The sequence below is a fragment of the Lissotriton vulgaris genome, chromosome 11, assembly GCF_964263255.1.
Source record: "Lissotriton vulgaris chromosome 11, aLisVul1.2, whole genome shotgun sequence".
In the NCBI taxonomy this organism is placed as follows: Eukaryota; Metazoa; Chordata; class Amphibia; order Caudata; family Salamandridae; genus Lissotriton; species Lissotriton vulgaris.
Genome location: NC_141699.1, coordinates 264,451,912 through 264,524,000, shown reverse-complemented (window position 1 = coordinate 264,524,000; position 72,089 = coordinate 264,451,912).

Sequence of the window (72,089 nt, the reverse complement as noted above, 5' to 3'; positions counted from 1 at the left end):
ATGGAGTTGAAGAGCCTCCAGATCGGCTAGAATACAGCACACCGTAGGGATATTCTGATTCTCGAAATGCAAATTAAGGTCCCCCAAGATAGAAAAATTGGCGCACCCCACCGCCAGCGAACTGACAGCATCAGGGAAAGCAGCCCTAAATGCCACCTCGCTTCCCGGAGGGCGATAAACTACCATCCCTGAAAGGGAAAACTGAGGGTTAACCGAAATTTTAAAGACAGCACTCTCGCAGCCTGCGATGTTAAGGGCAGACCAACAACAAGAGAGAGTAGATCTCACTGCGAGAGCGATGCCCCCTCCCCTAGTCGATCGATTCAGGGTGAAGACCGAGAAATCAGAGGGAAATGCCAGATTAATAATGGCCGTATCATCGTCCTTCAGCCACGTTTCCGTGATAGCCACGATGTCAGGGGCCTCATCTCGCATCAAGTCCCCAACGGCTTGGTGGTGTTGAACTAGGGACCTCGCATTAAAGCTCAGGATACGCAGAACATGAGCCTGACGGTTGCTACGCGAAGCGACCGGTAGAGCCTCCTGGCATATCTTAACCGGAGAGTCCACTGCCCACTGGCCACAGGTGCACTGATAAGGGCCACAGAGCGGGTGTAAAGGTGCATGTATACATCTCGGGACAGAACGTCCTAAGAGCCGCAGTGTGGCGGCAGAATATACAATCATAGCGCAATCCCGTGCAGCTGAACGTGAGAATTAAAATACCAGAAATCCGCCGCGCCCGGCGCGTCCTAGGCGCGGACGGGCGCAGACGGGCAGGACTCAGGCACGACTCCGGCTAAGCGACGGCGTCCCGCTGCGCGGGAGAGGACGACTTTAAGTAGGCGAGGCGATCAGCACACCGAGCGTAAAGACGCTCCAAGATGGCGCTCGTGAAAGATCTAAATAGCCCAAGGCAAGATGGCGCCCACCGAAACAACCCCGGGACCCGGACTCGCCAAACGGCGGTGCGTTAACTCATTTAAATGCAGGTAAGAGGGCAGGAAGATGTTCCCAGGCAAAGCGCCTAAAAACAGGGGAAAAACGAAATTAAAATTACACAAATACAAAACGGGCAGTTTTAAAATAAGCAGCGCAGCAGCAGCGCGTTCTGCAGCAAAGCCAGTACCTTGACAACAACACCCAAAACAGCAAGGAACTCTACAACATTGTAAAAGAGCTCTCCAACCCCTGTGCCAGCAACAACGACATCGCCCCGTCGCAAGACCTCTGCAACTCCCTCGCCACGTTCTTCTACCGCAAGATCGCAGACATACACAACAGCTTCAGCACCCAGACCCCACCTCCAGCCACCAGAAAGACGGTCACCCAAGCCCTCGTCACCAGCCGACTGGACTACGGAAATGCCCTATACACAGTAACCACAGCCAAACTTCAGAAAGGACTTCAGCGCATACAGAACGCCTCCGCACGACTCATCCTCGTCATCCCTCGCCACAGCCACATAACTCCCCACCTGAGAAACCTGCACTGGCTCCCCATCAGCAAGAGGATCACGTTCAGGCTCCTCACCCACGCACACAAAGCGCTCCACGACATGGGTCCCGAATACCTCAACAACGGCCTGTCGTTCTACACTCCCACCCGCCAGCTCCGCTCCGCCAAACTTTGCCCTTGCCATCGTCCCACGGATTCGCAGAACCACAACCGGAGGAAGATCGTTCTCCTACCTGGCCGCAAAGACATAGAACTCCCTCCCCACACATCTACGACTGACCCATGACCATCTCACCTTCAGGAAGCACCTCAAGACCTGGCTTTTCGCGCAGTAACAGCAACCCCCCTCCCTCCAGCGCCTTGAGACCCTCACGGGTGAGTAGCGCGCTCTACAAATGGATTGATTGATTGATTGATTGATTGATTCCAAGATGGCCAATATGTTTACTACGCTTCAATATGTGATGTGTAGTCCTTCCTTAATGTTCGAACTCTGTACTTAATGCACTTTGGATGTTTGGCTTTCTACGTGTGAACAAGGCTGCTAGACAGCCAAAACGCGTTACTGAGAAATTGATTAAAACCTGAACTTTAGCACTCATTTTGCTGAGAGTGTGTGATTCCCCTTTTGGACTTGGTTTGTTGGTGTTGCTTCACCGGCGTTTGTACCACCTTACACATGTTTGTGGTCTGTAGAAGTAGAAACGACAATTTTGGAGGATATTATTTTTTTTTTACCCACAACCAGTCCATCGGAAAGCGCTCTTTGCATAGTGGATGCGGGTGTTGAGGGCGGACTATCCCTGGTTTTTAATGGTATCACCAAGTATCTCCACACTGGAAATCACCGCACTCCAAGAGAATCAGGATTATTAAAGATGTATTCCAAACGTGTAATTATTCACCCTCAAACCACCACCAACGCGTTTCAACCCCCATGGGTCTTGCTCACGGTCAAGTGAGTCTGTTATCTATTTTACTATTTATAGTTTTTACCCACTCTTGGCAATTAGGAGGCATCATGGGACATGTAGTGTTCCATCTGGCAATTACTGATTACTTTATTGCCAATTTCATGTTTTCACTGCGGATTCAACTGCATATTTATGCATGACTATAGCACGAAGCTGTTTGGTCTTGTGTTTCCTGATGTTTATTACAGGATAGTTCCTAGTTGCTCTTCCATATTGGTCTTTACACTTGGTTCGGTGTTCCGCAATCATTCAAATGATGCTTTATTGACAGTCCTCCTTCAGGCTGTTGTTTGCAACGTTTCTTGGGCACCAAATGCTGAAATACACTGCTATGCATAGTGTATCTCAATGGACAATCTTCCCCGTTTATACTTGCTCACTGCTTTCAAGTGCTATTCATTTTGAACTGTATTTGATTATTCCAGTTGCTATTTGTTACATAGTCCATTTCGTTTTTCTTCAATGTGCCCCATTCCAATGATGCTTTATTAACAACTTCAGGCTGTTGTTTGCTATGTTCCTTGGGCACACAGTCCTGGAATACATTGCTATGCATAGTGCATCTCTGTAGAAAATATTCGCAGTTTATTCCTGCTCAGTACTTTCGAGGGCTATTCATTTTGCACATATCTGATTATTCTAGTTACGGATATGTATTGGATAACCCAGTATATTTTCCTCAATGTGCCACATTCAATTTCCCCATTCCTTTACGGGATATGTGACTTCCCTACATAAAAAGCTAAGTGCTTGTTTTTAAATGCTTGTACGCCTGTGAATTTTACACCATTCCAGTAAATCGTACCAGTCCCTGCTTCACTGTGTTATTCATAATTAATTTCTACGTTTCCTAAAATTCATTTCTATCTGTTGATTCAATTTTTCACAAATGAATGTACAGTTTCTCATCTTCAGGCCATGCAGAATCTTGCTTTTGAACCTGATTATCATTCTTGACTCGAGTCTCCTTAAATTCAGAGTCCTATTTCCCCCTCTCTTATTTTTGGGGACATGTATATATATATATATATATATATATATATATATATATATAGCACGTTGTGTTGTGGCTTCATCTTTGGGGGCAACTCTTTGTGTAGATGTAAAGTGGCTGGCTCGGCCGCGATGAGGCCCCACTGTGAACAGCGTGTCCACTCCGAGGAAGATGTTACCAGCGTTTAGCCTCATTCCGCACATACCCACTGGGGTAAGACTGTTCATAATTTTTTGGGGACCCACATCACACACTGGGGTTTGTATTTACAAGCGGACTACAGTAACCATAATTCCCGCAGCACACGCCCACATGGGCGGGACATTTTAATGTGCTCAGGTGGACTGCTTGGATGGGGTCGCCATTGCCAGTGATCAAGGGCGTCGTAACGCCCGAAACGCATTTGACTCATTTGTGTGCTGCTTTCTGGCTAAATAAATCCAAGGAGCAATGGAATAACACTACAAACAATAAACATAAGGGAAGGACTAATATAGGTAGGTGGAAATTTTATTCGCATAAAACCATTGAAATTCCCACTTTATAGTTAGTTGGACTCACTATAACTTGCGCGTGCAATGCACTGCTGATGACGTCACATATTACATCACTCATGACATGGTCAGTGACATCACTCATGACATCACTGATGACATCTAAAATGACATCACTTCCAGATTTGTATATTTTTTCAACTTAAATATCTCTGGAACTACTGAGCAGATTTACATAAAATCACAAAAAGAATGCTTTCTGGCACAACTTTCTGGCATTGCATCTATGCCTTGCACTAGCCTCTTTGGGAGCTGCCACATTACATCTCTTGGAGCCTTGCACGGCCTGCTCTGCCTTAAAACCGTGGGCCATCTCAATCACTGGCAAGCTCCTCTGGCTCCACATCTTCCCCATCGCCCCACAAGCCCAACATGGGGAAAACGGACAAAAGACAACCCAAGATCACTTTCATGGTGCGGGGAGCGGGCAGGGGTAGTGCGATGCCCCCCTGATGCCGGCGAGCGATCCACTCAGACTGACCTCCCCGGTGAACAGCATGACAGCCTTCATACCATTCTCCTAGAGGTGAAATTTAGTCAAAATACAATTGATGCAAAAATAGACCACCCAACATCACGTCTTGACCATGTTAAGCTGAGGGTGGACTCCCACGATTCCCGTATTGTCCAGCTCAAACCAAGGATCTAAGACGCTGAGGACGCCAGAGCTGAGGGTGTGCCGAAGCTCCTCAAAATGGACAAGATCCTCGAAGTTATATGTGCTAAGAACGAGGACTTAGATTCCCAAAGGAATAATATTCGGGTAGTTGGCCTGCCAGAGTCCACCGCTACCGGAAGAATGGAAGATTACCTTGAATTTCTGCTTCACGACCTCTTTGGTCCAGTCTTGTCCAAACATTTTATCATTGAGCGGGTGCACAGGTCTCTTGGTCTACGACCCCCCCTGGGCCCCCTGCAAGGCCTATCATCGCCTGCTTGCTGAACTATCGCGACTCCATTCTTCGCAGGGTCCGGGAGCTGGAGGAGATCAACCATCAGGGAAATGACCTATCCTTCTATCCTGACTTCACCCTGTCCGTCCACACAGCCCACAGAGACTTTCTTCCAGCCAAGCGTATTTTACAGCAGCTCCACATCACTTATGCCATGTTGTACCCTTCAAAACTCTGCATTGATTTTGGGGAGATGCTGAGATTTTTCACTGATCCAAAGGCCGCCCTCACCTTTGCTAGGCAGTTACAAAAGTCCCCCTCCCCACGGAACTGCTGCACTATTTCCGAAGACAGTCGCATAAATAACAATGATTGAACTTTGTACGCCTCACCTCACAGTAATATGTGTCACTTGGCACACAGTCCATTCATCCTGTTGGTTGCAATGATATATGCATATGGTTGTATGTACTTTCCTGCTGTTGCTTTCCTCTGAGGCTTCCAACAATGGTTGAATTTTGTATGCTCAGCTACATTTCATAGGAATATGGGACACTCTACGTATACCCCATTCACCTTGCTTGTTGCAATGATGTATGCACATGTATTGCCTTAAAGTCGCCTCCCTCTGAGACTTACAATGCCCGGCCACCCTGCCTACATGACAAGGGGTAAATGGCTGAGCCCTCACACCTTGAAGGGATAATTACCACACCAATGCTAAGTTCTCCAAGTTTGGGCTTCCTTGGTGGGGGTGGTTCAGGTGCTCAACCTATTTGGAGGGTCGAAGTGGATGGGGAGAAGACTTGGGTTTTTAGATCAGGGTTCCACATCTGGCACCCTATTGCAGGGGGTTTGTTTTGTTGTTACATTTGTATTGTTCTCGGCATGTTAGCGACTGCACACATTCCACAATGCTCTACATCTCAGGACAATGTTTTTTTCTGCTTGACCACCAACCACAGACGCTACATCACTATTTTTGCCTGGCTGCTACATGACTGACACCACTTTCTTGACATGGAACATAAGTAAGCATGGGCGAATTGTGTGAATTCGCAATCCGTGAATTTGCGGATTTGCGAATTTGCAATCCGCAAAATTCGCGAATTCGCGCGAATTTGCGGATTTTTTTATTTTTGCGAGTTCGCGGGCACTTTGCGTGTTCGCGGGTGTTCGTGAGGCGCTTTGCGTTTTCGCAGGGTTTTTTTTTTTGCTGATTAATCACTGCCACCCTTTCGTTTTTTATGCCCATCTGCCCTCTGTACCACTTGTTTCTGTGCCCTTCTGCCCTCTGCCCCACTCATTTTTTGTCCCCTTCTGCCCTCTGTCCCACTTTTTTGCCCTTCTGTCCTCAGCCCCACTTAGAATGGCGCCAGCAAACTGCCAGCGCCATTTTAAAATAGCTGCAAATAACTTCAACAGGAGGCACTAATAGATAAAGTAAAGCAGGTGCTGAAGTTGAAGGTCAAATTAAGTTACACAATCATTAATCATCCCAAGTTTGGGGTGATTAATGATTGTGTAACTGAATTTGAGCAGCACCTGCTTTACTTTATCTATTAGAGCTTCCTTTTGAAGCTGACTATTGTAACTATTTTAGAATGGCTCTGGCAGCTTGCCGGCGCCATTCTAAAAGAGTTACAAAAGTCAGCTTGAACTTTTGACCCAATCCGTTCCGTGCGTGGATTTTGCGGGAAATTCGCGAATCTCGCCGATTGCGAATTTACCGAAAATCCGCAAAATCCGCGAGCGGAACGGATTTTCCACCCATGCTTAAACATAAGGGACCGGTAAGACTATCGAAAGGCACGCCTCAATTACGCATATCTCATCAGACATAATATGGACGTTTGTTTCTTCCAAGAGACGCACCTCCTCCTCGCCACCTCATCCAGGCTGCAGTTCCGTCACTGGGGGGGAATCTTACACTGCATACTACTCCAACTATGCGTGCGTCGTCAACATCCTCTTTAGGAGGGGCCTTCCCTGGCATGGCACCCATTCCTTCCATGATAATAAGGGTAGCTACGTGATCCTTGCAGGCACCCTCTATAACCAGCCATTGATACTTGCTGTGCTCTATGGCCCTAATATTAAGGACCCAAGCTTTTTCACCCAAGTCTGGCAAATCATATCCTCTCTAGGACCTCACTCTTTGATATGGAGCGGTGATTTCAATATTGCGTCCTCGCTGGTACTGGACCGCTCGGGGGATCATATCCAACACCCACAGGCCACAGCCATACTACACTCAATCTTAGAAGATAACTCCCTATTAGATGCCTGGTGCCACGCACACTCAGACGTGCATGAGGGATCTTACATATCCAGCTCGCAAGGATCTTGGTCCCGCATTGATTCATGGCTTATCACCGACAACGTTGCCTCCTGGGCCACCTTTGTCTGTGGACCTCCTGGCCCGTACCCTATTAGATCACGCCCAGTGTGACTGTGTTTGCGATTCCCGCTTACCCTTCACCACATGTTCACATGGCACCTGCCTCACAACTAGCTTTGTGATTCTGCTTTCCACAACGAGTTTCAGGGTGCCATCATAGACTATTTTGAGCGCAACACCGGCTCCGTTGAGTCGCCCTTGACACTCTTGGAGTTCTTCAAGGCCGTGATTCAGGGGGAATGCATTGCTAAACAAGGTGTTAAAGTCCATCAGATGAACCCTTGAGCGCTTGAAGAAAGACATCAAAGCTCTAGATCTCCAACAAACCCAGGACCCCAACCCGGCCACCCTCGCCTCCATCAGAACTAAACTCACAAGTTCCGCGAGGAGGTGGATAGAGAAGTTACATTACTAGGCAGAGAGGCTTGTGCTCGCCGCTATGGAGAGGGCGATTGCCCTGGCAAGACCCTTACTAACCTATTCAGACAGCCACACGCATCCTCTTAGAGACCTTAAGAATATTGAAAGAACTCAGCCAAAAGTCTGAACTGAAACCTGTAACCACACCCGTAGACTGCAACACATTTCAGACCTTTTTTCTCCAAAAGGTCAGGGATATCCTTTATGAGACTGACAACACCCCTATCATTCAGGGCTCCCTGGTCCAATACCAGGTCCCCCCCCTCCCCTGCAAGCAGCTCACTGACTTCCCTAATTTAGACTCAGCCTCCCTGACATCATTGAAGAATCAGACCAAATCTGGCTGTCCTGCAGACCCTTGCCCCAGAGGATTTTTTGAATGGCCCTTCCTGGGATCGAAAGGCAGATCCTCGCACTACTGAACAAATCCCTGGAGACTGGCTACTTACCGTCCAACTTGAAGGAGTCACCCCCCTGTTAAAGAAACCAGGAGCAGACGCTGCTAATCTCAAGTACTATAAGCCCATCTCTCAGCTGCCTTTCTTAGCGAAAGTCGTGAAACAACATGTTCCTAATAAATCAATCAAGAATTTGTAGAGCGCACTACTTAGCCATGAGGGTCTCAAATCGCTGGGGGAAAAAAGGGGGGCGCTACTGGTCGAACAGCCAGGTCTTGAGTAGCCTCCTAAAGATTAGCAGGTCTTGGGTCTGTCGTAGGCTCAGTGGGAGGGTGTTCCAGGTCTTGGTGGCGAGGTGGGAGAAGGATCTGCCACCGGTGATTGTTCTTCGGATGCGAGGGACGGTGGCGAGGGCGAGGTCGGCGGAACGAAGCTTGCGGTTGGTGCATGTAGAAGAAGAGTCGTCTATTGAGGTAGGCTGGGCCGGTCTTGTGGAGTGCCTTGTGTGTGTGGATGAGGAGCTTAAAGGAAATCCTCTTGTTGATGGGGAGCCAGTGCAGGTTTCTCAGGTGGGGGGTGATGTGGCTGTGGCGTGGTTCGTCGAGGATAAGGCGTGCAGAGGCATTTTGAATTTTGAATATGTTGCAGTCATTTTATGAGCTTGGCCGGGGCTCCCACGTAGAGTGCGTTTCCATAGTGGAGTCTGCTACTGACGAGGCCCTGGGTGACTGTTCTTCTTGTATCTGTCGGTATCCACCTATAGATTGGAAGGTGTTGAAGCAGGAGGAGGAGACTTTGTTGATCATGGGGAGTGTTGAGTCGAGGATTACTCCCAGGTTGCGTGTGTGGTCGTTGGGTGTTGGGGCTGTTCCCAGTGCCGTAGGACACCAGGAGTCATCCCAGGCTGAAGGGTTGAAGCCGAGGATGAGGACCTCCATCTTGTCTGTGTTCAGCTTCAGTCAGCTGAACTTCATCCAGTCGGCGACAGCCTTCATTCCTTTGTGGAGGTTGGATTTGGCGGTGAGGGGGTCGTTAGTGAGGGAGTGGATCAGTTGAGTGTTGTCGGTGTAGGAGATTATGTTGAGGTTGTGCTGTCAGGCGACTCTTGCGAGCGGGCCATGTATATGTTGAACAGTGTTGGGCTGAGGGATGATCCCTGGGGTACGCCGCAAATGATCTTGGAGGCTTTGGATCAGAATGGGGGGAGGCCGACACTCTGGGTTCTGCTGAGAGGAAGGAGGTGGTCCATTCCAGGGCCTTGTCTCTGATCCCTGCGTTGTGGAGGCGTGTGCGTAGTGTGCGGTGACAGATGGTGTCGTAGGCGGCGGAGAGGTCCAGGAGGATGAGGGCCGCGGTCTCACCATTGTCCAGCAGGGTCCTGATGTCGTCAGTGGCGGCGATGAGGGCAGTCTCGGTGCTGTGGTTGCTGTGGAAACCTAACTGGGATGGGTCCAGGATGCTGTTTTCTTCGAGGTATGGGGTTAGCTGTCTGTTGACGATCTTCACGATGACCTTGACTGGGAACGGAAGCAGCGAGATGGGCCGGAAGTTCTTGAGGTCTCTCGGGTCCGCCTTGGGTTTTTTGAGTAGGGCGTTGATCTCGGCATGTTTCCAGTTCTCTGGGAAGGTCGCAGTCTCAAAGGAGAGATTGATGACGTTGCGCAGGTGGGGTGCGATGGAGCTGCTGGCTTTGTTGAAGATGTGGTGCGGAAGTGGGTCTGATGGGGAGCCGGAGGGGATTGTGCTCATGGTCTTGATGGTATCATCTATGTTCACGTTGGCCCAAGCTGGCAGGGGGTCTTGGTCGATGGTGTGCGGGGTGTATAGAGTGTCGATGTCTGTTGGGGCTGTCAGGGCGTTGAAGCTGTCATGGATGTCAGCGATCTTGCGGTGGAGGAAGGTGGGAGGGAGTCGCACAGGGCTTGCGATGGCGGGATGTCGTTGGTGTTGGAGCTGGGGTTGGAGCTGGGGTTGGAGAGTTCCTTTACGATGTTAAGACACTTTTGTCCTTCTTGGTGGAACACCAGCTACTCCAAGCTACTCCAAGCTCGACAGGGGGGCTTTAGAGCCCATCACAGCACTGAGCTGGTGATGTTGCCTGTACTTGATGAGCTCAGAATCATGGCTGACAATAAAAAAACGTTTTAACTGACTTTGGTGTGTTATTTTACCCTAGCCTTAATGTAGGATGGTCCTGCATATGCCTGCTTATCTTCTGTCTTATAATCTTGCTGTCTTTAGTGAGAGCTGTAACAGTATTATAAGTGCTTACTACTGGCTTTAACATGGCTTCATATCATTTTTGTTCTTTGACTTTTACTATTTGCTTTGGCATAGTCTCATGCCATTTTGCTTTCTGACTGTGCCTTGCTTCTGCATTGCTTCTGCATGCACAGAATTATGAGTTCTAACTATTGGCTTTAACATGGTCTCATGACATTCTTGTAGTCTGATTTTGTCTTGCTTCTGCCTACACAGCAGTGCTTGTGGTTCATATTCAAGGTCTTCCTGCTCTTCACTTGTTTTTCGTTACTCGCCGACCAGAGAGAACTGGATATTATCTGTGTAATGTGCATACTCTGCCTCTGAGACACAATACAGGGCCTGGCCAGCCACTGTTTTTGGCCTTGACGCAGACTGGTACACGCCAGCTTGTTTTTTTCTATTGAGAAAGGGGGCGAGGTTTGCTAGAAACTTTGCCTCATTTTGAATGATATTTAAGCTGGAGGCTTTCGCGGGCCCAGGCGGAAGTTCACCACAGAGTAGACGTGCTGCTGTGACGGTGTTGGAACTTGGGTCCCAGCTGGTGCTTCTTCCTGAGCTTCCCCAGCTGACGATGGAAAGAATGTAGCATAGCCAGTCGGTGAGGTGTTTCTAACCACTCTCTCTCTCTTGTATATATATATTTTCTACTCTCTGCTACCTGTACATATTGCATTTTATTCCAATGGTTTATTGTAAGTAATTGGCATTTGAGAATCTGCATTGATTGATATATTTGGCCTACCGTTTTGAAGATTTTATTAATCTGTGATAAATGTTACATTAATAAACCTATGCATGTTATATTCCATACATTTGGATTTGTTTTCTTGCCCTGCCATAAGGAAGTGCTGCGTAATTGCCTTGTCTTTTGTGGGTGCTGTGCAAAGTATACTATTTAAAAGGTGCAGTGGTGAAAGGTACCTCACCTTAAGGGAGTGCTGAGTTTTACTCTGTCTTAAGGGAGTGTTGGGGTATTAGGTGTGGCTTGATGGCGAGCAGCCACATTCATTACAGGCTCATGAGAGAGCTGCAGAAACTGGTCTCCCTTCTCTCAACTGCCTCACTACAGATGATTGTATCAGCCACAATTGTCTCCAGACTAGACTACGGGAATGCCTTGTACATCGGCCTCCCCCAGAAACTAATCAATAAGCTGCAGGTGGTACTGAACAATGTAGCAAGGCAGATTTTTAGGCTCCCTAGAAGTACACACACCACCCCTTGGCTGTGCAAGCTGTACTGGCTCCCCATAGAGCAGAGAGCAAAATGTAAGGGTCTCTGCATTGCCCATAAAGCAATTTATGGCCAAGCCCCAGCCTACATTAAAGAGCGCCTCAAGAACTATGTTCCGGGCCGTACGATCTTCCGAGGCCTGCCGCTTGCCCCCCCCCCAGTGCAATACCGTATCTAAAGGGGGCAGAGCGTTATCTGTCCTACTCCCACATCTCTGGAACCAGCTGCCTGATTACCTTCGCAAGGAACCTGCACTCCTCCCCTTCAGGAAACAGCTCAAAACGGTCCTGTTCAGGGAGGTGTTTGACACTACTTAATCCCCCTCCCTGTGAGGCTGCTATGTTGCCACCAATGGCCTTTTGGCCATTCCCTCTAAAGCACTAAGAGACCTGTCGGTGATTATGCCCTATTTAGAAATTAATTAACATAACATAGCAGTATATCACTGCACTTAGCGATGAGGCTGCCGGAAGGACTACCTCCCCTGGCGACATCGCCGCTAGGATTTGCGCTTTTTATGCCCAACTATATACTGCGGTTGAGGCCACGCCTCTGGAGACCATGGATCAATACTTTGATTCGATTGAGCTTTTATGGCATGTCACCAGACACCGTGAATACCTGGATGAGCCATTCACACCCGAAAAAATTACCAAAGTCATTGGAAGACTCCTGGGCTCACTTCCGCATTTTACAAAGAGTATGCGTCTCTTCTCGTTCCACATCTGGCTGAGATGTACAACAACTCTCTTGCCTTGGGCAAATTTCCCCCTTCTCTTCATGAGGCCATGATTACTCTCCACCTTAAGTCTGATAAATCCCCCGAGAGCTGTGATTCTTATCAGCCCTTCAATCAGTAGATTTGTGGATTTGTAGAGCGCGCTACTTACCCGTGAGGGTCTCAAGGCACTGTGGGGGGGGGGGGGGGGGGGGGGGGTGCTGCTACTGCTCAAAAAGCCAGGTCTTGAGGAGCTTCCTGAAGGTGAGCAGGTCCTTGGTCTGCCGCAGATGGGTGGGGAGGGTGTTCCAGGTCTTGGCGGCAAGGAATGAGAACGATCTGCCGCCAGATGTTGTTCGTAGGATGTGCGGGGCGGTAGCCAGGGAGAGGCTGGTGGATCGGAGCTGGGGGCGGGGGTGTAGAAGTTGAGTCTGTTGTTCAGGTAGGCTGGTTTGGAGTTGTGGAGTGCTTTGTGTGTGTGGGTGAGGAGCTTGAAGGTGATCCTCTTGTTGACTTGGAGCCAGTGCAGGTCTCTTAGGTGGGAGGTGATGTGGCTGTGTCGAGGGATATTGAGGATCAGGCGTGTGGAGGCGTTCTGAATGCGTTGCAGCCGTTGTAGGTTTTTGGTCGGGATTCCTGCGTAGAGTGTGTTGCCGTAGTCTAGCCTGCTGCTAACAAGGGCTTGGGTCACCGTTCTTCTGGTTTAGGTCAGGATCCACTTGTAGATCCTGCGGAGCATGCAGAGGGTGTTGTACAAGGAGGAGGAGATGGCGTTGACCTGCTTCAACATGGAAAGGGAGGAGTCGAGGATGAATCCTAGGTTGTGTGCGTGGTTCATGGGTGTCGGTGCTGTTCGCAGTGAGGTTGGCCACCAGGAGTCGTCCCAGGCAGAGGGGGTGGGGCCGAGGATGAGGACTTCCATCTTGTCTGAGTTCCGCTTCAGGTGGCTTCTCCTCATCCACTCAGCGACGGCCTTCATTCCCTCGTGGAGGTTGGTTTTGGCAGTGTGCGGGTCCTTGGTGAGGGAGAGGATGAGTTGTGTGTCGTCGGCGTAGGAGATGATGTTAAGGTCATGCTGGCGAGCCACTTGTGCGAGGGGGGCCATGTAGACATTAAACAGGGTCAGGCTGAGGGATGAGCCCTGGGGTACACCGCAGATGATGTCAGTGGCTTCGGATCGGAAGGGTGGGTGGCAGACTCTCTGGGTTCTGCTGGAGAGGAAGGATGTGGTCCAGTCCAAGGCCTTCTTCTGGATTCTGGCTTTTTGGAGGCGTATTCTTAGTGTGCTGTGGCAGACCGTGTCGAAGGCGGCTGATAGGTCCAGGAGGATGAGGGCTGAAGTTTCGCCATTGTCAAGTTGGCGCCTGATGTCGTCTGTGACGGCTATGAGGGCTGTCTCTGTGCTGTGGTTTCTTCTGAATCCGGACTTGAAAGGGTCTAAGATGTTGTTGTCCTCGAGGTGGCGGGTCAGCTGTGTGTTGGCGATTTTCTCGATGACCTGCGCTGGAAAAGGGAAAAGGGAGATGGGCCGGACGTTCTTGAGGTCCTTGGGGTCCGCCTTGAGTTTCTTGAGGAGGGCGTTGATTTCGGCGTGCTTCCAGCTTTCCGGGAATGTTGCTGCGTCGGAGGAGATGTTGATGACCTTCAGTAGTTGGGGTGCGATGGTTGCGTCTGCTTTGTTGAAAACATGGTGCGGGCAGGGGTCAGATGGAGATCCTGAGTGGATGGAGTTCATGACCTTGCGTGTTTCGTCGTCGTTGACGCCCTTATCACTAATCAATACTGACAAGAAAATTTACGCTACACTGCTAGCCAATTGCCTCCTCCTTCTCATGCCATTAATAGCCTGTCCTGATCAATCTGGTTTTATCCCTGGTCGCGCCACTTTGCTTAATTTGCGCACCATATTCTCTGTTATTCACCAGATTATTCCTGCCTTACTGAAGTGACCACCCTTGTGGACTCCACTAAGGCTTTTGATACACTGGAATGGCCCTTTCTTTTCTATCTTCTTCCCTGACTAGGCTTTAGTCTGGGTTTTGTACAAAAGATTCAACTTCTCTACACATTCCTGACGGCATGCATCAGGATTAACAAGCAGGCTACCGACCCCATAGCTATCACGGGGGCACCAGGCAGGGTAGCCCCCTGTCCTCTTTGTTATTGGCCATCGCTATGGAACCACTGGAGGAGCACCTATGCCAGCATCACACCAAGCGGGGCATCAGCTTCTCGTCCCTCGCCCTGGTGACCTCGTTGTACGCAGACGATGTCACGATGTACATCCGGGTACCACAGGAGAACCTATCTCCCATGACAAGAGAGGAACGCTGACTGAACTCAAAGCTTTCTGCACTCTGCCCGAGGACTCAGCAGGCCACACTATATTTGTCCCAACCTGCATCCTGCTCCTTGCATCCAGTCCACAGAGGACTTCAATGGGCCAGGAATCCAAGCGCAGCGGCAGGAGCCGCATGCATCACGGCAACAACACCAGCACGCCCATAAAGCGGGGTCAGGCCAGCGGATAGCGGGAAACCCTGACCAAACTCAAAGCACTCTGTACTGTGTCTGAGGACTTAGCACGCAGCAATTTATTTTTCCCAACCTGCATCCTGCTCCTTGCATCCAGCCCACAGAGGACTTCAAGGGCCAGGAATCCGAGCACGTCACAGTAACAGCGCCAGCATGCTTATAAAGTGAGCACAGTCCACCACTACGCGGGCACGCTGGGGAAGTCCGGGCCTAGGCGGGCCGCCTGATCCCGTCAGAGACCGAAGGAGACCGGGGTGGGCCACAGCACTGACATTTAAAAAATAGATTATAGATGTTGTAGAGCTGATGTTTATACCTTGAACTGTGGGATTAAGGCATGAGGAGACAAAGCTGTAAAACGGTATATTTACCTCTGGATTTGTTCTGTAAGGGGTTTTCAATATGAGCATACAAAAGTCGTTAACAGGGCAGGGGATATTGGGGATGCTAGACGCCTTTTTATTAACGGCAGAATCTGTCCTCATAAATGAGATCACCCTAACCGAGCGTAGACTGTCGCTCGAGCCCCTACCCGCGTTGACTGAAAACCCTATGTGCCCCCATTACAAATTCGAAGAGCTCAGTTAATTTCCCTCCACCCGAGACAGGCCATTCTTAAACCATGGCCCCAATAGCTCCTAACTTCTCTTTGGAAGTTCGAGAGTCACGTGTGATAGCTAATAAATCAAACGTAACTTCCCGGGGGCAAAAATTGAAGATAGGTCAGGAGAAAGGCTTTGCCCCTCCACCTAAAAAAAGAAAGGGGCAATGCAACAATAAGCAATCACATCCAAGAAATAAAACTCTGGGGTGCGTGACAGAGACTGGGGAGAATGAGTTAATTCAGGAACCCACTCCGGCCGAAGCCGACATTGCAGAAACCAGGGGCCTTACGGGGTTGGATTACGTAGGATTCTGGGATAAAATGCGGGACACTGTTTTAGTCCTTTTAAAGCCCCTAATAACAATGCTATCTACCATAGAGGAGAGGTTAGCAAACTTGGAAAGGATTACTAAAAGCCCCCCAGCGTCTATAAGAATTATCTTAAAATAGAAATAAGGTTGGTCCTTCAAGCAGTAGAGGGGATGGCATCTCAAATATCCCACATAGCAATCTTGCAAATCGAGATGCTCTCCATCTGCAAGTGTCCAATCCGTCAACCTCAGCTAACAACTCGACGTGGACCGGTTTGTCGGGTGAAATCATATCAGTCCTTCCCCAGACTCAATATGAAGCTTCCCAGTGCAGACAGAGTATAGTGCAAGATCATACTGATCGTATCCCAAGGCAGGTATCATCAGGCAGGGAGAGACACATTGCAAACTTGGGGGACTTGATCTCTGACAGTTCAGGTTCTCATAACATGGTCAGGGGTAATGTTTTGGAACCTAGACAGTTGCATCCCCCCCGAAAGCAACACCATATACTATGGTCTTGACCAATGTCCTTTCACTGACACATGGCGAGGATGAGCACTGGTCAACCATGAAAAATAAATCATTGCACTTTTTGACCACGAAGACAGGATTAACTAACATGTTGTTTTCTGAGTTTAAGATGGTGCGCCTTATTCCCTGGGTAGGAAGTTCTAAGAAGTCATTGCCTAGAGACTGTGTAGTGTGATCGTTCAGGTCTCCAGGCTTGGTTAAGACCATATTAGATTGAGTGGGTAACAAGCGATCAGAAGCAGAGGGATAAGTGTAGTCCCACTGGGTTTCCTTTATCAACCCCACAGAATAATCAAGAGGAAGGGATCGCCTTGGGATCAATACAGTACAGATATGACGTCCCAGTACATAAGTTTTTCGGCCCTCTCTACACATTAGAAGCCGTGGACTGACTGGTATTCCCTACCCAGTCTTGCAGTGGGGATGGAGGGATGGGAGAGAGCTATACCTTGAGCCCATTAGATCTGGCTATGGTTGATGAAACATATTCAACCGGCTTGGTTAGGAGGGTCCCATCCCTGTCATGTACAAATGAACCAGCGGTGATGGGATGTTGCATCGAGAGTTCGACTCCCTTGCTGGAACATCTTGAGTGTAATACTAGTCCGTATGTGTCACTTAGTATGGACCATTCCATTACACCAATGCGGGTATCATCTAGCCCTCTATTGAATTCTGCAAGCTCCACATGTTCAGTTATTTACGGGAATATCTCAGGGTTACGTTCTAAGCTACAGAACCCAGTCTGGTGTGAACTCATTTCGAATATTGATATTTTATGTGTGCAGGAAACTTGGGCAATAGACCCACGTCATATTAATGGCTTAAAGACCTTTAATACCCAGGTGATGAAGGGCGCAGGGGGGAGACCAAAGGGTGGCATCTGCACATATATTTCAAATGAGTTGACATTAGATAAAATAGATTTCCACATGTTGGATTGTTATATCATATAATCGACCAAACACTAAATGCAACCAATCGTTTTGTAATGATAAATTTATATAAAAATGCTCCCCTTGATGAACTTGAAACTGTGGTAAATAATCTAAGTGGGGCGTTGAATGTTATTTGCAGTGGGAGTGTAAAGGATACAATAGAATGTGTGGTTTGGCCAACGAAGAAGAGTATAACACCCATTTCTGTCATACAAGGGTGGGAGATCTGTTGAATGAGTTCACATTTGCTAGTGAACTTGGTTTTGTGAACGGTATGTTGGCCACTCCAGTACCTATGGCCCATACTTTCAATGGGAGAGGGTTAGCATCTATTATAGACTTTATTTTAGCTTCATGCATGTATGCACATAGGGTGTGTTCTTTTAGGGTTGGGGATAATAGTCTGAGCGATAATTTGCCAGAATCACTAACAGAATATCGACCTCGAAAATATCGACGGCAATAATATCGGAGGTGGAATATCGACGTCAAAAATATTTAAGTTCTTTCTACATTAGGGTAAGTGCAAAAATATCCCCCAAAAATATATCATTGTAAAAAATATCTTTTTTTATTGTTTAAAAATAATATAAAATTAAATAAATAATACATATAATTAAAATAAACATACTTAAAAATATATTTAAAATTATAAGTAATACATATAATATAAAAAATAAATAAACATATATATACTATAATATATATATATATATATACTTACTTAATAATATTTACAATTAATTGTTCTAATAACTTATCAATTGTTAAAAAACATGTTATAAATTATGAATACATACATACACATACAACAATAATATAAATAAAAATATCAAAACTATATATAACAAAGTTTAAAAAATTATTTTAAATAAATTAGACACTACATTAACACTACATTAACTAAAAAATTATATTGTATAGCGTAGGGGTAGAAATTACTATTCCAATTCCAGAGGGTGCACAGTAGGGAAAGTGAGGGATAGCTTAGGGGTTAAAATTACTATTCTGACTTCAGAGGGTGCAACAGTATGGAAAGTGTTGGATAGCGTAGGGGTTAAAAATACTATTCCAACTCCAGAGGGTGCAACAGTAGAGAAATTGTTGGATAGCATACAGGTTTAAAATTACTATTCCAACTCCAGAGGGTGCAACAGTAGGGAAAGTGTTGGATAGCGTAGGGGTTAAAATTACTATTCCAACTCCAGAGGGTGCAACAGAAGGGAAAGAGTTGGAAAGCGTAGGGGTAAAAATTACTATTCCAACTCCAGAGGGTGCAACAGTAGGGAAAGTGTTTGATAGCATAGGGTTAAAAACAACTTACTAATAATTATATTTTGTTTGAAAAAAAAACAATTTAACTATTCATTTACAACAAATTAATTAACAATACCAAGAAATAATTACCAATTAATAATGAATTAACAATGAAAATAAATATAATTAAATAATAATTATTAAAACTTTCTTAATAAATAATAATAAAATAGAAATTAGAAAAATCCATACAAAAAACAATAATTATTAATAAACATTTAGCATTTAATAATTAATTACCAATAATTTATTGATTAACACAAATACATTTAAAAAAATCAAATGTAATTACCAATTACTAATTAATAAACAATTAATAAAAAATAATTATTAAACATTTATGACCAATTAATAATTGATTAACAATAATTTAATTATTATTACGTAACACAAAAAAATATTTACTTAATTACAGTTAAAATAATTCCCACCCTATTACTCTATAACCTCACAACACACTTCAATAAAAAATATTAGACTTAATATAAATACCAATTAATCAATTAATAAAAATTAATTACCAAGTAATAAAAAATTAATGACCAATTAATAAAAAGTAATTACAAATTTATAATTAATAAACATAATTTTTTTATCAATACCAATAAATAAAAATGACACATTTACTTAATTACTATTAAATTACTTCCCACCCTATTCCCCTATAAACCCACAACCCGCTACAGAACTAAAACGCAAAATGTAAATAAAAATATTTAATAATTCCTAAAAAATATTTATTTAATGTACTATAATTAAATTACTTCCCACCCTATTCCCCTATAAACCCACAACCTGCTACGGTTCTAAAACACATCATTTACTTCAATAAATGATTACTAACTTCTAAAAATGTAATACATATATTTTAAAATTAGTACAATAATTAACAAACATTTTAAAAACAAACATATCAAATAAAATACATAACACTAATATTAATATTGATATTAGTAACATCGATATTTTTGCTATCGATATTACTAACTTCAATATTAACAAAAACGATATTTATTACCTGCAGGTTGATATTCTGGTCGTCGATATTCTTGAAGTCGATATTCTGTCCCTCTGAAAATATTGACTCGATATTATTGCCTGTCGATATACAAAAATCGATATTTAGACTGTTTACCCATTTTCCATTATGTTTATTGATTGATTTGCCTACGCATAGATTCAAAAAGATCAACTCGACTAACCTGGTATTGCGGAACATTACCTTGAATAAAACTAATGGTTACACCTTAAGGTGGGCTAATGTGGACCCCGACGCTTTGACCAATCAGGTGATTAAGAACTGTAAATCTGCTTTTGATATTTGCTTGAGCGATTCTGCTTCTGATGTTGGTATTGTGCACTCCTTCCTCGATATATCAAGGTAGGTCAAGAATCTGCCAACGGTTCAACACCGCAAGAAAATGAAAGATTCGGGGTGGTTTGATAAGAAATGCAAGCCGGCTTACTACAATTGAAAAAAGAATTGCATAAACAGCCCAGATCCCCTAATAAAGTTAGACAGGCCAGATTGACATATAGACGGGCGATTAAAGAGAGGAAGTGCATATTGAGAAACAAAGCATGGGATTCCTTCCACAGTGCAGCCCAGCTGAAAGATAGCTCTGCATTCTGGAAGGCATTGAGGTCCCTTTCTTATCACCTAGTGAGGACCCCTCTATCGAGATAGCTATCTCGGAAGAAACCTGGACCAAACATTTTTCTAAGGTGTACAATGAACAAGGAAACCCCAGGTTGCAATTGGCTGATGTCTCCCTAAATAATAATGATTTGGATGATTTGCAAATCACTTTGGAAGAGGTGATTGGAGCCTTAACACTAATGGGTCGATTCCGATTCGGGAAAGAAATCCGTACGACGATTCGTATTCATAGCCGTTTCCGTACAAATCTGTCCGAATCTCGTAGTACGATCCGTTGCGAGAAAATACGTCTGAATCATTGGAAACCGTACGAAAATTAAGGGTAAATCCGTACGACATCGACCCGCACAGTGAACCGTACGATTCGTAAAATTCCGTACGAAACGCCAAGTACGATCCGGACCGGGCAATGAGTGCACGATTAATACAGTAAACGTCGCGTATGAGCAATTCATACGGAGGGCAACACTATCACATACGCACCGTACCCCTAAAATCAAGGGGTGTATGCACGGGGTGTATGCACCGTACACCTACGAACTTGGGGTATATGAACCATACCCCTATGGTCTGTACACCTACGATCATGGGGTGTACGCACAGGAACATATGCGCCGTACCCCTGAAATTCAGGGGTATACACACTGTACCCCGATGCACCGTACCCCTGCAATCATGGGGTGTGCACACCGTACCGGCGGGATCCGTTTCGTATGCATTTCGACCGGGCGGAAAAGTGGCGGACGGTCTTTCCTTCCACCGTGGTCCACCCTGCCATAGTGATATGGTGGGGGGAAATGAGTGGCGGGCGGCGACGGATCTCGGGCAGATCACCACCGCCATGTGGGCGGTGGCGATCTGCCTGAGATCCTAATGACCCCCTTAGTCTGGATGGCAAGGCTCCTGGGCTCGATAGTGTTCCAGTTGACTTGTACAAATCTAACGTCCTTTTATGGGGGCCCATATTAACCCAAGTCATTAACGCTAGCGTTAAGTCAACATTGCCTAAGACTTGGGTGGAATCAATCATCATTCCTATTTTTAAAAAGGGGGACTGACAGGACCCCGGGTGCTATAGACCAATTTCCCTCCTTGATTCCTTGGTTAAAGTGGTTGGGCGGTTAATCCTGGAACACCTACAAGATTGGTCAGAGGATACTCAGGTATTATCTGACTTACAGTATGGTTTCCGTGCTGGATTAGGCACAATAGAACAAAGCCTAAATTTAGCCATTCTGGTAGACAAATATAAAAGAGTAAAAAAAGGGCAGTTTGTACCTGGCATTTGTGGACCTCACTGCGGCCTTTGTCTCGGTAAGGCACGATAGGCTGTGGGAGGTCCTTGAGACAGTGGGGGTTGATCCCCATATTATTGCCTTTTTATGACGTTTGTATCGTGGTGCTACTGCAAACGTGCGGTATGGCTTGGGGGGAGTGCACTAAGACTTTTCCCATAAGGAGACGGGTCAGGCAAGGCTGCGTGCTGGCCCCCTTTCTTTTTAATCTCTACATTAATGGACTAGGAGAAGCGTTACTTCTGAAGGGTAAAGATTTTCCGCAAGCTGGTGGTCACCCATACCAGCACTTTTATATGGGGACATTACCGTTTTAGTGGCACACACACAAAATAGTCTTCAGAGGGTCATGAAGAGTTTTTGTGGTTTTATGAATGATCTGGGTCTTAACATAAACATCTCCAAGATCTTTGTCATGAGATGTGGCCAAGGGAGAGAGAGTCCACTGCGCTTAGGGAGCCTCTCGCAGCAGAGATGGGGAAATTATACCACTCCTCCTGGGTTCACAGCTTACTGGACTTTGGGCGCAGCTTTGACTCGCCTACCGTTTGTGTCCCTGTCACCCTCCCTCGCCTCTTGCCTTGCCGTGTCTCTAATCCTCCCCTCCTCTTTCCCTCCTCCACTCTCTGTCTACTTCCCCTGCTCCTACCCCCCCATTCCCCGGAATATCTCACCTTGCCTGCTTTCACCACCTAGCCCCCTGTACTTTTGGGCCCTTTGACTAAGCACTCCTTCTCCCCTTTTTGGGGAAAGATCCAAGTTATATACGCTGGAGTCTCAGAATACCCGCTGAGAGAGTCCACAGCACCAAGGGAGCCGCTCCCAATTGAGGTATTGTATGGCACCCCTTGCCAAAGCACTCCCTCTCCCCTTTTTGGGGAAGGATCCAGTAAATAGGCCTTGGAGTCTCAGAGACCCCTCTGAGAGAGTCCACTGCACTTAGGGAGACTATCGCAATAGAGATGGGGAAATCATACCATTCCCCCTGGGATTACAGCTTCTGGACTTAGGGCGCACGACTCGTCTACCGGTTTGTGTTCCCGTCACCCTCCCCCTCCTCTTGCCATGCCGTGTCTCAAACCCTCCCCTCCTCTTTCCCTCCTCCACTCTCTGTCTTCTTCCCCTGCTCTTACCCACCCACTCCCCAGAATATCTCCCCTTGCCAGGTTTTTCCCCTTCCTATATGTTCCTTTTTGTTTGTCTCAACCTTACTTGTAACAAAAATTGCCATGCTCTAATAACTGTGTAACCTTTGTAAAGCTGTAACCTGTAATTTATTGTCTTATATGCATGTAAAGCGCTCTGATACCTCCGGGTCTAGCCAGTGCTATATAAAACCTTTTAAATAAATAAATAAGAAATGTTTGTAGATGAGAAGAAGTTAGCCTCAATTAAAAATAAATCCTACTTGGGCATTTTATTTAATCAGCAAGACTCGTGGGCTCAAACTATTTTCGCCAAGAAATTGGCGTTTACTAGGTCAACCACAGCTCTTGCAACTTTTGCTAAAAAGCTAGGTAGGAAACCAGCCACAGAGCTCTTGCAAATATATAAGGCCAAGTGTAACACCATGGCGATATATGGGGCATGGGTGTAGGGCTTCGTAAATACCCTCCCACTACAAATTGTAGAAAATTTGTTTTTGAGGTTTATTCTATCCTTACCACCCAGCACCTCCTCTTACGTTTGTCATGACGAGCTGGGCCTTCCTTACATTGCTGACCTTATTAAATTAGAGCCAATACTGCTGTGGTATAGGATCTGGTGCAAAGATCAAACCAAGCTAAATAGGGAAATCATGCAAGATAGTTTAAGGCTGGAAGGGGCTTTAAAGTTTCCCTGGATTAAATTTGTATGTGACTTTAGGAACGATCTAGGTCATCCAGAATATTTTCTAGATCCAAGCTCTATGCTTATGATTTCCAGAAAGATCTTAAAGAAAGAAGGCCTCCAACTACTGAGTTATATTCGAATGGCAGGGAAAATTGAAAAAATAAGTGTGAGACAACATCAGCTATTACGTACTACTTCAGGGATGGAGCCTTATTTATCTTTCGTGCCTGGTGGTTTTGATAGGTTGCTCCTAACTGGATTCAGATTGTGCAATGCCCACATATTCGTTTCACTACCAAAATTGAATGACTGTTCCCATGTGTTACCACCTTGTCTGTGTGACAAAAGTTCTGAACAATCTACTATTCATCTAGTCCTGTTTTATGAATGTTATCATGGGTATGCACCTGTTACAACGCAATTTTTACTCCGCACTACCACTACAACGCAGGCATTACAACGCATACCGTTACAACGCATTGCGCTGGGGGGCGCTCTAGGATAAGAGGTAAGTTTAATTTACTATCCAACACCTTCCCTAGGGTCCACGGGGACTGGAGTTAGAATAGTAAATTATACTTACCACTATCCAGCACCCCAAAGCGCTATGCGTTGTAGCGGTATGCGTTGTAAATACCGCGTTGTAATGGTATGCGGAGTAAAAGTATGCGTTGTAACGACATACATCCGTTATCATGAGCTAAGGAAAGTGTGGTGGATTCCATTTTTAAAATGCCTAGGGCTAAGGCAATGTCACCCAGCCTTTATTTTACTTCAGCTATTGGAAAATGAGCATATAGCGTGGAGATTAACAATGTTTTTAAAGAAGGTGCTTCAACACAGGAAATGTATTGTAACTGCTGAGTTATAATTACTAGGCATCTTCCTTCTATGAATATGTGTTTATTTTCTTCATTTTGTAAATTTGAGATGTGTATAATATTTTTAATACTTTGTGAATTTAATATGAAATGTTACAGGTTTTTATGTGCTTTTATGTCTGTTCAAAAAGCAGCGTAATAAAACTTTAATGCCTTGACTCCACACGGGAGGTGATCCGATTCAGCTGCCTTTCCGGGGTACAGGTTAACTGGAGCAAATCCATCCTCTTCTAAGCATGGGCGAATTTTGCAAATTCGCGATCCGCGAATTAGCGGAATTGCGAATTCGCGATCTGCAAAATTCGCGAATTTGTGCGAATTTGCGGATTCTTGTTTTTTTGCCTGTTCGCAGGGTTTTTTGCGTGTTCGCGGGGTTTTTTGCGTGTTTGCGGGGCTTTTTGCGTCTTCGCGAGCCGCTTGCATAGCGAAGTTACCCATGCAGTCGTTTATGGGAGAGAGAGATAGATAGATAGATAGATAGATAGATAGATAGATAGATAGATAGATAGATAGATAGATAGATAGATAGATAGATAGATAGATAGATAGATAGATAGAAGAGAGAGAAAGAGAGGGAAAGAGAGAGGGAGAGAGAGAACAAGAGAAAGAAAGAGAGGCCGGATCTCTGAAGGGCCAGATTCCTGAGTTGCCCCTACAGAACATACAGCTTTTTATTTTTAGCAAAATGCATATGAAAATGGTGCTGTAAAGGTCTCTTTTAGTTTAACCCCTCCTGACAACTCAAAATGGGTTTATTTGCCATCCTCTCCCTTCTTCCTGTTTTTTATATCTGTAAGTGCTTCCTGATGAGGTTTAATTCCTTGGACAGGTGCCTCGTTGCCTACTTGTAACTATTCTCTGACCCTGCTTCAAGGGTCAGAGCAGGGTCAGAGAATAGTTGCAAGTAGGCAACGAGGCGCCAAGAAGCAATTAGCAGCAGGTGTCCAAGTTGAAGTTAATTTGTTTGTAACCCTTATGTAGAAGGTTACAAAGAAATTAGGTTCAACTTTTGCACCTGCTGCTGTAACCCTTGCTTGGCTGAAAATTCGTCCCCGCTTATTTGCGGATTTTACAGCGATTTCACGAGATTCGCGGATCGCGAAATCGCGGAAAATCCGCAAATTCGCCCGCGAAACGGATTTTACGCCCACCCTTATCCTCTTCCCCCTCACACATGCTACCAAGCAGTTTCTATCTGACTATAAGTTCATTTGGGCGACTGGTCCCACCACATACCTGGGCATTTGGCTGAGCAGAGATATGGACGAGTTGTGGAAGTCCAATTTCGGCAAGGCCACTGATCCTTTGGGAAGCATCCAATCTGGTCATACGGGGACAAGCCATATCCCTGATCTGAGGTCATGAACAGGAAGTGCACCACATAGAGACACTTCACGCACAAAACCCATCGGACACCAATACACATTTATTGCGTACAAAACAGCATAAATACAAAGAATATTTATGGGAGGACGCTAGAACCAGCCTTACAGCGGTTAGACACAGGGTCTATGACCGGGGACAAGGCAGGCAAGCTTCTGGCCTGGCTAGACAAGTGTGCACGGGCGGACAGATGGGTGTCAGAGCTCCGATTAGAGGACGGCAGTACAACGTCAAACCCACAAGGGATAGTGGATGCCTTAGCGACTCATTTTGAACACGTCTACACCGCCGCAACAATGACTGACTTCCCGGAGTCAATGGCATTCCTTAGAGATATTCAATTACCAACGCTGACAAAGGAAGAGGCGCACCTCCTAGACGCTGATGAAATAACGCGGGCCATACATACTGAGCACCACACACCCAGGACATCTCACCTTTATGTGCCTTGCCCACATGAAGCCCATCAAGGCCCCATTAGCTACAGTATGCACAGGCTGTCAGGGTCTGATTTGCAAAACCCCTGCGGGTGCCAGACAGTGGGTAGAACTTAGAGAGCCATGCGAAGGACGGATCTCCTGTCTGGAGTCCAGTGCTGGCAGCGAGTGGACCCACTGCACACAGGTTACACAAATCCTACAGGCTTAGGCCCCGGCCAGCAGTGTTAATACTATAAAAGTGCCAAAAATTACCGATCTAATACCAGTACATGCGTTACACCAGGGGTGAGCACCATCATGTCAAGTATTCCAATTACGTGTAAAGAATTGCCAAATTATTTCAGAAAACTCTTATGCAGGTGTGGACAGAGTTGTGCCGATAATACTCAATACATGTCAGGAAATAACACTGTTATGCATGTTCTGATTTGCCCCATCAATCTCTAATCATTAGTTCATTTTCAGATCTTCATATCCCTCTTTAATTATAACTGTATGTTTAGATTTGTCCTATTACACAGTAATCTGCCTCTATCATTCAACTTTGGTGCATGTTCAGATAAGCATCACTTCTTCATGATAATCATAATGGGCTTCGCTTTCTCAGTGCTGGAACAAGAGGACTGTTTTATGCACCTTTAATGCCAAAAGTGAATTAATTTCACTTAACATTTCTCGGAGTTAGAACATTAGTTAGACCGCACAACTCAGAACGAGGTAACCCCTGCTCACTGTTTCCAAGCTGCACTGTCTGAAAATCAAGCCTAACTCGGAATTAATTCATTTTATGTAACACAGGTGCATAAAATCACGCCCTTGGCTCTGTGATGAGACAGAGGAAACCATATTGATTTGGCTCCGTGATACCCTTTTCTGTACTGTGCCAGTGCAGAGTGGGATCTGTGCTATTCTTTAGGGCATCTTATGCACATAAATTAACTCAAAATATCTCCAAGTTACTGAAAGTCTTGCTCAAAACTAAGCTCGAAAACACAGGACAGTCATTGCTTTTTTGTGTTTTTGAGCTCTGCTGTAAGCAAAACTTGCATTAACTGGAAGATTTTTTTAATCAGTGTGTGAGCTGAAGTTGCCAAAAAGAAGCGCCCAGACTCTTTCTGTGTCGGCGCAGTGCAGAAAATAGCATCATGTTACAGGGCCAGATGTGCTGTTACATATGCCTTGTGGTATGGAATTGTTTTATTTTAACTACACATATGGCATTCTCAGACAAAACGCCTATCGCTCGTTAACATAGAGCCCGCAGTACATTTCCAAACTGGCTCAGTTCTGTGCGTGAAATATTTGTTTAAAAATTATGGATTTCAGCCTTTTCGACTCACTCATGTCGCCACAAAGTAGGTGGTGCAGACTATGGTACACTGCTGGTTGGACGGGTGAATTAAAATCACCATCAGACTTGCAGATCTGAGTAATCTTTGTACCCTGGCATGCGTGTGCCTACACACACTTGTTTCATGGCGGAGACATTAGCGCTTTACTGGGGCAGTCACAGTGCCCCTCCCCCATGCACTGAGGATGGCTGGGCCCTCAGGCAGTGCAGCAGTGGGAAGCTGAGATAGTCTGGTGGCCCTGCTAGTGAATTAAAATCATCATCAGACTCCCAAAGCAGCTCTGGGTAATCTTTATACCCCCCTGGCTTGTGTGCACACACACACTCGCGCTTTACTGGGGGCAGTCACAGCGCCCCTCCCCCATGCACTGAGGATGGCTGGGCCCTCAGGCAGTGCACAGTGGAGAGCTGAAAGTCTCGTGGCCCGGCCTAGTTGTTTGCTAATGGTGTAATGTCTTGACACTTACTTTCAGCGAGCGCCGTGGTGAGGTGCGGCTGTGCGTGTAAGCTGGGGCGCAGCAAAAACAGGGAATGAGCACGCATTACATGCAATCTGAAAAAAATCAACGCACGCTGCCTGCTACCGTGCCCCAACCCCCACAGAAGACCAGGCACCCTCCCCAACTCAGTGTCCCGCCCACTGATCCCGGTGCGGCCGCTGGGTTGCCAGTGCCTGATTGAGAAGAAGTAGTTAACTCTTGAAGAACAGTGAATAACTTTAAACTAACTTGTAGAAGTGAAACAATACATTCTTCAATATCACCAGTCTGGCAGTCTCTCATCAACAACAACACAAGCAGTACGTAACGTAACACAGCAGCAGCAGCACTTCTTACGGTTGAGCAGCACAGTATACACTCTGTGCAACTAATTATAAATCAATTGACGTGCATAAATGAGTGTAGCCACAGCCCTGATAATTAAGTGCTGTGCCTAGCACCGGCACAAATTAAGCCCTGCATACCATCCCTAAAATGTTCCCTTCACAGACTTCTTAATATATGAAATGTATACGGGACAGTTTCAGGATATGCAATCAACTGGGGAAAATCAGTACTATATATTCTGCATGGGCCCTCGCCTGCGTTACCAAAGGACTACACAGTTAAAATAGTCACAGACAGCTTCAAATATTTAGGAATTCATGTCACATCGGACCCAGAGGACTTCCTACTGAGAAACCTACAAGAACCCCTGCACAGGTTCTGATGCAACGCCAAGCATTGGAAATTGCTGCCACTCACCCTACTGGGTAGAGCCACACTTTTCAAAATGATGGCGCTCCCCAGGTTTCTCTATGCCCTCATTGTCACTCCATTTTCTGTCCCCAAATTCTATTTTAAAGCAATAGACTCAGAGGTTAACAATGTCCTATGGGATGGAAAACCTGCTAGGATCGCAGTGGCGAAACTAGTCTAGAGCTGGTATGACGGGGATATTGCACTCCTAAATATCCAAGCACACTACTACTGGGCTGACCAAATTGTAGTGTAGTTCCTATATTCCCAATAGGCTCTGCACATTGGAATAATATATCCTATAGATTTGAAGTAGGACTGAGGTCAACTAGGTCTTTATCGAATATACTAAACTTAATTGTATGTGTGCCAGCTAATTCAGAGGTCACTAGAAACTTTTTCGAATACACAAGAAGGGACTAGTTTCTGACAAGCGCTTAAACATGACAACTTTGTTTCCCAAGAATAAGAATATATCTCTCAGAGTCGCAGAAACAATAGATAAGTATTTCACTCAGTCAATCATGCATGCTTAGTTTCAACAGAGTTGCAGAGAAATAGTGAGACGGGCGTTTTCAATAAAAGGCTTATTGAACAGTCTTCTTTCTCATGCAAGAGAGGTGAACTGCTACAATTGTTATGCAGACTGCAAAGTATAATGCGTACAGCGTAAACAGTAATAGGAAATAAAACTGTAAGAGCATTGTATGGTTTCTAAGCCATATAAAAACCCATACATAAATAACATAGACTAAAAAACTCAACTGGTGCTTCTAAAATATGCCTACCCCAATGTACCTAACCTAAGTCTAATACAAGGGAAGAAGTAAGTATTGTGTAGCATAGGTTTTAGTTCTTTTGCCAAGAATCTACCAAAGGTTTCTCTAGGTTCTAATCAGCTCCATACCTTGTTAGAATGAAGGAGGTCTGGTATCTCTTTTCAAAGACTCGATTTCCCAACACCCCACAAGGGGAGCCGAAAACACTGGAGCTGGATTCTCTGCAGGAGAAAGGCAGCTTACTGATCAGTGCGTCAGCTGGAGAGTCAGCTTCCTTTGGCACTTGCTATAGCGAGCTGCGTCGGGCAAGTAGGTCTTCAAACTGCTCCAAACCACCGTAGTTTCCCATAGCAAGTGAAGGTATATTTATACCATGAAGGTGTATAGGAATGCCATAGTTTGACGTAAAGTCGGGCATATGAACATCAGGAAGGAACCCCTTGGGAATAGTTGTTCTTTGTAAAGTAACTGAGTTCTAGGACAAATCAATATTCAAGCAAGGGGAACTCCCTGACTGCTTAAGCTGGTTTTCCAAGAAGTCTTTGTGACGTTTGATACGGGTGGAAGTAGCCATGCCTGTATTTGGGTAGCATGGGCTATGCCTAAAGAAGGGCTTGATTTCTATTCCTATATATAGGGCAATGTGAATTGTACCTATATAAGGGCATCAATCGGGAAAATTCACTCGGAGCTTAAAACGCCACACAACACCCACTCCACTTTCTTATGCACGACATTACTAAGTACTAAACACATAAAAACATATCTAAACATGATGTGTTAAAACTCACCCAAAATACATAAACATGCATTGGTACTGGTTGTACAGGAAAAGCATGTGTGCTGTACGCATTTAAAGCAATGTTTCATTAGAAGCATATAGATGACATTTGAAAATGCTACCCGAATGAGTCACGAAAATACATTTATGAAATGGCTCCTAAATACAGAAGAAAAAAGGTGAGACCATTTCATGGCAGAATATGAAAAACTGTTTGAATGTGGACAAGGTAAAATATTGTTTCTTAGAAGTTTTTTCAAAGAATTCTAGATCTCTATGAACAGTTCTACTTTAAGCAGATTACTTTGTGCCAAAAAAGAAAAAATACAAATTTGGAAAAACAAAAGTATGATCATAGAAAAAATAGAGTTCCGAAGTTCGAAACTTTGTTTTGAAAAATAAAGGTTGAATTCCGAGTCTCTCAGAACACTGTGTGCTAAATCAAAAGTCAGTGTTATTGTTTGGAGAAAACATCAAATTTAAGTCTGTAAAGAATTTGTCTACCATTGTAGGTGAAAGTTGGATTACCTCGTTAAGAAGATTAATCGCACATAGATGTGAAGCATCGCCTTCAGCATTGGTCGCATTATAATAATAATAATAATAATCCACATTTGTAAAGCGCGACAATCACCCGTAAGGGTTTTTAGGCGCTGGGGGCTTTCGGGAAGATTAAGCAAGCTATTGCCCAGAGTCACATGGTGCTGGGCTAACCTGCCGCCAGAGCTGGGGATCGAATCGTGATCCCCAGATTCCAGTGTCAGTCACCCTGGTCGCGGCACCACACCTCTTAGCAATGTTCGAATTGGATGGTACCTGTGTGCCGCTTTCCTCTCGTACCTCACCATCAGCATTTTGCCTCTGTGAGATCTCAATGAATGCCGTCATCAGAATTGGTAGCCGCTGGGGACAACACAGTGCATGAGCCGTCACTGGTCCAAGCAAAGTATCAACATCCATTGGCATGAGTGATGGGAGTGTGAGACAAATGTCTAACACGCATTCTTCTCTGCATAGCAAGCATCATAGGACTGGTAAGATGCAATCTTGCCAGATTGGTCTGAATGACATAAACCATATGGTATTCAATTCTCTTAAACAAGTTAATCCCAAAATGTGGACTATGCGCTCACGACACTTCATAGCCAGTAGAGTATTTTCCACGGTGATCTGGGTGTCTGCTGTGGATTGGCTTGCCATATCGAAGCAGTAGGAGTAAAAATAGTATCCCTGCAGCGAGTCCCAAAATGAGGCAATCCGCCAAACACAGAGTGCACGAAGTTTGGAAATATGCCTAGGACTGCTTCAAAAGGTGCTAACAGTCCTGAAAAAATTGTCTTAAATATATGTACAATACCACTCGTATGCAGACAAGTTTAAGATACGACCTTCTGAGAAATGTACAGGGCAGTTTGTAATTAATAGGGTGTGTATCTCTGCAGATGTCCTTGCAACTTTCAGATCATAGGTCTCTTTGGCTGAGGTCAATGGCACAGTTTTCTGTAAAAGAATGGCTCTGGGATGATACAGGCTCTTAATGTATCAATTCGTATAGAAGAGATGTTCAGTGAATGCCATAACAGTGACTCCCGGTCTGTCTTGGTTTTTGGAAACAATACTTGCATACAGCAAGTGACCCTGGCTGACACAGTTACGAGATAGGCTAAACCTGGCAACATGCCACAGCAGCTGTGATCATTCAACATAATGTAACTCCCATTAGAAAGTTGCCCTAAATTGGATCAATCACTGCAGCTGGTGAACCTTGCAGGTGGCAGGATAAATTGTTAGAGGAACCATTGCAGGCCTCGTGTAAATTAATACCCTGGCAAAGGAGAGAACAGCTTAGTGCGTTTTCACAATTTGTACCACTAAGAAACACTTCTCTTCCTCCACTCCAACAGCTGTGTGTGTATCGTAATTCCCAGGATGTCTTGATGTATTCTTTACCCAACCTTTCATATATGCCTGCTGGTATATGTTTTAAGCAATACTGAAAATGGAAAAATGTAACAGGCAGAGGGATTGTACTGTGTATTATCCATTCTGTTGCTGGCTTTTCAGCGACAGTTAATGGCAATCTTTCCAGTTTTTCAATGCTCAGCACCGTATAGTCTGCTCCTCTCTGTGCCAGTTTGATCTGTTTATCAGTGAGATTGAATTCTGAAAACAGTGACGTGGTGTTGATTAAACGCCAAGGCACATAGCCTGAACAAAGGTTTTGTAACGTCCAGCCTAATAGCATTATAGAAGTAATTGGGTCTGACCATGTTGCAACATGACCAAGTCCTGTTTCATTATGTCTATGGCAGAGGATACTATGCTGTCCAAAAAATATATCCTGGACAAAAGAGTTGTTAACCCATTGTCAACTACAGAGAGGGATTTCTCTAAATTAATACAAACAATTTCTCGTGTTCTTTTTGCAGTCTCTGCTTGCGTAATCTTCCATGCTTCATTATACAGTGCATAGATACCGGCGTATATAAAACGTTTATGACGCGGTTTAGTAGGTCCTTGTAAGAAGTCCCTCAGATCAACGCAATCTTAAAGTAAAGATAAGTATTGTTTAACATCCCTAAGTGTAGATTTCTGTAGCCATTCAAGGCATAGTTTCCCTACACTGTATGTTGTTACTATTCCTGGATGCTATCTCTGAACATATCTTGGATCTGGCCTAGTGAATGTGTACCCCCGTGTTTTATTCAGGAATCTATCTTGACAGTTGTTTGTGTCTGTGGGCCAGATTAACCATTTTTTCCAATCTGGACCTGTTCTGTTGTGAAGCAAAATAGTATGTACGTCGACCTCCCCCTCTGGAGTGTTACTGTTATCAGGTGTAGGTGTAGGTATAGACGGATTGTTTAACTCTTTGATCTTGGCTAACCCAAGACAAGATGTCTGTTGGACAGTGTCATTCAAAAACATTATTTGCTCTGGGATGATACATGCTCTAAATAAAGCTTCTAATCCCTGCACCTGCCATTCTTTTGTGCCCCAGAGAGTTTTTGTCTCATTGTTGTCTTTCCAAAAGTCGAAACCTAGCAAAGACAGCTGAGCATAAAAGGCCACAGAATACATTTGCTTGGTATTTGTCAACATACTTTCCATTCCTGTCTTACTAACATGTTTAAAGTAAAATGATTCTGGATTTAAAACATTGAGGGCACGATGTAGGTAATTCCGATTTACCGACTCTTAAATACCGAATCATACCGATTCAGTATTTAAGAGTCGGTAAATTGGAAGTAGGCAGATGTAGGTAATTCTCATTTACGAATTACCAAATCGGTAGGATTCGGTATTTACTGATTCGGTAAATACCGAATCAGTATTACCCATTGATTCCTATGGGCCTTGAAGCCCAAAGCAATCAATGGGAAATACCGATTCGGTATTTACCGAATCTGTAAATACCGAATTCTGCAAGGGTGCATGGGGTGTTACTTTGACACCCTCTAGCACCCCAAGTACGGGCTTGTGTGCCATGTGGCACACATACATGCCCTAAGGGCATGTCTGTGTGCCACATGGCACAGGTGTACATGCACAGATGTGCATGTACACCTGAATTCGGTATTGTACCACCCAATTGTATTGGGTGGTAAAATACCGAATTCTGAAGGCCTGGAGCACTGTAAACAGTGCTACCTACATCTGGGATTTACCGAATCGGTAAAATTACCGATTCGGTATTTTACAGAATCTGTAAATTTACCTATTCGGTAAATTTACAGATTCTGTAAAATAATGCCCCCTACATCTCAATCAACAAATACCGGTGGGTAACGGCCGAATTCGGCCGTTACCGACCGGTATTTGGTGACCTACATCGGGCCCTAAAACTTGAAAAGTATGGAAATTTGCAATAAAATGTTTTTGAGCTACCCTTTGGTGGTGTATGACAATGTTCCCATTGGTTATAAGTAAATACATTTCTAGGGCTTGCAGATTTATGCAAGAAATGATGACCATAGTGATTATAACACTACATTTGCTCATAATCTGAAGAACTTAGTATTCATGATTTGTAAACTTTGCAGACGATTCTAAGTCTGACATCATATTATTAACAGTCTTGAAGTCCCAATCATCAGAAAAGGTACTAGATGAAACAAAGTATTTCAAGGAAATATTGAGCTGGTGTGGAATCTTCAACAGCTCGGCCTGCGCGAAAATGTCATACTCAGTTCTGTCCCAAGCTATACCACCAGGTACAGGAATGGCTGTAATGTTCACTGATGACAAGTCTCTTTGTCCACGATGAGATGATTTGTGTGGCTTGAGGAGTAAGTTGATGTTCTTATGTGCTGTGTCCTTTTTAACATATCTTCCATTTATCAGCATTCTTAAAGTTATTACAAGAGTCAACCAAAGTAGAAGAAAAAGTACACTCAACACAATCCAAAGTTCAATCCATGGTGAAACCAGATAAGTCTTCTCCAGGTGATGAAAATGTTTTGTTGCTTCTTCTTTAAATTTATTTTTACTGGCGTTGTTTCTGGTTCGCTGGTTCGCTGGGATCCTCGGAAAACGTATCAAAGTTAATGAAATACCCAGAGGCAGTTCTGTCAATTGTAGGGAGTGCATCAGGATCCGTTGAAATCGCTGGAACCACTTGATCACTTGTTACATTTGTATAGTCAGATGTTATTTCATTATAGACAGGCAAAAGCAAGGGGTTTTCAAAGTAGGACGCAATAGGAATATCTTGCCTGGGCCACCTCTGGAAGGAGGAAAGAGTTGCCGCCTTTGCCCACTTACAAGACCAATAAGAAATGGCACCCACTGAGCAATTTAGTTATATACAAATCAAGCATGCACTAGAGGCGGTCATCCTCCAAGACATGACTCTCCCAGAGGCCTCCCCACTGGAGGACAGACTACTGATTGACAACATGTACAAGAGGGCGATCTCCCTTACATATCGTAAGATCATTAATAATCAGATGGACCCTATGCAACGGCTGCATAGAAAATGGCAAACTGAGGTGGGTGAATTGGACAACACCGACTGGCAGGAAGCGCTAGAATCCCTTAGGTTAGTATCGGTTTCCTCTCGGTTAAGACTCATACAGCTCAAGGTGCTTCATAGGACCTACTTCACGAGAGTGAAGTTATATAAGATAGGTACAACTACTGACCAGTACTGCCTGCGCCAATGTGGTGGCATAGGCACTTTCTATCATACCATCTGGGACTGCCCTGTAATCATAAGGCACTGGACGGCAGTAATGAACACCATCACGCAGTACGCGTCTGTCCTGTTCCGCCCGAGCCTAAACAATGTATTTTTAATATCTGGGAATCAACAGACATGAATCACACAGCTCAAGCTTGGGCAACCCTTGGTGTGACAATAGCAAAGCGAAATATAGCTAGATGCTGGGGTGCAACAGATGCTCTACTTCTCACGGACTGGTGTAAAGACATGGATGTAGCCATGGCGGCAGAAAAAGCCACGTATGTCCACAGAGGATTCCCTAAAAAAATGGGAGAGGGTGTGGGGTAAATGGAACAACTATAGAGGGGGTATCTGCGGCCCTCCGGTGATAGGCCCAGTCTCAGAGGAGGAGGATTAACAGGAAAGTGTTAGTATACTATGTTTTTGAAATTGTAACTTAACTGTGCGATGTGTTTCTGTTGTTGATACATGACCGAAACCACTCTCAGATAAATACGCTATGTTGTAACTGTATACACTGCAAGTCTTATCATTATTAAAATGTTGTTTTTAGACAAACATAGCTATACATCTCTAAAGGACAGGTTTAGCATTCCCAGCAAGTCAACTCATCCAAATTACGTAACTAATAAATGACTACCCTGCACCTTATAAGCAGACAACCTATATATATTAGCTAAGGGGCACACAGTGTCACCAGGTATTGAACGTTTCAGATATTGCAAGTGTAGGCTACTGGTGGAAGGGTGGAAAATCATAACTAACAAAATATTATTATTATTATTTATAAAATGTATACATTGCGCACAGCTACCCAGAGGTTTCCCGGCACCATTGAACATGAAGGACAAGAGGTAAAAGCTGGACACTAAAAAATTAAAAAGGTTCTACTGAATAAAAAGCCAAGTTTTTAAGCCTTTACGAAATTTAAGGTAGTGTTGTTCGACATGTACATGAATTGGAAGAGAGTTCCAGAGGGAGGGAGACCGATAAGAAAAGGACCGTCCTCCCATTCTGGCTCATTTGATCCTAGGCACTTCGAATTTGTGTTGATTAGTGGATCGTAGTAGGCATGGCGGATGGTAATGATGCACCAAAGCACGAAGATAGTGGGGAGCTAAGCCAGAATTAATATATAACCGACATGGCGTCTCTTCCATTATGTCATCAGGGGTGGGGGGCATCCATTGTTCATAGAGGGGTATACATGTGCGACTGCATAAGCCAGCAACAGACAGGTAACTCAGGTCATGTGTTACCAATGTCTGGCCAGTCTGTATCTTAGGTAGGTGGGCCACAGCCAGTAGGGTCTACACCATGGGTGTGGTTGGCTGCGGTCCCATTATCGTGAATGTGGGGCAGCAAGAGTTCCATCCCTTGGGCAACGCCTGTCTTGCATCACCCTTCTCTCATACATGTTGGCCTGTGCCGGGACTCCCAGGACCCCTCCCTCCCAGCTATGGGCATTCTCCAGTTCTGAGTCTGTGTCTATCACCGGGTGTTCCAAACTGGCCAAAATCTCCTTCCATAGTTACGCCATTGGGAGTCTGCATAATCTCTGGACATCTTCCCTCTAATGGGACTGTCCCTCTGCTCCCACCCATATCATGACATCCCTCTCCCAGGCTTCAAATCTCAGACCCCTGTCAGATTTCCATGCCATTGCTATCCTGGGGCATGCCAGGACCAGGTCAAGAAACCTAGAGCCCACTCTCCATGCCTTGTGCCCAGGGAATCTCCCTTAGAGACAAACCTATGCTGTACAGGTAATGGTGCGCCCCAGTGCAGTTTGAAGCCGCTGAAGTACTGCAGCCCAGAAAGTTTGAAGCATGTGGCATCCCCAGGTCATGTGACAGAAGTCGCATCAAGTACTTGGCAGCACGGACAACATCAAGATTCACCCGCATATATGACCTGCTATCTAGGCGGGGTGAGGTATGTCATATGTAAATGATTACACTGTATATATTTCAGTCTAGTGTTGAATGAGACCTTCTTGGGGTATGCCAATACCCTCCCCCATTCTTTGTCCGGGATGTCATGCCTCAGAATAGTTACCCATCTGGCCCTCAGTGTCACCAGTGGTCTTCTCCCCATCTCATTCAATGCCCGTTATAGCCATGTCACTAAGTGGCGTGCAGAGCCCATAGAAAGAAGAAGTTTGAGGACTGTATGAGGTGGGGGTTCATACCGTCCCTTTGCCCACAGGCCCGAGAACATCTACAACAAGGCTCTATATGTTAGAAATTGACCCCTGGCCAGGGAATGAGTTTCGGTCAAATCCTCTAAGGGGACAAGAACTCCCTGAGGGAAGCAGTACCCCACTGTCTTAAGCCTAGCTTCCATCCATTCAGAGAGTTGGGCAGCAGTGAAACAAGTGACCGGGCCTTAATGGGGGAGGCCCACCAGCGGCAGAGTCAGTGCATATAAGGGGCTCTTTGGGTCCGCACAAGGCAGCGACACTAGCACTGCACTGCAATACTGAGAGGCACACTGGGCTGCGTAATTAATACCCCCAGGCTGAGCAAGCATGTCAACAGTAGTCCCTGATATGGGGCCAACCCTACAAGATCCATGACATGCATACGGGTGTTGTTTAGCCATATAGCCACCCATTGCAAATGCGTGGCTAGATAGTACAGTTCAAAATCGGGCACTCTTAGGTGGTGGTTAATGGTAGGGCTTCGGAGCCCTTCACCCTCGGACGGGGAACGAGACAGGGGTGCCCCTTGTCGCCGCTCCTCTTTGAGCTTGCCCTTGAGCCCCTGGCTGCATGGTTGCGGTGGGAACCATCGCATAAGGGCATCCGATGGTCGCCTGACTTTGAGGACCGGATACCACTCTATGCCGATGATATATTGTTGTATCTTACCTCTCCTCGTAAGTCGTTGGGCGTCCTGTTTGATGTGCTACGCTCCTTTGGGAGGAATTCCGGTCTGGTCATTAACTGGGCCAAGTCCTGTATTTATCCACTCACAGACGATCAGCCTCTTCTTCCCCGCAACTGTCAGATACCGGTTTCTAGGGATGGCTTTAAACACTTGGGGATCTATATTTTACTCGACCCCAAGGCCAACTATGAGCGGAATTTGTTGCCTCCGCTCTCCTGGCTTCGGTCGGATGTTGCGGCGTGGTGCGGCTTGCCACTCTCCCCCTTGGGAAGGGCGGCCCTGTTCAAATTGATGTCTCTCCCCCGCTTCTTGTATGCCATTCAAAACACACTTGATTTGGTACCTGCCAGCTATTTCCGAGAGATCGAGGGCTTGCAGAGGCGGTTGGTATGGGGTGGGCGACCACGTATTGCACTGGCGAAATTGACCTTGCCATGGTACGATGGAGGTATCGCGTTGCCCGACATCAAGCGCTACTACTGGGCTTCCCAGTTGAGTGCTGTGAACCACGCTATGTATGGCCCTGTCCCAAACCCCGCGTTTGAGATGGACAGATGGCAACTCCCCGGGGGGGGATTACAATCGAGCGCTCTATTCTAGAGCCGACCGGAAGCATCTCACAGGCCCTACTGCAGTGGCGGTGCGAGTTTGGGGAAGCGCTACCGCTGCCACGGGATGGACGGATAAATTGACGAAATCGACCCCATTATACGCTGCGGAAGCGCTAGGTGGCCTGTGGTCGTCTAAGGGTTTTGACAGATGGGACCTCATCGGCACAAGCAGGGTGGGCGACCTCTGGGCCAAGGGCAAAGTCAAGACCTTCGAGGCACTCCAGCGGGAATATAAACTGAGTGACAGGGAATATTACCGGTACCTCCAAATCAGCCATGCGATTAACTCGGTTTTCCCGGCTGATACTTCTATCCCGGAGTCCTCCCCCCTTGAGGATAGAGTGCTTGATGGATACGTCCCCGACAGCACTATATCTCCCATTTATAAGAAACTGATCAACGATCGTTCGGATCTCCTTCTCCAACTGCGAAATGCTTGGACCAGTGATGGGTTAGAACTGGACGATGAAGACTGGCAGGCGGCGATAACTTCCCCTAAGGAGGTTGCGATTCCGGCACGTCTTAGATTGGTGCAACTCAAAATACTGCACCGGGTGTATGTCACGGGTCCACGACTGATACATATGGGTTTTTCTGTGGATGGATTGTGTAGGCGCGGATGTGGTATGCTGGCTACCTTTTTGCATATCCTCTGGGAATGTCCGGAGGTGGCGACGTTTTGGCGCCGAGTGCATGCGGTTATGGGTGAAGTGACTGGGGTAGTGTTGTTGCCTGAGGCCAGACGTTGTCTGTTGAATGTCTGGGAACCAAATGACTGTACTGTTGCTCAAACTCAATGGGTTACATTGGGTAATATGGTTGCTAAACGGGACATAGCCCAGTTATGGGGTTCCCCAAGGTCGCCGACGCTCCTAACGTGGAAAGAAAATATGGACTGGTACATGTTCAGGGAGAAAACAGTGTATGTTTCCCGCGGCAGACCCAAGAAATGGGGCAGGATCTGGGGTCAATGGAACGCATACCGTGGAGAGATTTGCACCCCCCCGATCACCGACCGTCCGGATCCACTTCTTCTCCCTTGACCGTGCGTTCCCTGTACTTAGTTTTTGTTGACTACACTGTATGATTTTGCTCCCGGGTCCCCCCCTTACCCTCCCTGATATTTCTCCTCTCTTATACTGTAACACGTCTTTCACCCGCCTCCCACTGCCACGAGGGACAGCCAGTTTTTACACAGTAATGCCTCGATCTTTTTTGTGTTTTGTTTGTGATTTTATTTATATAAAAGATAAAATGTGAAACCTTTCACTGATCCTAGTTATACCACCTGCTTCTACATGATCACGAACTATTGTTACCGGACCCCCGTGTTGTCGGCTGAAGAGCTGTGTATTTTGATGTTGATGTTGATGTTGTTGTGTTTGACTGGCCTGCCTCCGTGGTTGTAGGTCTGTAACTGTCTCCTTTTTTACATAATAAAGGTTTTCAAAACAAAAAAAAATTCGGGCACTCTTAGTCCCCCAGCATCCGGCGGGCATCTCATGATCACCAAGGATACCCTATGATGGCCGCAGTCCCATATTAGCTCACGGAGAAGGGCAAAAAGCTGTCTGAACCATGATGTGGGTATCTTAACCGGTAGGTTTGTGAAAAAATAGGAGGGGGAGCATCACCATCTTGGCAATCAACACCCTTGCCGTAATTGGGAGGCGCAATGATCTCCAAAGGGTGACACAAGTCCAAAGGGACCGGAGTGCACTTTCCAGGTTCCCTTCTCATATGTCCTCCAGTTCATGGTATAACCTCGCCCTTAAATATTTAAAGGATGTTTGAGACCAAACAAAGTCAGGCAGCAAATCTAGAGGTTGGGGGGTCCTTCCTATGCAAGGGAATATTCAGATCATGGTTTGATTAACCTTCGGGCCTCATAGAGTTCCAAAGTCCACCTAGAGTTGAGAAGTCCACCGTACACGAAATGTACCTCCCTGTTTTTATGCAGTTGGTCTTCACTCGAGCCACCAGGTCTGTGTAAAGGAGGGAGACCCATCTAACCCACATTTTCCCTAGTCCCATCCTATTTATAACTGCCACGAGAAAGTCCCATCTGATAGAGTCAAAAGCCTTCTCGAGATATAATGACATAATACAAGGCTTCCCAATCAACATGTACCTCAGGGTGATAAAATATGTGATTTAGTCTCTGAAGGTTAAGTGATGTGCTACAAATGGGGATGAAACCAGCCTGGTCTCTGTGTACCAGAGTCTGCTTGTGAGGGAGCATTCTATTTGTCAATATTTTGCTAAGGATTTAAAAATCTATATTCAGCATGAACAGAGGGCGAAACGCTGTTGGTGGTGCGCCCATCATGTCAGTCTTCGGTAAAGGGATTATGGTGCCGGTATGTGTGGACTCCGGAAGCTAGCCCATCCGAAAGGAGTCAGCATAAAGTGTGACCAGTCTGAGGGCTAGCGAGCCCACAAAGGCGGAATAAAACTCAGCTGGAATCCGATCATGGCTGATATCAACCCAGATATCGGGGCAACTTTAAACAGAACCACAATCAGTGACACGAAATGCGCAGTATTGGAGATCCTAAGACAAATACCTATTTTTATCAAAGATATGTTTATTGATATTTTAAACACAGAGACAAAATGCGACATCGTCCCACGCAGGGGGTAGCATTAAAATCAGCCCACAAGCATCACGGTAAGCCGGACAGAGCTCCCTTCAACCAGACCCTTACCATACTAGGTGCAGCTCCTGACATAGACGGGCGTACCAAACGGCCTGCGAAGTAAGTGGGAGATCAATGAAAGTCAGGGCAGATGCCTCCACATCAGTTCGGCTGAAATCTACATGCCCCAGGCAGAAACTAACAGCCACCACTTTACGCTAGGTCAAACGGCGGGCTTCCACGTGCAAGTTCCCTGGTAGGCATTGTCATGGAAGAAGCGATATGAGGGATGCACATTTCACAACATTAAAACACAAAACCCCCCTCCCTTTTCCCCCCTTCAGCCCTCCCCCTCCCCAGTGGTGGTAGCGACTCCAGAGGATAAAAATCAAGGTACGTGATGTTGGGAGTTTAAAGTTGAAATAGGTGAAGGGATCTAACGCTGGCAGGACACACTGCGGACGGCAGACCCTTAGAGAGAAAAGTGACCAGTGGGCCCCTTCGGAATTCAAAGTTCTTAAAATCATCCAGGAAGATGTCAGCCATCCTCTCCAAACTCAATAGCTTCCCAAGGCGCGAATGCCAAAGGGAGATGGCTGGTGCCTCCCTTTGTTTCCACGCCGCAGCAAGGGTGAGCTTGGCCCCCTGATGCTGAGCCACATAATCTTCTTGTCCACCCTAATCTGATGTTCGAGACTAGGATCACGGAGACCCAGTAGTCTGATTGCCGCTGGCTGTGTCTGACTCCGGAAAAAGTGTTCACAGCGTTTTGTGCGAGAGGTGGGGGAGGAGGAGCTCAGGAGCGGCAAGTGAGCCGCTGCCGCCCCACCGCTGCAACTCACCGCAACCCACCGCTGCAACCCGCTGCGGACCCGGCAGCCGGCCAGCCATGACCTCGCCGCAACACAGCTTGCCCTCACCTTGCCCCCGCCGTCCCAAGTCCCAAGATGGCAGGTGGTAGACGGCGGGTGCGATTCAGCGACCCTGTGATTCTACGGCACAAGTGCCGGTTCCCGCTCAGGATTCGGTGATAGCACGGAGGTGCGGAGCGGAGCCATCTCCCTGCAGAAGCCGTCACCCTCCCCCAACGCCGGCACCGGGGCCCAGGAGTTGAAGGCGTGAAAGGCGCTTAAGGAGGTGAGGCTGGTTTAATGAAGGGCGAGGTCTTAGGCAAGGTCTTAGACGCGAGCGCGGTTGCCGTTAGAGGCAGCCGCAAAGTAAGAGCCCGGGGGTTCGCCAAGGCTGATCTGACTAGGTCCGATCTGGCCCGTGGCACCTCCTGAGTGCCCCGCTCGCGTCTGGCCCCCAGTTTCCTAGCCCCTAGCTCCCTTGCTCCCTTGTGTCCCCACCTGTTGACCACCAGAGTCCCCCTCGCAGCCCTTGTCAGCAGCTGTAGGGGTGGGGGGGCCCCAGCCAACTTCCACTGCCATAATTCAAACCCTTCAAGGAAGCCCCCACAAAAAAAGGAACCCCACAGGACTCGCAGAATTTGCTGAATTTCTCTGAAATTACCAAACAGTAGTTAAGGGTCACTTCGGACCCGCAGCACCACAAGAACACCAAGAACCTCAAAGCAACCCAAAATAAGCTTATCATCTAGACCTGGTAAAGGCAGCTAGGACCAACAACTCCTGCAATCCCGACAAATCTCACAAGTCAGATAAAAAGTAAGCAAAAAAAAAATAAAATAAACCAACTCCAACGGCATTTCCTTAGCTGTCAATTGTCTGAGCTCAACTTCAAATTTATAATCCTATATTGAGACGAACGAGAATGCGTTCAGGAACAAAATGGCAAGCATCACTGAACAAAGCTCCACGCAGTAAAAAAATGAAAAAAACAAATCTACACAAGCACCCCCAAGAAACTTCCCCCCTAGTTGTAGTTCGGAAGGGGGAATGTGACCTTGAGGGGGCAAGTGAGATGGAAAGACCCCCGCAGTCTCCTGATAGACCTGGCCCAACTTCAGGAACACAGCAAAAGATCAACAAATTATTTTTCCTGAAAGTCCCGGTATCTGCATTGTTTGCTATAACAAGGGAGGCAATGAACCTGCCGAGCCCTATTCATCCCGACAAGTCATTTCATTATAGCCATCCAAGAAGTTTAAATTTTGGCAAGACAGCTTTAGAACAAATTCAAAAAACAGATATCCTCACTACACCCCAACTTGCTCTAGTATCTGACCAATTGCACAAGCAATATACAAAAAAAAAAGTAAATCGTGCTGGCTTTGGTTCACAAATCCAACCAATCACCGTTCGAAAATGAGCCGACACAGTCTTGACTCGAGGGAGAGAAACATCACCCAAGAATGCCAGACCGAAAGACCGGACAATAGCCTGCCCTGCCCTCCCCAATATCTCCAGGACAAGACTCTCTGCAATTTTTTTTTTTATGATTCCAACAATAAGACCAATTTGGGGGACAGCAGCTATGATAACCTCTGTAATAAATCACAAAACAAAATACCCCCAGGAGGAACCAAAGGTCAATCAAAACAGAGGGTAAAGAGGCCGGACGACCGGCCACATCCCCCCTCAGTGCCAAGCGCTCTAAATTCGGTCAAAAATACATCGATTCCAGTCCTAAGGAGCTAATGCTGAGCCCAGTGGCGTCTACGCCACACAAACAAATGGCAACCAGTGTCAATCATAGAATTTTAATAGACGACAGCTCTACCTGTAGTGGTAAACAACCCAAAAGAACTATGCAGACACCTATATCAATTTCATCAGCGAGTACAACCACCCATCGGGACGACCCAAAAGGGAGCCAATGTAGTCATGTATCCACTGGGCTCTGGGGGAATGCATTGATTAGCACATTGGACCAGGCCATAAAGGCTCTCAATTATTAATCTGACAAAATGGAGGTCCAAATTGACCTCATATATGTCATTGCAGAGCACATCGCACAAATCAGTTCCAAGACTGACACAATTATAACTTTACTGACTAACAAAGAAAACTTGTACGTTGTTTTAAATAAAGCCCCAATCGATAAAGGTACCACCGGCCAACTCCCCAGAAAATTTGCTCAAGGTACTTGTGACTGTGGGAGCATTATCGAGAAACTTGCATCCCTTCCCAAAATATTAAAGACATTCTTGGTGGTGTCAAAGTAGGGAACAAGCAGATGGTAAACCAAGACCTGCAAGGAAAAAAACACAGTACGGGCAAATCAAAAATCCCAATCGTCCAAATCAAAGCACAAAAGAGCAGAGAGGGCGACGGGGAACCTGCCCTAGTACACCATACAAAGGGCCAGAAAAAAGAACTCACAAATCCGGAATCACAATCACCCAAAGGTACGGACAACCTCGGCACCCAGTCCCAAGACAAACTAACAAAAAGGCAAAGGAAACGTGCAGGAAAAGCAAGGCCCAAATCAAAAGGTAATCAACCAGTTACTATAGATAACTTCTTTACAAAACCCAAGAACGACTGGGGTAAGGACAAAGTATTGCCAAATAACTCATTAAACATCTCCTCCAACAAGTCGGAAGACCAAGAACTTGATCAGGCAAGCATTTAGTTTGAAAAAGCAAAAATGTGGGAACAGCTCCACGAATTAGATCAAATAATACCTGAAGGACCGCCTCAGCGCCAGCCTTCACGAATTGCCCGAACAAATCCAAAGATGCTAATTAAGCAAACCTTAACATCAACAACAATGGTGGGACATCATTGTTCTATCCTTTCGGGAAAGCCCCTGTCCTCATTAGGAGACTCAATTACAGTTGAGGGCAGCCCGTCCAAGACGAACTGTGTAATAGAGCCACCATTAACAAGTACCCAAGGAGCCCTGAAGACAAACAGGAAACAACGAAATCAGTAACAAAATCATGTTCAGTCAGCAAATGACTTGACCCCTATTAGGATCATAAAAAAAGGAAATGACAGGCAATGTATAAAAGTAAACAAAATAAGTGACCAGGCGGGAATAAACCAATATAAAACAGGAAAATATGAGCCGTCTAGGAGCATCACTCCCATTAAAATTATAAAAAGTGGACAAATCCGCCAATGCATAGCCCTAAGCAACACCCTACCCCAATCAAAAAATAATCCCATCTCAAGAACTGGACATCCATTAGGGAAACTAGGGACAAGTGCAACTCAGGAAAGGCGGCATTAAAAACAAATCCCAGCCCTGCAAGTGAAACCAAACCTTCTGATTTTGGCTCCTATGAACCACTAAACATTCCTATAGACGAAATCGAACCAATTCTGTCATTTATTCCTGAATACGCCACCAAGGGTAGGCAGGATACACTAAATAGAGGGAACTTATTAAAATTAATCAGTCTAATTCCAGAGTTAAGGGGCATAGCCACTCAAGACTTAGTAGCAGTTGAGTTTCGCCAAAACAAAGATAACTCAGTCACCGAAGACTCAGTGACCACCTAGGCTTCTAAGGAGATAGCCGTTAAGATCTTTTCCAATAAAGAACCATTTCAGCGCTGGGGAATTACCCTTAGACAAATCACGCGGCCGAGATACCCTTTCCCGCTTTCAAAAAGCACATTAGATCCAAGTGGGGAGGATCCAACCAATCGTAAGCAGTCATCATGCCTCCAGGGAGCCCTATCAGCCTCTCAGGTACGCCCTCCAGGAATAACAAATACAAGCTTACTCCAGGCTCACACAGGAGGACCCCTTAGTCAGGATTGGTCATGGATCCCGATGACCCTTAACCAAAAGAATACCTAAAACTAACGCGACAGTAACCCCAGTCACATGGACCAAAGAAGCAAGCACGGATAGCAATCAACCGGTTAAAATCAACATGTGCAGCTGGAACACTCACGGTTTCAGTAGCATGGACCAGGACTACGAGACACAATCTTTCTTTCAAAACTACTACATCATTTTGCTACAAGAGACTTGGAACCTGGTATCCCCTGCCATCCCTGGTTTCTCAGAACATCAGATACTCGCAGAGAGATCATCCACCTTCGGCCACCCGTGTGGAGGGCTATCGACGTACGTCTCACAGAAATATAACTGGGAATCTGAAAATCAGTATGTGGGGTTGAGTTGGGTCCAAGTAACAAAACTTACTATAAAACCTCAGCACCAATTCTTATTAATAAATGTATACATCCACCCCGCTCGCACAACTAACAAAGAGAAAATGACCACACTTGTCAAACTCATCAAAGTGCTCCAGAAATTCAACTCTCAAAGTCCGTTGATAATTTCAGGAGACTTTAATTTCAACTTAACACGCGACGAGTCACTCTCCCATAATTTGAGGTCAAAATCCCGAGAAGGGAATAATCCGCTCTCTCAGAGTAAACTTCAAACGTTGGGAATAACGATATTAAAAACCACAAAGATGGGTACTTCATCATCAGCACCAACATACATGAGTGGCAAGGTCATGTCAACCATTGACTTTACATTAATTAGTGATAACCTGTTAGACGCCATCAACGACTACGAGATAGTAATACGAACAGAAAGTGACCATTTTCCCCAAATTATACGGATAAACATCGAGGTGACCTGGTCTGAAAAGTTAACTTCTCTCTTTCATCAACCCGAGATGTTTAACCTACGAAGACTACGATGGAGAGGCCGCAAAATGAAAGCCATCCAAGAAACAGCGAGTAATTTGTTGTCAAAGTATGAACACCAGCAAGACTGAAATCACGTAGCGAATTGGGAAAAAATGCTAGAGACCTTGTCCCTTAAGCACTCCGCCCCTCCCGCTTCACAACACGGGTCAAAAGTTCAGAGAGAACCTTGGCTTGACCATGAATTAAGGCAAGAAAAGAGCAAAATTGCCCGGGAGCAACGGAAGGTGATAAGGAACAAGAAGCAGGGTACTAATCCAAACTACCTCCTCGTTAGGAACATGAGAACAAAATACATATACAAATAAAAAATGGTGTGGATGGCTAAGGCTAAACATAAAGAAGCGGTGTGGGTAAAATTGTTACTCGCAAGTAAAAAGCGAAATACGCAGGACTTTTGGGGCATCATTAACAAACTTAACAACGCTGAAGTAATGTCACGGGACCCCGAAATTAGCAATCGAGGTTGGGAAGATCACGTAAAGAACCTCTATTTAAAAAGGGAATCTCCCTCCACTGAAAAGTTTCAATGCTTAAAAATACAAATGAAAGCGAGTTACTAGGAAGGAACAACTGACACGGTATTAACCCCCAACAACTTAGACAGGAAAAAACGGGCGACTAAACAGCTAACAATATTCTCCAGTGAAAAAGTCAAAAGGCTTATCCACAATCTTAAATCCGAGGGTGCACCGGGACCAAATGTCTCCCCGATGCAGTATTTAAATATTACGAGGATTTTTGAGCAAAACACCTAACAGCTCTGTTTATCCAAGTCTTCACCCGAAACCAGATGCCTCCATCGTGGAAAGGAAACATCATTCACCCGATTTTTAAAAAGGGGGACAGAAGACTACCAAGGAACTACAGGCTGATCTCCCTGATAGATGTGGAAGCAAAACTCTACGCTTCATGCATCTTTAAGGCGATCCAAGACTGGGTGGATAACAACAATTTAATACCCAGCTACCAACTAGGATTCAGAAAAGGGATGGGGACAACAACAAACCTTACCGCCCTCACCCTCCTGATGGAAAAAGCCAAAACAAAGAACCACCGGCTATACAGGTGTTTTATTGACATTAGAGCTGCATTCGACTGAGTGAGTAGGTGGAGACTTTGGGCAAAGCTCAAAGAGTGGGGGTTGCCAAACAACTTACTAATTGCAGTAATGCTTCTTTACACAGATACTTGGGCAAGGGTTAAATAAGGCCAAGGAACAAGCCTAACTTCTAAAATAGTAACTCAGGACGGATTAAAATGGGTCTGTGTCCTGGCCCCATGCCTATTTAATTTATACCTTGCTGATTTAGGTAAAAATCTTGAACAAATCGAAAGTCACGCTCCCAAACTCAGCAACAACTGAATCCCAATTCTGCAGTTCGCGGACGACATCGTCCTCTTAAGTAGAACTCCAATAGGGCTGCAAATATTGATTAACACACTACAATCGTACTTAGACCAAGAACACCTGGAATTAAACAGGGAAAAAACAAAAGTAGTATGACTGATGGAGCGCAAGAGCATTAAATTTAGATGGACATCTAACAACCTAGCGATAGAAGAACAGCAAACCTATCTGTACCTGGGAGTGACTCTCGGCCAAGGTAACTCCAAAAAAAAACACACCTTGGCATTAAAAGCAAAGTCACAAACGCTAATCTACGGTTATAGGCAAATCCAACTAAAATCAGACGGCCCAAACCACATCCATCTGCTAAAAGTAATGGCCACTCAGTTTCTACCCACTTTATCTTACGGTTTGGCGACATGGCTTGGAGGGGAGGCTGATCTATTAAACAATCTACAAAATAAAATATACAAGGCTGTATTTAAAATACCCAAATCTGCTTCCGCAGCCCAAGTGCGTCTTGAATATGGACTACAAAATCAAACTTTTCAGCCCATGTCAACATTTGCAAAATTTTGCCATAAACTTCGATCGTCTGATCCAGAGTCCATAAACAACATCTGCTGGCGAGAAATAATCATTGACACCGTCCAGCCCTCGAGAAACCCATGGGCTAACTATCTGCGAACCTGTCTCTCTGAGCTTGAACTACAAGAAGTTTGGAACAATAAAATAGATCAAGCAAACTTCTGTAAAATTGCTAATTCAACTGCTAAAAGGAAGTCACTATTTCAGGACAAACAAACATTGACCCATCGATGTCAAGTCCTGGACAGTAATTTCTTCTTATAAATTTCAAAAACCACAGGCTTACTTGGCCACTCACTTTAGTCAATATTTTTAAAAAAATTACACTGATTATCGAATGGGTTTCCATGAAAACCAAGGACTTAAGACCATCCTGGAAACATCATGAAGAAAGCCAACACTGCAGATTGTGCGACTACCATATTGAAACCCTAACTCACCTGTTTTATGTGTGCCCAGCTCCTATGGTATCAAGAAGACTGTTTTTACAGGATATTTTAAACCAATTAAACATAAGAACATGTCGGTAGGCGGTTATAACTTGGCTGGGAGGATCTTCTTCAATCCTGACTTGTCCGGGCCTTAAATTCATGATTGAAGTAAGAAAGCAGCTCCAGGACAGTTAGCGAATAATCAAAGTTCTATTGAGCGAGCACTAATCTGCCACACCGGCACGCCCGAGTTCAACTGAAAAACTATTGCTACTTTTGGGGGGAATGGAGGAAAAAAAATTAAACCATTTTGCTCTGTTGGAGGCTTTTTAACGATAACTTGTTTTGCAATTGTGGACCATTTCCAATTTTATATTGCAATGATTTTTATTAATTCAACAATAAAACGATTGACTGACTGACTGGCAGTAGGGTAAAGGCCATCGAGGTAGGAAATGGGGTATCCCAGCATCACCTTAATTTGGGCAAGAATTTCCTCCCACAATGGACGGATGAAAGGGCAATCCCACCAGATATGCTGAAAGTCTCCTAGCAGCCCACACCCCCTCCAACATCTATCAGAAGTGTTAGGGAATATCTGTCGCAGCTTGGCCGGATGTAGGTACCAATCCATCATGGTTTTCATTTGTGCCTCCCTAAGTTCCACGGAGTGGTTGAACTTGACTATGTCTGACCATAAGTGTGTCCACTCCGCATCAGAAATGGACCGTTGAAGGACCCCCTCCCACATGGACATGTATCGAGGCCTAGGTGAAATCGCAGTGGAAAGTAGGAACCCATATATGAAGGTGATAGCACCCTTCATGGAGGAGGTTTTGGTCAGAAAGGCTTCGAACTTCGTGAGGGGTCGTGTAGCTGCATCTCTCACTTGAGAAGACAGTGCCTAGTGGAGTAATTGCAGTACAAAAGGGGGTGGTGATGGACGGAACATCTGAATCAATCAAACACTCACACCCAGTCAAAAGATCTGGGTTTAATCCATCACTGTCCTTTAGCCCACTCTGCCACCCCAGTTCAGACATGGCTATATGCAAATCAGTCTGACCCTGTGCCTCATGGGAACAGTCCAGCCCGAACTGCCAAGCCATGTCTTCCCTGGACCGGAAACAAGCTTCCGAGGTCCGGTTTCTGGCATTCCAGCCGTCTTCAGCCCGGCTTGCTTGAATCCAGTGGCAAAGTGAGCAAGGGATTGTATTTGAGCGTGGTGATAACGTTCATTCCCCTGAACCCCATAGTCCCTTTTACAGTTGTCGAAGGTGAGTAGGTCAAAGTTATGGAATATGTGTGTTAGTGCCAGACAGTCCCCTTCCTTCCAAGCATCAAAGGGGCCGTCAGACAACGCTGAGTAAAAAGCGTGATTAAAGTGTAGGGGCGTAAAGGGGAAGGGGAATGTAGTCCACCTATCATCCTTGGAGACGTAGTCCCAAACCTTCAAAGTGTTGCAAGTGGGGGAACTGATGTAAGCATTTTTGGGCCTGTCGCACTTGGTCCCATACCAGGTCCCAGATTGTCCTCCCAGCCACGCTCCGATCCATGTGCAGCCAGTGTTTTTATGACTCTTGTTGCGACCATTCTACTAGCACTCGAAGTTGCGCCGCTTTATAGTACAGATGTATGTCAGGTATCCCCACTCCCCCTTCCTTCTTCGGCCTGCAAAGGATGGCGAAGGAGAAGCGCGCTCGACCCCCTTGCCAGATAAAGCGTAACATCATAGATTTTATTCGCCGAAAAAATTCCCCGTCGAGTTCAATGGGCAGGGCCTGGAACAAGTATAATAGCTTGGGAAGAAGGGACATTTTAACCGCATGAATCCTCCATAGCCATGATATGAACATTGGCTTCCAGCGGTTCAAGTCGGCCTGGATCTTGGCTAACAGCGGGGGAAAGTTGGCAGAGTAGAGTTTCCCCAGCGTGGGAGTCAAATGGATCCTCAAATATAGAATAGAGGAACTGGCCCATGGAAGGGGTGTTAGCGTCTTGAGACGGAGGACTTCAGATTGGGAGAGTGTGAGGTTAAGGACGTAGGACTTATCATAGTTGACCTTGAACCCCGCAACGGTTTCAAAGCGTTCCACCTCCGTCTACACATGAGGGAGAGAGCGGGCCGGGTCAGAGAGTGAGAGAAGGACATTGTCCGCGAAAAGAGTGATCTTATGCGTCTCCCCAGTAAAGGGTAGACCGTGGATTTCAGGATTAGCCCTCACCGCCAGTGCTAAAGGTTCTATGCTTAGGGCAAAGAGCAGAGGCGAAAGGAGACACCCCTGCCTAGTGCCCCGTGAGTGTTCAAAGAAGGAGGACTTATGCCCATTTACCGCTACTCTGGACCTGGGGGAGAGGTAATTCGCCCGAATCATTGTAAAAAATTTAGAGGAGAAGCCAAAGGCGGCCAATGTCTGAAATAACAAAAACCAATCCACCCTGTCAAACGCCTTCTCGGCATCAAGCCCCACCAGGACTGCCGGGATTTTGAACCTATTGGCCTTTTCAATCAGGTGGAGCACCCGCCTTGTGTTGTCGTGGGTCTGTTGTCCCTTGATGACCCCAGATTGGTCCGGATGTATGAGTACGGGCATTAGGTCATTGAGCCGTTGGGCAATGATGGAAGAATAGAGTTTCGCATCTAGATTCAGGAGGGCAATCGGCCTATAAGAGGCGCACTTACTGGGGTCTTTCCCGGTTTTGGGTATGATAGATATCAGGGCTTCAGCCATCGTGCCTGACGTCTTGCCTGCGTCCGCCATGCTGTTAAACAATCGGACTAAGTATGGGCTGAGTTCAGATGCAAAGGTTTTATAGAAAATGGCCGTGTACCCATCCGCCCCCAGGGACTTTTGGGGTTTCAAGGCCTTAATGGCCGCCATCACGTCTTCTCTGGTGAAGGGAGCAGAGAGCGTCTCATTCCTCGCCGCTGGTACCTGGGGTAGTGGTAATGTCTGCAGATACTCTTTTTGTGCGGCGGCATCAAGAGAATCCCCTGAGTAGAGAGTTTTGTAGAAGGAACCGAAAAGCTCGGCTTTAGACTCGTCTTGGTGTGTCAGCACTCCCTGAGTGTCCTGAATCCCCCCAATGTATTCCCATTCTCTCTTGTCCCGGAGCGGCCTGGCAAGATGCTTCCCCACATTAGTAGAGTATATTCTGCCCTGTTATTGTAATGTGCCCAAAGCTTACCTCTAACTACCGTGAGCTGTCGCAATGAGTGTCTGGAGGGGTTTGCCTTGTGTGCTTTCTCCAAAGTGGAGAGTTCCTCCTCTAATTGCTCCCTTTCCTGACCTCGCTGTCTATTAAGAGCAGCATTCAGGGCCAGGAACTGCACTCGAATACAAGCTTTAGGAGCGTCCCAGGTGGTAAAAACTGAAGTGTCCCCCGTGTCATTAAGTACAAAAAACTGTTTTATAGCTCCCCTCAAAGTGTTCCAGGAGGTTTTGTCCCGGACCAAGGATGCCGGGAAGTACCACCTAGGGCTAGTCTTGCTCTTTACGCCCCAATGAAGGCACACTGCGAGCAAGCTATGATCGGACACGGACAATGGGAAAATCTTGGCCTCGTGAAGGTCGCCACGGAGAGACTGACTCAGGAAGAAGTGATCAAGTCGGGAGTAAGAGCGATGAACGTGTGAGAAAAAGGTGTAGTCTCTAGATTGGGGATACAGGGACTGCCACGCATCAAAAAGGCCCATATCCAGGATCTTCTGCTGCGAATCAGGAGAAAACGAGCCCATGGCAGATCTCTGTGAATGAGTACTATCCAGGTCTTTCTGCCAAACCAAGTTGAAATCCCCCATGATAAGCAATGGCCCTTCAGCAAAATCTATGACCTTCCCCAAGAGAGTATGGAGGAAACCATTCTGGCCAGTGTTAGGTGCATACAATACGACAAAGGTGCATAGTCTATCCCGCAGGAGGCCCTTCACCATGACCCAGCGCCCCTCTTTATCACTTTGTACTCCCGTCCGCTGAAAGTGCAAGGCCGAGCGGAACATAAGGGCCACTCCCCTCTGCTTCGTGGAGGCGGAAGACCTCTAAATAAGTGGGAACTGTTTGTGCTTAAGGCATGAGTCTTCCGATTTAGTCAGGTGGGTCTCTTGAAGGCCCACGACATCCAACTGGTGGTCAATGATATATTTTCAGATCTTTTGGCGCTTCTGGGGGGAATTCAGCCCCTTAACATTCCACGTCCCTAGAGTTAGCGGCATCATCTAGTGTGTGAGGACCCCTCAACTAGCTCTGTGCCATCAGTGATCAAACCCCTGCTACCACCACTACCCCATCTATCCCCCCCACCCCCACAAATACCCCAAAAAGCCTGTGCTCAACATCCTGGAACCAATGCGGAGCCTCCCCACCCCCCTGCTCCCCCGCCCCCATCACTCCCCTCCCCCTCAACATAAAAACCCCTGAAGAACATAAACCTCAACAATGTGTCCGGAAACCCCAGTAGGACCAAAGGAAGTGGTGAACGATAGTCAGTCGAACCAGCCTTAAGGGCAGGGGAACGTGGCATTGACCCCCCAGTCCCCACGTCCTGATGCAGAACATCCCCCCTATTAAGGAAATGGAAACATTACCCATCTGGATCCTGCGGACAGTCTCCTCCGGCACCAGTTATCGGCCCGCAGGGGCCAAGCAAAAGACTCAGTCCTCAAGTCTCCACTGGGGCTTCTGTCACCCAAGCCACGGAAGCCACTGCCGCTCTTCTTTCTCGCAGGCTTACAGACAGGTCGGGTCTCATTGTCGCCGCCGGTTTGCCGACCTTCTGCCACTCCGGGGAATGGCGTTGTTGTCTGGTAGGTGAGTCGCCTGTGTCCATCGGGGTATTGGGGCTATCCAGACCCAAGATTTCACGGGCCGCTTCCAGCGACCGAAACTGGATCAACTTGGTCTTCCATTTAAAAATAAGATGGAATGGGTGCCCCCAAGAGTAGGGGAGCCCTTATTCCCTCAGACAGTTAGTGACAGGCCGGAAATCTCTCCGCTTAGCCAGGGTGGAGGCTGCAAGGTCTTGATACAACACCGGCCGATGATCTCGGAACTCAAGGGGGGCGTGATCGCGTGCCTTCCTCAGAATCCTTTCTTTGAGCTGAAAATTGGGGACACATACCAGAATTTCTGGAGGAGGGGCATTGGGACCCCGCAGTAGGCCAACTCGATGCACCCTGTCCATTTGAATCTCCTGTAGATCTTCCTCGTTCAAGACATGCCGAAAGAAGGCCTCCACGTACTCCCGCAAGTCCGCCCCCTCGCCCTTCCATGGCACCGCTCTTATCCGTATATTGTTGCGGCGCAATCTGTTCTCTAACTCCTCAATGTGCGCCTGTAGATCTAGGTTTTGCTCCGTGAGGCGTAAGACATCTTGCTGGAGCCGGTGCAATTCCTCCGAAGTCCCCAGATCATGCTCCTCTAGCGTTGCAACTCGCTCGCCCACTGCATCCACGTCCCGCTGCACCTCTTTTAGATCTGATGCCAGCTAGGAGCGCAATTCCATGATGTCTTCCTTTATTGCCGCAAACAGTTCCATCATGAAAGCTTTAGTGGCCTTCCGCTCGCTGTCGTATCGGCGTGGATGCTTGTCAGCAGCCGGCGAGGTCATTTGTGGCACGTTTTTCTGGGCGCTGTCCTTCGGCAGCTTGACTTTTTTAGGCCTATTCGCCGCCATTTTGTCACCCACTTGTGGCAATAAAGGTACGGCGTCTTCCGCTCGGTCCCCTCTGCCTACGTCGCTGTCTCACCAAGTGTGCCCGTCCAGACGTCCGGCAAGGCCAATACGGGACCTAGATAGTGCCCGGGCGGTCACCCCCTGCACACGGTAGACCACCTCACACCTTGCCATGATCGATGGAGTCTTTCAGGCCGTTCCGGCTCAACGCTTTCAGGAGCTGATGCAGGGAAAAGAGAGGCGACCCCCACTAGCCAGGCACAAAGGGTCACCAGAGTCTTCCTATGGCTGCGTTGCTAGGCCACACGTGCGCTGCTCCGGCCTCAACTGCCGATATGGTGCAAGCTCCCCAAGGCCCAGTCACACACAGGCCACCGGGAGCCTCATAGGCCTCACTAATACTTCCACGGCGCCAGGCACTGCTGCTCAGAAGTCAAAGGGCAGCCGCCGAGCCTCTGCACCACCCCCAGACCTCCGCCTGTCGCTCCGATGTAGGCCACCACCGAGACTCTCCACGGAAGCGCTAGGGCCTGAGACCCCCCGTCGGGCCTTGATAGAGCTGCTGGCCCCCAGCGCGAGTCCACCGGAGGGCGCAGCGCTGTCCGCCGAGCTGCGGACTGATGCGCAAAGCCCCCACTCGATTCCCGCTGCTTGCCTTACCTTCCAGGGGTTCGGCCGCTGCAGGGCCGTGAGGCTGGACGCCGCCTAATCTTGGCGGAAACTCCAGGTGTTCGTCTGCTCCGCTGGGCCGCCCTGTCACGGTGTCACTGCGGGGGCTCACAGGGCTCCGTCTGTCATTCGTTACGCTGCGCGGGATATTCAGCCGGTGACCAGAGACTAGCAGTACCGCCTCCGACCCCTTCTGCCGCTGTTGCTCTGGACGCCCCACTGGGAGTGCAGCAGGCCCCGTCTGCTCTCCACGCAACTCCCTGGTCTCCCAGCGTGCGCAGGACGCACTGCGGCGCGTACCCTTTTCTGCAAACCACTCAAGGAAATAATGCCACTGGGACCTGCTGGACAGCCCGAGGGCACTGGACACCTCGTCTGGGTTGTGGATGGGCGCCCTGCAGGGAGATACACAATGCTGTAGAACAAACGGCGCCGGAGGGACTGAAAGCACTTCCTACTACGCCGCCATCTTAGCCACGCCCCTCAAATACCTATTTTTAATCTGTCCCAGAGTCCCTTAGAACCCTCCGTAATTTCTCTGTTGTCAAAGAGCCTATATTTTGTACCCCACACAGAAGTCAATATTTTTTAAATATTTCAAGACATCATGGTTTTCTTTCATAAGATACAATGAGGGGAACCTCTATACTGACCTATATTTCTTTACATCTGAGCATTGAAGTCTCTACAAGGTTACAATTATGATGCTGCATAAGAACAAGAGATAATTCATTAAGACATGGAATGTATATTTGATTTCTTTCATTTATTTTATATCTTTTGCATAACAAATTATTTTTTTCTTCATTTTCTAGTGATCATTTTATCAAAGTTACAAAACAGTGACATGGTAACATATGTATATATAATTAAAAAATGCATGGTTGGATCATGTCTAAACACAAACCCCTAAGCAATACACATAAAATAACTTTCACTCATACCTTCATTCATACAAATTCAAACTTTCATACCCATTATTCTAACACTACTGACAATAACACAAAACAGTGAAAAAAAGTGAACATGTATCGTGTCCTTCGATAGACTCCTCAGAATATGGCTAGACCCCGTTATCTTATTTCTTCCTTTTTGTTTTGAGGGTTAGCAGTTTTTAGTGCTCTTTTCCTTTCCTTCTCCAGATTTTGATTTCTGATTTAAACTGAGGGTGTCTGATGCGTACGGCCTACGTACGTTTCGGTGATGTGCTTAGTTTGCTTCACCTTCTTCAGGGCCAACATGTAAATGGACAACAGACAGGTGCATACATACAGTTAAAACCAGGGGGTTTTCATTATCTGTGTCTGCGTTGACACTATTAGGACCCTTTTAGGAAAATAGATTTTATGGACAGTCGTGTCTCTGTGAGGGTAGCTTCCGAAGAGTTTTGGATCCTCCAGATGTATCTGCGGTTAGGATTAAAGGCTATAATGTGAGTTCTCTGGGCCTATGTTATCGGTCATTATTTCTTTGGGACCTATATGCAGAGAAATCTACTCGCATCCAAGGGCGCCTCCGGCCGATGTCACTGCCACTGACCAGTGGAGGATCCAAAACTCTTCGGAAGCTACCCTCACAGAGACACGACTGTCCATAAAATCTATTTTCCTAAAAGGGTCCTAATAGTGTCAACGCAGACACAGATAATGAAAACCCCCTGGTTTTAACTGTATGTATGCACCTGTCTGTTGTCCATTTACATGTTGGCCCTGAAGAAGGTGAAGCAAACTAAGCACATCACCGAAACGTACGTAGGCCGTACGCATCAGACACCCTCAGTTTAAATCAGAAATCAAAATCTGGAGAAGGAAAGGAAAAGAGCACTAAAAACTGCTAACCCTCAAAACAAAAAGGAAGAAATAAGATAACGGGGTCTAGCCATATTCTGAGGAGTCTATCGAAGGACACGATACATGTTCACTTTTTTTCACTGTTTTGTGTTATTGTCAGTAGTGTTAGAATAATGGGTATGAAAGTTTGAATTTGTATGAATGAAGGTATGAGTGAAAGTTATTTTATGTGTATTGCTTAGGGGTTTGTGTTTAGACATGATCCAACCATGCATTTTTTAATTATATATACATATGTTACCATGTCACTGTTTTGTAACTTTGATAAAATGATCACTAGAAAATGAAGAAAAAAATAATTTGTTATGCAAAAGATATAAAATAAATGAAAGAAATCAAATATACATTCCATGTCTTAATGAATTATCTCTTGTTCTTATGCAGCATCATAATTGTAACCTTGTAGAGACTTTAATGCTCAGATGTAAAGAAATATAGGTCAGTATAGAGGTTCCCCTCATTGTTTGTTATAGACTGTCACTCCCTCCTCTAGACCTTAAAGTATCACAGGGAGTCCCCATTCACCTATGTTATGTTTTCTTTCATAAGATACGCATACGCAAATAGTTTTCTGATGTCATCTCTACCAGCCCATAATCATTCTGGCCTTTCGCCCCCTCGACTTTCACTCCCACACTCAATCAGGTGGGCTCAGAGGTCAGCATTTTTAAAAATGCAGTAGTAGGTAACCTTAAAGCAGCCACTCGCAATATACGTCGACCTACCCTCAATTTGCACACCACTGAACTTTGTGAACTTCAAAATGTATGTAACACTCTTAGTTTGACCATCAAGAACTGTGATAAGGGAGGTGGCATAGAGGTACTTGACACTGACACTTATGTGACAAATATGAATGTTCTTCTAAAAAACCAGGAACATTATTAGTCCAGATTGATCCTACTGCTGGAATGATGAAACAAATCTACTCCCTTAAAAAACGGCTCTAGATTAGGGTGCCATCTGTCAAAAGGAGTATGATTATCTCAACATTCGCCATCCCCGTATGGCAAGCATCTATGGGGTGCCCAAAATATACAAGAACAGTAAGGACCCCCCATATCGACCGATTGTCACTACCATTGCTCTTTTACTGAGCCTATCTCAAAATACATGGTTTCAATGTTACGGCCAATTGGTCCACAAATTGTATCTTACTTTCAAGATACCGAAGACATGATCAAGACAGTGGAAGGTCTCTCCTTTGATACCAATAGAGATATTCTTGTCACCCTTGACATAGAATCTCTATACAGCAATATCCCACAAAAGAAGCTTAGGTAGTCACCAAATGCTTGAGTTCCTGAACATTCAAATCAGACATTGCAATCACCAATTGGAAGTAGATCTTTATGTAAAACCATCAGCCAGGAACACCCTTTTGCATTTCAGCAGCTATCACCCACAAGCACAAAAAGAAAGTATCCCTTTGGTACAATTGCTCTGCCTGCGGCAGAACTGTACTAACCTGAGAGACCAAGACTAGTTTAAATCCATCATGATAAAAACAAAATTTATAACAAGCTGATATCCCAGGAGACTAATACATGGAGCCTACAAACATGCCAGTTTCCATGCTAGAGACCACTTCCTTAATAATCAACAACATAAGGGACAACCCAAACTAGTGTGTGTTACGAGACACTCCATTCTCAATGGCCAGATGCACCAGATCACATGTGCGAACTGACATATTTTGAATACGACAATGGACAGAATCAGATTTTACCTCACCCCATGTTTGCCAACAGGTGTAATAAGAATCTCAAAAACCATGTGGTCGACTCTCACTTAAAAACTACTGTTACCTTCATACAAAAAAACATCGGCAGACAAAGGACTATTGAGGGAAATCATAAATGCATTCAATGCAAAGCATGCAATATGGGATTAGTGACTGATACTTTTTAATATATTGTAACACTCAAGACGTTCATGAACTGCACAACAAAAAATATAAACTACCTTTTAGTTTGCCACTATAAGCCAGGGTACGTAGGTGAATCATCTCGCTCTCTAGCAACATGTCTTACTGAGCATCGCTCCATGATTCACATCCAGAAAATGTCTGGCTCACCTTTCAAACACTACCTAGAGTTGAGGCATAAACCTGACGTGATTGACTGACTCATTTTAGAGAAAATTGACAAGAAACCGGACTGCAACCCTGACCAACTTTGCAAACAGAGAGAAGTATACTTGATCTATACTTTAAACACGTCCCACACAGATTGAACCAGGAAATCCCTTGGGAACAAGCAATAAATTATAATGCAGGCTAATTTCATATATCAAATCAACCAACAAATATTCCACCAAGGTTCATGGGGGCTGTTATATATTAAGCACGGGTAAAGGGATAGGTCACCCCATGTCTAACTGCATGCCTAGAACAGGGAAGGGAAAAATTCCGTTTTATATATATAACACACACACTCTAGTAGTGTCATGCTTCATCATCGGGTTCACCCTGACTCCTAAAGGTCAGGGTGGGCTTGAACGTATTCCAGGGAGCACATATTAGAAGGGTGACCAGGGGGCTTAGCTAGAGATGAAATATCCCTCACCTTCTCCTAGAGTCTCTTTATTCGTGGAGATGGGATCACTGACATAATATAGAATGCCAAAATATCGACCTACCAAAATATCGAGGTAAAAATATAGAATGCCAAAATATCGACCTCCTATCTCCAAACAGGTAAGTGCAAAAATATCGAATCAAAAATATCGATGTAAAAAATATAGTTAGTCAAAATATCGAATTTTTGTAAATGCTTTAAATTAATTAAAAATTAATGAAATAATAAATATAATAAACTTAAACATACTTAAAATACTTAAATACCCTTAAAATTTATAAATAATTAATGTAAGTAAAAAAAAATACAAATTGATTTGTTAATACATATACATATAAACGTAATATTAATAAACAAATTACAATATTTTTACCGTAGGATAGCGGAAAGGGTAAAATTTACTATTACCACTCCAGTGAGTGCAACAGTAGGGAAAGCGTTGGATAGTGTAGGGGTAAAATTTACTATTCCCACTCCAGAGAGTGCAACAGTAGGGAAAGCATTGGATAGCGTAGGGGTAAAAAATACTATTCCAACTCCAGAGAGTGCAACAGTAGGGAAAGCGCTGGATAGCGTAGGGGTAAAAATTACTATTCCCACTCCAGAGAGTGCAACAGTAGGGAAAGCGTTGAATAGCGTAGTGGGAAAAATTATTATTCCCACTCCAGAGAGTGCAACAGTAGGGAAAGCGTTGGATAGCGTAGAGGTAAAAATTACTATTCCCACTCCAGAGAGTGCAACAGTAGGGAAAGCGTTGGATAGCGTAGGGGTAAAAATTACTATTCCAACTCCAGAGAGTGCAACAGTAGGGGAAGTATTGGATAGCGTAGGGGTAAAAATTACTATTCCCACTCCAGAGAGTGCAACAGTAGGGAAAGAGCTGGATAGCGTAGGGGTAAAAATTACTATTCCCACTCCAGAGAGTGCAACAATAGGGAAAGCGTTGAATAGCGTACAGGTAAAAATTACTATTCCGATTCCAGGGAGTGCAACAGTAGGGAAAGCGTTGGATAGCGTAGGGGTGAAAATTACTATTCCCACTCCAGAGAGTGCAACAATAGGGAAAGCGTTGAATAGCGTACAGGTAAAAATTACTATTCCAACTCCAGAGAGTGCAACAGTAGGGAAAGCGCTGGATAGCGTAGGGGTGAAAATTACTATTCCCACTCCAGAGAGTGCAACAGTAGGGAAAGCGTTGGATAGCGTAGGGGTAAAAATTACTATTCCCACTCCAGAGAGGGCAACAGTAGGGAAAGCGTTGGATAGCGTAGGGGTAAAAATTACTATTCCAACTCCAGAGAGTGCAACAGTAGGGAAAGCGCTGGATAGCGTAGGGGTAAAAAGTACTATTCGAACTCCACAGAGTGCAACAGTAGGGAAAGCGTTGGATAGCGTAGGGGTAAAAATTACTATTCCCACTCCAGAAAGTACAACAGTAGGGAAAGCGTTGGATAGCGTTGGATAGCGTAGGGGTAAAAATTACTATTCCCACTCCAGTGAGTGCAGCAGTAGGGAAAGTAAATACTTCATATATAAATAAAAATAAAATAAATAATAATACCAATTACAAATTAATTAAAATACTTAACATTTTTATATAATATATTAATTAATCAATTAAAAATGCAAATACAAATTAATTAATACAAATAATTACCTACTAATACAAATAAATTACCAATTAACAATAAATTAATTAACAATTAGAAAATAATTAAAAATGTGATACATTAAAAAAAAAAATAGAATTACTTACAATTAAATTACTCCCCACCCTATTCCCCTATAAACCCACAACCCACTATATAAACTAAACAAATAAAATTAACATAATTATCAATGAATAAATGAATTAAAATTAATGACCCATTATTTTTTAAATAATTATCAATTAATAATTAATTAACTATTATTTATTTGTTGTTGGTCATATGGTCGTAGAAATTAGCATTTAAAAAACCTTAGAAATTCACTGAAAAAACTATAGGTTTCAAACGTGTTATAGTTATCTGGACATTTCACTGATACAAAACCATAGAAATTCCCCCGTTATAGATTTCACACTCCAATACACACTCATGTAGCTACTCACCAACCTATGCATGCACTTATACACAAAGTGAGACACTGATACAGATATGTACATATTTAAACATTACTCGTTAATACATGTATTCACTAAGAAACACTTAATAAGTTAGCTATAGAATCAATTTTACAAAACAAAATACATTTAGACATTCATTTACCCATTTATTCTTCCATCGACCTTTAGATATACATATATAAAAAAAATTGAATTTTTCAGAAAGACACACATTCACTGGATGATGATGTCATCAGTGATGTCATTTGAGATGTCATGAGTGATGTCACTGACCATGTCATGAGTGATGTAATATGTGATGTCATCAGCAGTGCATTGCAGGCGCGCGAGTTATAGTTAACTGAACTAACTATAACGGGGGAATTTCAATGGTTTTGTATGAGTGAAATGTCCAGATAACTATAACATGTGTGAAATCTATAGTTTTTTCAGTGAATTTCTAAGGTTTTTTAAATGCTAATTTTTAACTATAACGTGTGTGAAACCTATGTTTTTTTCTGTGAATTTCAAAAGTTTTTTTAATTCTAATTCCTAACCATAACATGTGTGAAACCTATGGTTTTTTCAGTGAATTTCCAAAGTTTTTTAAATGCTAATTCCTAACTATAACGTGTGTGAAACCTATGGTTTTTTCAGTGAATTTCTAAGGTTTTTTAAATGCTAATTTTTAACTATAACGTGGCTGAAACCTATTGTTTTTTCAGTGAATTTCAAAGGTTTTGTAAATGATCATTTTTAAATGTATTAATTGCTATATTTTTTTATACTGATTTACCATATTATTTTAAATTATTTATTTTTAGATATTTTATTTTTTAAATTACATTACATATTTTTATATTATTTGAAAAAGATTTTTTTTTAAATATTGAAATTGTAATATTTTTTTTATTTAATATTTTTTTTAGGTATATATATTTTATATATCAGGCAATGATATCCTATGAAAGGAAATTCAAGTTACTGGTAAGTACAGTTAAATTTACTTTTCAGGAATAGTAGTGAGCTGAAAGATGCAGCACTGAGGTCTCTCCTGATAACAGGTGAGTAAATCGGAATTCGCAGTTCGGCTGATTTTAGAGGAATTTTTTTAAGTTCCAAAACTCCACACTTAGAAGAATTTCCATGTGAAACCAGTCAATGTTAGCCTATAGAAGAATATTCAAGTTACTGTAAGTATGGTTAGAATTACTTTTCAGGATCAATAGTGCGCTCAAAGATGCAGCACTGACGTTTCTTGTGATAACAGGTGAGTAAATTGGAATTCATAGTTCAGCAGAATTTACAGGAATATTTTGCTCAATAGTGAAGGAAGGGGGCGGGGCCTGAGGTAACATGTGTGCAAACACACCCTATGCTGCGTTTTAGATTGGGGAATTAATTCCTCTTCAACCCTGAGGTCCCCTGTGAGCCAACTAGCCCACCAGGTACCTCCAGTATGTGCCAGGCAGCTGTGTGCAGAGAGCTGTAATGAGGCCACGCCCCTTTTTACACCTCTCTGCAAGGCAGCCCCCTGGCGCATTTGCAGAGGGGGAACTAATTCCCCTTGCATACTGGGGGTCACTGGGGGCCAATTAGCACACCAGGAGCCTCCAGTATGCACCAGGAGGCTGTGTGCAGAGAGCTGTAATGAGGCCACGCCCCTTTTTACACCTCTCTGCAAGGCAGCCCCCTGGTGCATTTGCAGAGGGGGAACTAATTCCCCTTGCATACTGGGGGTCCGTGGGGGCCAACTAGCCCACCAGGAGCCTCCAGTATGCGCCAGAGAGGTGTAAAATAATTACTTTGCTCCAGGGGTGATGGTCCCCGGGACAGTGTGGGGGGGATTGGGGCCCCCCACACTTCTTTTTCACTATGCCCCCAGGATTTGGTCCCCCCGGGGGGGGGGGTAATTTGAAAAAAAACAGACTGTTTTGTACCCCGCGATTTTCTGGGAAAAAAATAATTGGGCCTTTGGGGTCTTTGTGGGATCCTTTGAGAACGCCTAGGGGGTCAGGGTGTTTCTACACGTTTGTTTTTCTGCTTTCTTGTGCCTCGGTCTACCGAGCACAAGATGGCTGCTAACACTTCCTGGTTTGGAGTGTTCAGAGCCAATGAGCATGCAGCTCGTGCTCAGAATGGTACCAGTACCGTACAAGTACCGTACGAGTACCGTAAACGTACGCTGCGATTTTTGTAAAAAAAAATTGGGGGGGTCCTTGGGGGGTCGTTGTGGGACCCCCTGAGCAGGCCTAGGCTGTTTCTACCCTGCCCCCTTTTTACGTTCTACACGTTTGTTTTTCTGCTTTCTTGTGCCTCAGTCTACCGAGGCACATGGTGGCTGCCAACACTTTCTGGTTTGGAGTGTTGACAGACAGTTGACAGCCAATGAGACAGTTGACAGCCAATGAGCATGCAGCTCGTGCTCGGAAGGTACGCGTACGTACGAGTACCATACGCATACTGTACAGAGTACAGTAGAGAGTACGGTAAGCTTCTATAGATATTCTTATGATTTTACTTATGATTTTCTCAGGAACTAATGAACGGATTTACACCATTTAACGAAAAGTGTGATCTGCAAACCAAACTCTACCTCTCTGCCAAATTTGGTGTAATTCCGTTCAGCTGTTCGGGCTGTAGCCCTGGCTAAAGGTCCTATGGAAAATTGCATGGGGAAAACACGTTTTGGGACCCCCCTTTTTTCTCAGCCCCCACTTCACGAATCACCCCCAAACTTTCAGGGAAGGAGCGGAGAGGAGCAGGCCATTTTCTTAGAGAAATTCGCGAAGATTCGTCCACCGGCACCAAAGTTATTCCAAATAGAATGTTGCGGATTTCCTATGGAAACTAGGTTTTAACTATACCTACTGGTAACCGCCAGTAGGTAATATATATATATGTATGTGTGTGTGTATATATCTATATACACATATTCATTGCCCACTGGCGGTTGTCAGTAGGTAGTTAAAGTTAGGAGCATGTTTTCATAAGGAAAGAGTTGTTTGACTTGCCTATATCTTTGGTGCTATTTGACAAATCTTCATGATATTCACTAAAATAAGTGTGCCAGTATTCGTGTTGTGCATGGAAAGTTTTGGGGCGATCTGCCAAGTGGGGGGCAACGTCCGCAGATTGAGCTTTTTGTTATTCGGTGTAAATCCATTCACTAGTAGTTAAAAAATTTAAGGAAATTCAAAATTTGCTTATCTGCGCTCGTGGCTAATTCGTGAAGATTTCACGATTGATTGATCTTGAATGTGTGTGCCAACAGGAGTGTTGTGACTGGCAGGCCGCAACCTAAGCAGAGAGTTGCGGCAGTCATTGTACCTCATCAGAACAGTCCCCGGGCCTGAAATCAAATGGCAGAACTTGGTATAAGGGGTCAGTTTGTCCTGATTCCCTGGGAGGCATATAAGCATCTTTGAGGACCTCCCCACGTTTATAATATATAATATGTCACTAAACAGGTTTTTATTTCATGAGCAATATTCACGAATTCGTAGGAACCGCCAGCACAGCCCCGGTCTAATGTTGCAGCAAATTCGCAAATATCAGCAATAAATTTAAATTAAAAAAAATAAAACATTCAGAGACCCACTCTGACAATGATGCACTCACTCACAGACACACTAAAAGAGTAATAAAACACCCAGTCACAAACCCAGTCAGACTCATTCACACACTCACAGATCCACTAATACACTTATACCTCCACTCAGGAATTCATCCACCCAGGCAATAGACCTACTCTGAGGGTCATGCACCCAGTCACAGATCCACTCACAGACTTCTGTCCTCATTCACAGACCCACACAGACACTAATGTACCCACTGACAGACCCACTCAAACACTTACGAACCCAGTCACAGACCAACTCAGAGTCTTACACATCCACTCACAGACCAACAGAGAGACTAATGCACCCACCCAGAGATCCACTGTGATACTGATTGTAGGAAACAGCCTTTCTCTACAGTGTACTAAAATGAAGTGCGCTGTCTAGAAAGTGTAAGAAATCCCCAAAATGCAGCTAGAGATAAAAGTAGATAATACTAATTCTCTTTTTGTGGTAGTGAGGGCAAACAGTTAGGCTTATCAGAGGGTAGTTTTAAGCATTTGTTGTACCCACAGAGGCAATAAATGAGACACACACGCAAGAATAAATCCAAGACCAATTTGTAAAAATAATGCCAATTTTTATATATTTTTTAAGACCATAAACACAGTTCTAAGATAAGTACTTTCAGAGATATGATTTTGCAAAGTTCAATATATATATCACTTAAATGTGCAATTATGCACCATAGTAAACAATGGGACAAAAGCAGAAAAATGCATAGAAGTTCAGGCAATGCGTTCACAAAGTTCACCTTCTCGTTTTAGGTCAATGTCAGGACCAGGTCCAATGTTCTAGCAGGAGAAGTTTGCCAGTGTCACGGATTGGCCAGGAGGAGAGGTGCTGAGGTCTTGGAAGCTGATGCACAAAGATGAAGTGGGCCACTCGAAAAATCACTGCACAGTGGGACTTACAGTTAAGTCCAGTCGGTCTCCAAGTACCAGCATGCATAATGTTTTTCTTCACAAAAATGAGTGCAGCCCACTGAGGACTAATAACCAGTGGCTAGCATGCAACATATTGTGAATAAATTGAGCACTTCGCAAGCACCTGAGACAAGCAGCCTATGATTAAGGGGCGTAAAGCCCTGAAATGTGTCAGGCATCCATACTCACCAGGATGTGAAGGCGAGTGATATTACTGCTAGCCGGAGGGCCCGGCTTTGCCGAGTGCCTCCTGGAAGCTCCAGGGCAATTTTTGTTTGAAATATTACAGCGCAGCGGTCCCGCCGCATCAGGACTGCACCATCTTCGCCAAACTTAATGAAGAGGCTGGGGATTGAAACTGTTTCGAACCTGTTCAGCGCAGAAAGCCTGATGTAATGCACTCGCCGAATCGTCATGGATCCTTCTATAGGATTTGTAATATGCTTTTAAATTATCAAGTGTGAGCGGAACCCACTGTGGGGAATGCAAAGATGGCTCAAGAGAAAATACAAGTACCAGCATGCATAATGTTTTTCTTCATGAACTGAGTGCAGCCCTCTGAGGGCTAATAACCAATGGCTAGCAGGCAGAACATTTGAATACATTGAGCACTTCGCAAGCACCTGAGACAAGCAGCCTATGATTAAGGGGCGCAAAGCCCTGAAACTCGTCAGGCATCCATACTCACCAGGATGTGAAGGTGAGTGAAATCACTGCAAGCAGAGGGCTGGCTTGCTGCAGAGTACGTCCTGGAAGCTCCAGGGCAATTTGTGTTTGAAATAGACTGCACCAACTTTGCCAAACTTAATGAAGAGGCTGGGGATTGAAACTGTTTCGAACCCGTTCAGCGCAGCAAGCCTGATGTAATGCAAACGCCAAAACGTCATGGATCCTACTATAGGATTTGTAATATGCTTTTAAATTATCAAGTGTGAGCAGAACCCACTGTGGGGAATGCAAAGATGGCTCATGGGAAAATACAAGTACCAGCATGCATAATGTTTTTCATCACGGACTGAGTGCAGCCCACTGAGGGCTAATAACCAATGGCTAGCAGGCAGAACATTTGAATAAATTGAGCACTTTCAAAGCACCTGAGACAAGCAGCCTATGATTAAGGGGCGCAAAGCCCTGAAACACGTCAGGCATCCATACTCACCAGGATGTGAAGCTGAGTGAAATCACTGTAAGCCGGAGGGCTGGCTTGCTGATGAGTGTGTCCTGGAAGCTCCAGGGCAATTTGTGTTTGAAAAAAATATATATATGTATACACACACACACACACACACACCCCCACAGACACACACACACACACACACACACATACATATCGCCCCAACTGCTAAATCCTACCCACCCTAAACCCTAAAAATACCCTTGCTACCCAAATACCCCTACCCGCCCTAAACCCTAAAAATACAATTACCACCCAAATACCCCTACCCACCCTAAACCCTACAAATACCCTTGCCACCAAAATACCCTTAGCCACCCTACACCCTAAAAATACACACACTCACTCACATATAAAGGCTTTATAGTTTTCTACAAAATACTCACATTTTCATTGTAAAGGCATGCATGTTAAAGGTTTATACGTGGTAAAATTTTGCATTGTAAAGAAATGCAGTTAAGATGTGCATTGTTAAGGATGCTTGGTAATGGTATTGCATGGTAAAAGCTGCATTGTAAAGGCTGTTTCCCATCAAATACACAGGACTAAACCTGTATGCCCATTATCGGAACATGGGTAAACTATAAAAACAATGCAACAGGTCCATGTATCTTTTTTTGCATACCACCATGAAGTTATCCTATATTAAACTCTCAACATTGTAACTAATTTTGTTTGTTATTCTCAGATATTAAATATCACATTCAATTTCAAGTGGTGCAGATGGCGCAGTGCTCAGAAGTGCAATGATGTGAAATATTAACAATAATACATATATAGAATTGAGATGTCACAAAATGTATACAGATCTATAGGTCGATGTATATCCTGATTACTGACTTTAAATCATTGAATATTGGACAATCTCTATTCATGTTGTCAATGTTTCAACTTCACTTAAGTATGGAAATCTGTAGAGAGACCCTGACAGTCCAGCAATCAGTATCCAGCGAGGTTCCCTAGTGAGCCTGTGAGGCTATGAGTATCAGTCAAGTACAGAGCTTAATTTGAGCCACTTGTTTCTGGTGCTCCGCAAGGGGACTTAATTGTTAACACCCGTGCTTATGGCAGTCTGCCACAAGGTGGCGCTGTCTGGCAAATTTAGAGATAACCGCAACAACAGTTAGTTATTAATTCAATATACATTAAAAATTACTATTACCTGTCGCCCAAGCCATTCTAATAACTTTGGGGGGGCTGGAACCGTCCGAATTGTCACACTTGGGGTTATGGTCAGCCTAGTTGTGTTGTTACTCAATCTTTGAAAGCATGGCAAGGGCGATGTATGTAGTGTAGGCCGCACTGGTACTTATGTTTGTGCTCCACTTGAGATTTTGATCGATACCTAATCACTATTGACCCATAACCCCATTCTGATCCATTGAACCTTTATTGTCTGTCATTGAGGAAAGAAAGTGCACCTCTTACCCAGTTAGTTACACCCCAGAAAGGACTCCGCTCGGAAGAACCACAAACAACTTCTAGCTTTAAAGGTTTATTATAAGGTAAGAGTTAGCTGTAAATACAAACATCTCAAAAGGAGATTCACTAGATATACAGGCCCAACTACATACATGTGCTCTCTGAAAACTCTCAGTCGAGCAAAGAAAACTACTAACACAAGCTCTAAGAATAATAAGGCCATTAACATAGACACATACTGAATTCTCTCCGTCATTTAAATTTGGAGACAAAATACAGGTTAGGCTGTCCCTACCCTGCTCTAGATGGTATCCCTACTTAACAAGGTCTCAACCTATCAAAAGGTGTCAGCTGTGAATGACTTCCTAGGAAGATCACCCACTCTTAGTCTCTAGATGAAAACCTATAATCGCCAGTCATGACCCCTCTCTGCCTACCCATCCGCTCTCTAAAGGGTCCTCAGGCATCTGCTCTATCTCCTCCCAGGGGTGCTGTCCCTAATACAGAACACAACAATTCTGGAGACGCCCCTTGCGAGACGCCCCTCACGTGGTGTATCTTCTGGCTTTTTCCATGATGAGGCCTCGTGCGTTAGAGTTGACCTTGCTTCGCAGACTCTTCTCCGGCCCGCTGATACCCCCTAAAACATTCCAAAACCTCCTACATGTCTGAGCCGTCTTCTGAACAAGAATCTATTCATTTTAATTTATAATTGGATCCCCCCTCTGTCTTGCAGACAGACATCTGCAGTCAAAGCCCCATTTCATAAACTTCTAACAACTCGCAACATTTCTCTTCAAAGACCAATATGTGTAATGCAATGACTAAAACATTTCAGGCCTACAACATTTCTTATAATGATTATACCATTCAAATCTTCTTCATTAATTAATAACATGTTAGCACTCTATTCTATGATTTGGTAAACACATCTATAAAATATAAACCTATTACACTCTTAACTACTAAATATCATTTAGTGCAACCCACATCATGTAAACGAAACCTTTCCCAAAACCCTTTCTATTCAGGCCCTGAGGCCTACCACGTTCCACGTTTAACCGCATAGCCATCTTTCACTTTAGCAGCTGCATGACATGGGTTCAAGATTAATCACATCTAATAAAAATATTCATGTGTATATATTTCTGCATTAGTTCCACTTCTACCTAAATCTCTAAGTTAATCACACAATTCAGAATATAAATGAATATAATGTTGGCACTCATGGCATTTCTCTTCATGATAGTGCGTACTACATGTAAAAATAATGTACTACTGCAATTCGTTCAGTTTGCGCTCTCTCATTTGTACAAATTTAGCACTGGGGCTAGTAGCAGGTCTAGGACTGATAATCACGGAGCGCCGACACGCTAGGGATCGCTGAGAGAGAGTTTAATATATAATGACTTCATGTCTGTGTGCTAAAAGAGACCCACAGAACCATTGTATTATTGTATGTTTGTTTATTTGCAGCGCAAATATAGGCTTTTCTTTTATGCGTCAGCAGGGTGAAATGTGCGATTTGCAGGGTGAAATGTGCGGTTTTCTAGAAATCTTGTCAGTCACTTCAGGAAATTCCATTTCCACGAAAACCCATTGGGGGTGTGGCAAAGTAGCCAAAGATATTCGTTACATTTATGTAACAAAATAACAAGTCACTTTGCTGTTACTTCAGAACACAACTCACATCTAGTGCTCGCTGCCCAGTATGTTCCGTCTCTTAATTTTCTTTTTATGAATCTTGAATTCAGTTTGCCTCTGAACATTTCATCAACAGTAAAATAATAAGGTTCCCGCACCAGCACAATGAGCGAATATTTCCAGTATTTCGTAACATTTCATGGCACAGGTGTTCATTTTAAACAGTGTATCATACCTCATCCCGCCTGTTGGCTGTATCTCACGTGCTCCTGTCCATTCCGGTTGTCGAGTACCCGCCTCGTGACTGGTCTTTTCCCCTTGTCCCCCAGGCGGGCCGCCACAGCTGGCGGAGGGTCGGTGATTATCTCCCAGTGGCCCTCTGGGCTGTCCTCGGCATTGCTTCCTCGTGGTGGCCCTGTATTGCCTCACGCATTGCAGCCCAAGCTGCACGCTACGTCCCCTTCCGCCTCCTGATCTCGGCGTACTCTTTTTAGTAGCACTTCGGGTTGCAATTCTATGCTCCATTTTGCCGTGTTTGGGTTTCTAGGTTATGCCCAACAGTTGTCCTAAGTCCAACGTGAGTCTCCTTGTCAAGCTGCAGGGTAACCCCCCCCCCCCCCCCCCCCACCACCCCAGGATGCTTGCGTTTTGTTGCACATCCATTTCAGTTGCAGAACCTGAGCTCTCTCCTCACCACAGCACGTCCATTCTAAGGTTCTGGAAGTAACTAAAGTGTGCCAGTTAGAATTGCACCTTGCTTGCCAGCTCCTCACGTGCGAGCAGGCTGTTGCCCGACTCTTGCATTTATCTGTCCCTGGGGAAGGTTAGATTGGCATCCCAGGCCCGTTGTTTGGTCGGGGACCTGTCACATTTTAGTGCTGTGTAGAGTTGTGACACAAATATTCCCAATTCCTTCCCTCTCCCACTCGAGGCGTATTTCCAGGGTTGGGGGGGGGGGGGGGGGGGGGGGGGGGGCTG